We start from the raw sequence: 71,302 nt of genomic DNA on the forward strand, positions 1-71,302 counted from the left end.
AGGACATTGAGGCTTTCTCAGGAAAAGCGGGGTTGCCTGCAAGGAGGGGCTAGCGAGGGAGGAAACGGGGTGGCCCTTGAGGCCCCAGCACTGCCCGAGAGGCTCCCGTCTCTTCTCAGGAGAGGGGGCCAGAGAGGGGACAAAGGCTGAGGAAACCTTAGCACCTGGGGAGGCTTTTGAAGAAAAGGGCTCAGCCGGAGTCTCCACGCTCCCTCGGCACTGCCAGCCTCCCCCGGGGACAGACTGTTCCAGGGCAGCTGCCCGAGGGAAATACTCAATCCCAACAGGCTTTGTCCCTGTTCTTTGCAGACCCCCAGGGAGCACCCTTCCTCAGCCCCGCTCCATGCCCTGCTGATGGCAGCCGTGAAGCGTCTGACAACACCCACCCTGCAGAGATTTAGAGCCGCAGAGGAAGAGCTGAGGGCCATCGTAGCTCTCCACGGAGACAAGATGGAGAGAGTAAGAGACGCCCGCAATGGGGCAGGGGGATGCTGCGCAGAGAGGGGGATGGGAGAAGTTCCTCTCCTCGGAAACCATTCCTGGGACACTGGCATGGGATTGGAAGATTGGCTCAGCCTGTTGCCATTCATCGCTTGGCCACGGGGATAGGTGACATTCAAGCCCTTCTCCAAAGACCACCTGCACGTGGCGCGGAAGTGCAGACTTATTCCCTTCCTGGGCTTTGGCTTTCCTGAAACTCTGAGACTAATCAATGAACAGAATCCTCAGCCTGAACTTCCTCCCCAACCTGCCTGTTCCTAGGGTTTCCTGCAGGTCATCCCTGTCTCTGCCCGAGTTCCTTCTTTCCAACAGCTCCCAGCGGGAAGTTAACAAATGGCCTCTCAATCAGCAGATTGATTTGTGCAGGGCTCTAACTCCTGCTAGCAGAACAGGTCAACAGAATCCAGCCACCCGCCTTGGAGCTCCTGCTCCTTGTTCGAGAGGGGAAAGAGCAATGAGCAATTCCTCACGGAAGAGTCCTAGGAGGTGGCTTGTCCCTTTAGGGTCTGTCTCCCTGTGTGGCAAACTCTGCAGCAGGAGCCTGAAAGCCTGGCCCTATGGACTTGGGCTCCCAGGGCTGGCACTGAGGGGCCACAACAGCAATGCAGACTCTTCTGGGCTGGGGCTGGAACTTGATCTCTGAAGCCTGGGGAGGACGGTGGCTTCAGAGCCTGGGCTCCAGCCCAAGTCACCTTGTCTGCACTGCTCTTCTAAGTGCCATAGCATGAACCCGAGGTTAGAGACTGGGGACTTAGGAGACTGGGGCCGGGAGCTGGCTAGCCCCACCCAACTAGCCCTGCCTCCTGTCTCTGCCATGGGCTCTGGGATACATCGGTAGAACCAGCTGGGTCTGGAGCAGTGCTTCTCAACCTGTGGCCCGGTCAGCACAGAGCTGCGCCCCTTTGGGACATCCTCAGGGACAAACAGGTCGGATTGGATGTGCCCCACAATGGAACCTAGGTTGAGAACCACTGGTCTGGAGGAACGGATTGTGCAAGAAAGAGCTAAAAGGAAGTTGCAGAGATGGAGGAAAGGCTCCTGGAGGGAAGCCCTTGAGAGCGGGACTGAGAGCCGTTTGCTACGGCAGGGAAGGCCCTGGGACATCAGGGGAGTTAGGACTGTGCCCACTCTAAGGTTTTGTGCGTGTTTTTGAGCTTGAAGGTGCTAACCCAGACCTCAGGAAGACTGGGGTTCCTGGACTTGTCAAAGCCTCTTCGGGAGCAGCCAAGATGGGCAACCGAGGTCAGAGGAGGCTTTCAGGGCTGCCAGGAGGGCTTCCCTGGGAGGAGGCCACTCATTGATAAATCCATCCCTCAACTTTCTGGCATTCTTCCAGGTTGGAGACATCGTGGGAGGGATCTTAATCTGGCTCGACAACAGCTGTGATCCCAGAGCCAGAAGAGCAGTGCTCAGGGCTATGGCCTTGCTGGCTCGCTCCCACCCCCAGGACGTGGTTCTAACCTGTGTGGCTCACACGCTCTCATCGCACAGGTAGGGAGCTGCTTTGTTATCTCCTCAGTCCAGTAGTTCTCCTCCTGCTCCTACTGACAGGCCACAGGCCGGGAGGGGTCCGTGGGGCTCACACAGTTGGAGGGAGTTTCCTGCTGTGCAGAGAGCTCTCCACGCTTCCTAAGAGGAGATGGCCAGGCCCAGCCACTAAGGAGCCAACCCCTCCTCCTACACTCCCCGGGATGGAGACATGCCACTTTTCTGGAGAATTCCAGCATTCTCCTGATTTCTATGGGTCACCCCACTTCCTCTCAGATCCAGTACAGGGCCAATCAATGATTTGGGGGCTCACTCAACATCCCTGGCTCATGAGGTCTGGCTGCTTCTTACTGCAGGAGAGAAGGCAGAGACGGAAAAGGGACATGAGGCCCATCTGTCTATCCCCTGGAGACCAGTGCAGGATTCTTACCTGTCCTAAGACCCCCCAGTTATTCCATGGCTGAGGAATTGGTGACAAAATGCACTCATCCTTATGGAACGGTGGGGCAGAGGTCAATCTCTTAAAACAGACATTTCCAGCCCTTTTTGATGCAAAAGAAAAGAAAATAAAATCAACAAAAAAATCATCCCCACATGACCAGAGCCTAAATGCAGTGCAGCGAGCAGACAGCTAGCATTAATAGCTCTGAGAGGGGGGAGTGCCTCTTTCCACCTCAATAGATTGTTAACTTTCAGTCCTGCTGGTTATTGCTGATCACTTGGAAGGGTCAGCCAGCTGAGGGGTTTGTAACACAACTCCCATGTGTTCCTCGGGGCCATGAAACCCAAGTGAACCCTAGCCAGAGGTCAAAAGTCCAGCTTTCCTTGGCATCTTCTGCAATGCAGTTCTGCACTGACCTGAGTGAAATTTGTGTCACACTGCAGAGCAAATTGAAGAGCGGCAGGAAAGAAATGGAACTTCTTACCCAATTCAGTTATCAGAGGAATACAGTGTTGGTTTTCAGATTTGAGTGTTTGATTTGTAAACCTTTCTGAATTTCAGAATCAGGTCTGAATTTCTTGGAACAGCCACAGTGCTTTCCAGGGGCTGTGCTCAGAAGTTACAGAAACTCGGCAGCATTGGCACAGAAGTTCAGTCAAGCTTCCGGAAGACCTTGCTTCCAGGCCATTTGCTCTTGAGTTGTCCAACCTAGTTCTCAATGTCCTAGGGCTTGACCACCACGTCCGACCTTCCTCACCAAACTTGGATGTCAAATGACTGGAAGTCTTTTGGATCCATCTGCAGTCTTCCTCTGCAGATGCCTGCGGGGACCAGCAGGACTTAGATGCGCAAGAATGGAGGAGGGGGATTTCAGTCCTACTTTCCTTCCATCTCTGTCACATTGGGCTTTACAATCTCCTCTTCCAAGCTCTTGAATCTTCTCAGATCAGGGCATGTGCTGACTCACTCTCTGACCCTGTCCACCACACTGCAGTAGAATTGAGCTGCTAAGAGACACTTGGCCAAACGCTGGGTCTCCGTTATAGCCCCAAACAGCCAGAGGAACTCCAATGATGTCAGGCAAGTTTCTCGGGACTGACCCAAGTGTAACAGAGCAGAATTTTGCACAGTCTGCGGGTCACAGTTTGGTGGTCATTCTGTGGTCAGTACATGGTCACTGTCTTGGAAAGAGTGGGTTAGCTTTAGAAACAAGAACCCATTAGGGGAAAGGAATAAATACAACTTTCTCTGAAGGGACTTGCCCTGCCTTAGCCTCCCTGCACCAGTGGCTGTCTCCTCTGGTATTCCAAGCCTCTCCCTGGGGAGGGCAAGAGATGGCCAAGCAGGAAAGCTCTGACGTGTGTTTCTGAATTTGCAGATGTGCCATTGAGTTGTGGAATGCCTTGGGTGAATCATAGAATCATAGAATCATAGAATATCAGGGTTGGAAGGGACCCCAGAAGGTCATCTAGTCGAACCCCCTGCTCAAAGCAGGACCAATTCCCAGTTAAATCATCCCAGCCAGGGCTTTGTCAAGCCTGACCTTAAAAACCTCTAAGGAAGGAGATTCTACCACCTCCCTAGGTAACGCATTCCAGTGTTTCACCACCCTCTTAGTGAAAAAGTTTTTCCTAATATCCAATCTAAACCTCCCCCACTGCAACTTGAGACCATTACTCCTCGTTCTGTCATCTGCTACCATTGAGAACAGTCTAGAGCCATCCTCTTTGGAACCCCCTTTCAGGTAGTTGAAAGCAGCTATCAAATCCCCCCTCATTCTTCTCTTCTGCAGGCTAAACAATCCCAGCTCCCTCAGCCTCTCCTCGTAACTCATGTGTTCCAGTCCCCTAATCATTTTTGTTGCCCTTCGCTGGACTCTCTCCAATTTATCCACATCCTTCTTGAAGTGTGGGGCCCAAAACTGGACACAGTACTCCAGATGAGGCCTCACCAATGTCGAATAGAGGGGAACGATCACGTCCCTTGATCTGCTCGCTATGCCCCTACTTATACATCCCAAAATGCCATTGGCCTTCTTGGCAACAAGGGCACACTGCTGACTCATATCCAGCTTCTCGTCCACTGTCACCCCTAGGTCCTTTTCCGCAGAACTGCTGCCTAGCCATTCGGTCCCTAGTCTGTAGCTGTGCATTGGGTTCTTCCGTCCTAAGTGCAGGACCCTGCACTTATCCTTATTGAACCTCATCAGATTTCTTTTGGCCCAATCCTCCAATTTGTCTAGGTCTTTCTGTATCCTATCTCTCCCCTCCAGCATATCTACCACTCCTCCCAGTTTAGTATCATCCGCAAATTTGCTGAGAGTGCAATCCACACCATCCTCCAGATCATTTATGAAGATATTGAACAAAACCGGCCCCAGGACCGACCCTTGGGGTACTCCACTTGATACCGGCTGCCAACTAGATATGGAGCCATTGATCACTACCCGTTGAGCCCGACAATCTAGCCAGCTTTCTACCCACCTTGTAGTGCATTCATCCAGCCCATACTTCCTTAACTTGCTGACAAGAATACTGTGGGAGACCGTGTCAAAAGCTTTGCTAAAGTCAAGAAACAATACATCCACTGCTTTCCCTTCATCCACAGAACCAGTAATCTCATCATAAAAGGCGATTAGATTAGTCAGGCATGACCTTCCCTTGGTGAATCCATGCTGGCTGTTCCTGATCACTTTCCTCTCATGCAAGTGCTTCAGGATTGATTCTTTGAGGACCTGATGGATGGGACAAGGCTGTAGTGTGCACCGTGAGGTAATTAGGACAACCTAAAATGCTGTTGGCAGGCCTAACTGTGTAGTGTAGCCCAGGTTTTAATCTCCTGCTGATGGGATATATGCTGGGTGCCTTGTTTCCTTTCCTTAGGAGTGCTTGTTCTCACACCTATCTCCTTGCTTTCCATTCCAGTTCAGGGAAGGAGAGAATAACCAAGTCTTCAGGTATGAAAAGGCAAAACATTTCTACATGACCCTTCGCAGTCAGTGAAACCTGTGGTGGGAAACGTGCCCTTGATTTTACTGCATTTTGGTTTCTTGTCTTGTTGGTTGCTCCCGAGGAGCTGGCAGGGAAATGTCCATGGAGAAGTGGAGTGGATGTGAGGTTTCTTGCTTATGAGATTTACCTGCGTTTTGGCCTCATTGGGAGAAGGGCAAATTGGATGAGACATTGCAGCTTTTCTGATGCCTGTCTGAGTTTGGAAAGTAAGTTCTTTGTTATCCTGTTCTTCAAAGGAAACTGAGGGAGTGGATATACACTGGCAGCTGAGAAAGCCTTAGAAGGGGAAATCCAAATCTGGGCACAATTGGTTTCTGTCGTAGATTGTAGTGTAGTATGGTGTTTATCATGTTTGCTTGACACGCAAAATATCCCTGGTTTAAAACTAGGCAGAAACAGTGCCTTTTCCCCCGACTGATCACTTTTGGTCTTCCTCCATTCCAAGCGCTTTGCTGAAATACACCCGTATTTCCCACACTTTTTGTTCCTTATTCTGTCCTTTTACGGTATTTTAGGGTTGTAATTTAATTGCCACACAATTTTGCTCACGAATTAAAGTTTAACACAACATTTGACAGCCTTTTCCCATGCCCTCCTTTCTGTCACTTACAGGAGTTTACTTATGGGAATATTCACTGATTTACTGCACCGAGCATTTCAAAGGAAAGGTCAGAATCATCTACCTTGGATTCACTTTCCTTACTTCTTTCTAATTCTTTCTCTCACATAGATGGGGAAATCTGTGTTGGAGCAATTTAGCTTACCACTCTCTCTTTCTAGACGGAAGCTGACACAATTTAAAACTTCCCAATTTGCAAATATCTATGTGAAAATATTTCTTAAACCAATGCAGAGATCCTGGGCAGGGCTAGGGGTAAGGCAGATTAATAATTGGCTGTTCTTTATTTTGGTGCTTGCTAATTGGCCATTTGGAATTTTAATACATGATGGCATTACAGCCAAAAGATAATCTCAAAATGTGGAGAAAAAACGGTTATACGGGCTAATAAAGGTTTCTTGATGTCACACCAAAAGTGATGCATTCGAGTATGAAAGAACTAATTAATATCTTATGAGCATTTGTTATTAGTTGTAGCCATGCAGGTCCCAGAAAAGCTTGTCTTTGTCCACAACAGAAGCTGGCCCAGTCAAAGATATTATCTCACCCACCTGTGCGTTTGCTCGCCACACCACCTGAGAAAAGCGGGAAGAGACTCAAAGCAGAGAAAAGGGAACAAAGAAGTTGAATTCCTAGCTGAAAAATGGACCTCTTTGTCAGCTAGAGCCAATTTCAGATGATTCTGGGACCTCTTGTGGCTATTCCTGGTTTTGAAAAAAGCCAGGTATTATTTAGACAATATTGCTTCTAGTATATCCACTGAAGCAGATTTATGCTTCACGATTGCTGTGTATCCAAAGAGATTCATTCAATTCAGCACACAAGTGAATAGAGATAGGCAGCAGGAGTCAGCCAGTTCGCCCCCATCTCAAAGTCTTTGGTTTTTAAAAATGCCCCTTTTTGTGTTTATAAGGGACAGGGCACAAAATGGCCAGATAATAAGCTATTGGGGTGAAAGTTCTGAGGTTTTTTTAATTTGCAGTGAAGACTGAATGGAGAATTGTGTCGAGAAGTTTCTTTCCCTGACTGAGGGTGGAACCAAGGCAGCATCAACGAGACTCCTAACCAGTAGACCAAGGGTACTCAACAGGTGTACCACGGGCCAACTCTAGACAGCCAGAAATTTTTAATGGACCCTGAAATCTTTTTATTTACTTATTATTATGATTTTTTTAAACTTATTTTCTCTGGAGTCTGGACCTTGATTATATCTCGACCAAGGAATTTGGACCTTGACAAAAAATAGTTGACTACCCCTGCAGTAGACCATAATGGGGGGTAATGTAGGGTTTTTTGGTTCAGCTTCTCTATGCTTTCTAAGGCTACTTTCTCTCCAATTTAGGAAATGGTCCATTCCCCATTTCAGAGGGGACAAGAACAGAGAGTGAAGGAACCCCTGTGCTCATAACCTGAGCTCAAGCAAAAGCATTGAAACAAGCTCAAATTATGATTTAGGTTCCTCCATCAGACTCCCAAGAGCAACACAAAAGAGGAACAATCCTCCTCTGCTTTCATTTACCCCACCGCATCCCTCTCCGCTTCTTCTTCTGCCTACCGAGTGGCTTGTCCAGGGAAACCACACCGCTGATTATAATTTTGGCATAGAAAGCCAGGGAGGGGATTTGCTTCCACTTGACATGAGCAGATAGCATTCTGACTCAGTGTCTAGAATCAGGTTTCTCAGTTTCGGCTGCCTCCAGTTTGTTACCTCTGTGCAGGCAGGAAGCAGCCAAAGTGTTGACCCTCGCGTCACATTGGGTCTGGGATCATGACGTTTTGCAGAGCATCGGAAAGTCCATGTTTTATCTCTTTGTCCTTCTCGGTAAGCCGGACCCTTCCCCACAAATGGTTTCGTCTGACGCTGGAGGGATCGAAGTACCTGCAGCTTTCCTTCACTCATCTTTATTTTCCTGCATTTCTTGTGTCTTGTATTTCTGTGCCAGGGAGCTGGCAGGGAAATGCCCATGGGAAAGTGAAGTGAAAGTGAGCTTTCTTGGTTTGGAGCTTTCCTGTTGTCATAAATATAAAGGGAAGGGTAAACCCCTTTAAAATCCCTCGTGGCCAGAGGAAAAATCCTCTCACCTGGAAAGGGTTAAGAAGCTAAAGGTAACCTCGCTGCCACCTGACCAAAATGACCAATGAGGAGACAAGATACTTTCAAAAGCTGAGAGGAGGGAGAAAAACAAAGGGTCTGTGTCTCTCTGTGTGATGCTTTTGCCTGGGACAGAACAGGAATGGAGTCTTAGAACTTAGTAAGTAATCTAGCTAGGTAGGCGTTAGATTATGATTCCTCTAAATGGCTGACAAAATAGCTGTGCTGAATAGAATGAATATTCCTGTCTGTGTGTCTTTTTTGTAACTTAAGGTTTTGCTTAGAGGGATTCTCTATGTTTTGAATCTAATTACCCTGTAAGGTATCTACCATCCTGATTTTACAGAGGTGATTCCTTTACTTCTATTAAAAGTCTTCTTGTAAGAAAACTGAATGCTTTTTCATTGTTCTAAGATCCAAGGGTTTGGGTCTGTGGCCAGGAAGTGGGGTGCAAGGGTTGGGAGGATTTGGGGGGGAAAGACATGTCCAAACTACGTTTCCCAGTAAACCCAGATAAAGTTTGGTGGCGGTTGTGGAAAATCAAGGGTAAAATAATTTTGTACCTTGGGGAAGTTTTAACCTAAGTTGGTAAAAGTAAGCTTAGGAGGTTTTCATGCAGGTCCCCACATCTGTACCCTAGAGCTCAGAGTGGGGAAGGAACTTGACATGGTGGCAGAGTGGTGGGATTATCCTGAAATCCTTTTGAGATCAATTTGAGATTTTTTGAACCAGAAAAACAGATTTTAAAACGGAAATATTTTTTTTTCCTTTGTGGCTGCTGGAAAGGAAGTCCAACTGAAAGCAGCTAATTTTTTCTCTGTTTTGGGGCCAGAGCAGAGACAAAAGGGAATTACCTTTGTGAATTGCAGGTTTTCTTTGCCTGGAGAAAGTAAACATGTGTCAAGCAAACATGATAACCACTACACTACAATCTACGACAGAAACCAATTGTGCCCAGATTTGGATTTCCCCTTCTAAGGCTTTCTCAGCTGCCAGTGTATATCCACTCCCTCAGTTTCCTTTGAAGAACAGGACAACAAAGAACTTACTTTCCAAACTCAGACAGGCATCAGAAAAGCTGCAATGTCTCATCCAATTTGCCCTTCTCACAATGAGGCCAAAACGCAGGCAAATCTCGTAAGCAAGAAACTTCACATCCACTCCACTTCTCCATGGACATTTCCCTGCCAGCTCCTCGGGAGCAACCAACAAGACAAGAAACCAAAAATGCAGTAAAATCAAGGGCACGTTTCCCACCACAGGTTTCACTGACTGCGAAGGGTCATGTAGAAATGTTTTGCCTTTTCATACCTGAAGACTTGGTTATTCTCTCCTTCCCTGAACTGGAATGGAAAGCAAGGAGATAGGTGTGAGAACAAGCACTCCTAAGGAAAGGAAACAAGGCACCCAGCATATATCCCATCAGCAGGAGATTAAAACCTGGGCTACACTACACAGTTAGGCCTGCCAACAGCATTTTAGGTTGTCCTAATTACCTCACGGTGCACACCACAGCCTTGTCCCATCCATGTAAGTGCCCTGCTACACCCACATAGTAACTCCAGCTCCTCAAGAGGCACGGGGATTACGTTGGGGTCGTTAGGACAACACAGTGTCTGTGTAGACACTGCCTTACTCACAGGGGCTGCTGGCTGTCTTGCCAATGTCATGGCTTCCGGCTGGCTCCCTTCATGGCTGCCCTCCGCTCCCTGATCCCAGCGGGGCTGCACCTGCCTGGCTCCTCGCGGGGCTGCTGCACGAAAGCTCCCGGCTCCCAGCGCAGGGAGCCGAGAAGCCTGGGCCCTTGGCCCCCGCCCCCACTCCTGGCTGGGAGCAGGCAGGCAAGAAGCCCAGGTGGCCGGCTCCCACTCCAGGGAGGAGGTGGGGAGTCAAGAGCCCAGGGGGCAGCTGGGCTCCCAGTGGGCAGCTGCGCGGAGTGAAGAGCCCCGTTTCTCAGCCCCCCCACACTGCCCCTCTTCATTCGGTGGAAGCACTCCTGGTGAAGACACACACCGCCGACAGAAGGAGGGGAGTGGGGAGAAACTCAAATTAAGCTTCCACTTCCTCCATCAGGATCACGAGAGCAACGGAAAGAAAACTCAAGAGGAACAAGCCTCTTCTCCTTTCATGCACCCCATCACAACCCTCCCTGCTTCGTTTTCTGCCTGAATTTCCTTTTGAAACTGCAACGGCTGCTCCAGAAAACAATCATGTCTCTGAATTCACAGCAACATCCTGAGGATGATAAAAGTATGAAGGAATTCATGGTCCTTTGTGACATAATAAAATAAAATAATAATAAATAATTAATAATAATTAATACATTATTATTTGTATTGCAAGATTAATCTTTCTGTTTTGCAGATTCAGCTCTACATTGATTCTTGTTGCTCTTTGCAATGTATCTATCTATCTAGGCAACAGTATTTGCTGTTGTTTCAGGTGGAGCACTCAGCGTGTTATGTTTTTCTGACAATCTGTGTCTCGAAAATTCTAGCCAATATGCCTGGAACTTCCAAGAACCGTCAAATTATGAAGGAATTTGAGGTCCTTTTTTATATTACCATTTATCAGTAGTTATTATTTGTAGAGCAAAGATTAATCTTTCCTTTTTTTAGATCCAGCTCTACGCTGATTCTTGTTGCTATTTGCCATGTATCTATAGCTATCTAGCTATAAAGGCAACCGGTTTTTGCTCTTGTTTCTTTGTATTTGTACACTGCAACTTTACAGCCCAAGCCACATGATCCTGATTAATGTGACACTGGCCAGCCGTGGGTGATTCATTGCACTGTAGACGTATCCTAACGTTATGTCTGCACAGCGATTAAAACACCCACCTTCCCCCGTTCGCCACGAGTTTTCAAAGATAATGGCCAATGGCTCTGCGATCACAGCCGCCAGTTCCTTTAGCACTCTCGGATGCAACTTGTCCGGCCCCATGGACTTGTGCACGTCCAGCTTTTCTAAATAGTCCCTAACCACCTCTTTCTCCACAGAGGGCTGGTCACCTCCTCCCCACACTGTGCTGCCCAGGGCAGTAGTCTGGGAGCTGACCTTGTTTGTGAAGACAGAGGCAAAAAAAGCATTGTGTACATTAGCTTTTTCCACATCCTCTGTCACTAGGTTGCCTCCCTCATTCAGTAAGGATTTTCATTCTCAGACACGGTGCACAAAGCAGGACTCAACCCTCGGCGTAAACTGAGTGAGCCGCCCACAGATTCTGGCAGCCCCAATGAGCCACTTGGTGTGAGAGCTCGGACCTGCCCCTGTCCCAGAGGGAGGGGGTCGTTTGCGAGGGGACTGGAACACTGGCCTATCAGCTCTTAACACCCAAACTTTCAGTCACTCTATTATCAGTGCCTCTGAGTGTAATTTAAACAACAAGAACGGCTACACTGGGCTAGACCAAACGTCCATCTAACTCTGTTATTTGTCTTCTGATAGGAGCCAGTATCAGGTGCCTTAAAAGCCACGACTGGGAGTTGAAGCCAGGATCTCCTGTTTAGAAGACAGGTGCCTTAAACCAGCTAATCCATGGTGCCTTCCTCTGGCTAACGTATGGTGTCTGCCCACACCTGACTCCCTGCCAACCCGCACTGGGCCCTGACAAGCGTTTCTTGTGTTTCGATTCTGTAAAGCAGAGAAGCGGGTGAAGTTTTACTCCCAAGCTGTGTGTGTGATTCTTTGGACAGGTCTATCCTACAAAATTAAGTCAGTAACAACATTAATTTGGGGTGTTAAAAATTTTACCTTCCCTGAGCAATGCAGTTATATCAGCCTAATCCCGCTGTAGATCGCACTGGGTTAAGAGGAGGACTTCTTCCCACCCCACTCTGCCTCTTCGGCTGAGGCCTGCTGGTCCACCTTTCACTCGCTCCTCTCTCCCCGAGGCCTCCTTGCCGACTGCTCATTCCTCTCCGCCCCCTACCCCAAGGTCTGCCCGCCACCCACACCTCTCTGACCCCTCCCCTGAGACCCACCATGGCTGCCACTCCCACCTCTCAGCCCCACCCATGAGACCCACCCAGCCTGCCACCCGTGCCTCTCCGTCCTGCCCTGCCCACCACTTGCACCTCTGTGCCCCTCCCCTGAGGCCCACCCTGCCCACCTCTTTCTTCATGCTGCTGTTGTTATTCCATGACACATTAAAGATGGAATGAAAAGCTGAGTTTCCTCCAGGGTGAGGAAAGGAAGGAGACACCAACCCCCTGGCAAAGCTCTGTGCCCCACAGAAAACCTGCCCCCTGCTATTACAGTCACTGATGTACTGGGGATATGACGGGAAAGGGACTGTCTGAATTATCGAGGCAGGAATTTTACAACAATCTACAGCAACATCACTGGCCACAAACACACTCTCCTCATGCTCCAGCCAGAAGGGAAACGAGCAGGAATTCTTGTTCAGCCCTGGGCACACTTACACAACAGCACAGCAGTGAGTGTGTTGTGGACGCTGGTCTGAGGAAACAATTGGAAACGATCACTCAGTGAGAACAGAACTAGAGTGTCATGAGAGCGCTCTATAAAGCAAGTAGTTGTGGCTGAGTGGTTAAGGTGGTGGACTCGAAACCCCTTGGGGGGGGGGGTCTCCCTGTGCAGGTTTGAACCCTGCCAACTACGGAGGAAGTTGTGGCTCTTCAGTTTCAGTGCCTGAGCATCCTTGGCCCCAGTGGGAGCCACGCTACGTCTACACGACAGAGTTATGCTGCTTTAGTTAAAGCGTTTTAATTAAGCCGCTGTTGCATGTCCACACTAGGCTGCTTGTGTCACCGGAGCGCATCCAGGCTAGCAGCTCTTGGATCGCCACAGAGAGCAGTGCATTGTGGGACGCTATCCCACTGTGCAACTGGCCGCAGGGTGCTTTGCGAAGGGTTTGTAATGCTTCATGGGCAGCCACACGAGGCAGGTTTCTCTATCCCATTGTTCCATGGGCATCCGACTCGATTGCCAGCTGCTTTTCAGCTGCCGTGGGCGTGGTGGGCAGAGAGTGTGTGTGTGTTGGGGACAGACAGTGTGTGTGTTCGGGGAGCGTGTGTGTTGTGGAAGAGTGAGTGTGTTGGCACGCTGTCCCTAAGTTCAGACAGCTGCTGGAAGCAACCCGCCCTGAGTCAGGGGGAGCGGGACACCCCAGTCCAGAGTCAGGGGGAGGGGGGACACCCCAGTCCTGAGTCAGGGGGAGGGGGACAGCCCCGACATCAGCCCCCACTTCCCGCACTGGCTCAGCACAGCCCAGCAGTCTCTGTCACATACACACACTCACACACACTGCTGCCTGCCTGGCTGTGTGTCAGGGTGCAGGACGAGGGGGGTTTAGAGGGCCATGGGCCCAGCACTTTTTAGCAGCTCTAAGAACGGACGATGGAGGGGGGAACAAGGTGGAGCCTTGGGGGAAGAGGCGTTCTGTGGGTGTGGCCTCGGAGGGAGGGGTGGCATCAGGGAGAAGGGGCGGTGTGAGATTGGGGCCTCAGGGAGAAGGGGCGGAGTGAGTGAGGGCTGGGGGGAAAGGGGTGACATGGGGGCGTCACAGTTCGGACACCGGTGGCCCCCCCACTGTAAGGAAGATTCCACCACCGCTGCTCTGGGTCCTAGGTGTGGTGAATTTGTCAGGTCTGAGACAGCAGTTGCTTGTGAATGACAGTGACCCCTTTGCCAATTGGCACAAATAAGCTTTTGTCACACATTGCAACGGGGCAAGGCAAGACGGCTATAGTAAAGTAGTGAGGAACAGGTATGTTAGCCCCAGGCTAAACAAATCCTTGGTACCATGGTAACCAAACGGCAGTTGTTTCAGGTTAATCAAGACACCTTGGACCAATTAAGATCCTTCTAGAAAGCAGTGGAGATAGCTAGGTTGATTGGAACACGTGAAGCCGATCAAGGCCTGGCTGGAACGAGTGGAAAGCCTCCCAGTTCATCAGTGAGGCGCATGTGTCAGGATCTGTAGGAGGAAGCCGTGCTGTTGGAGGAACCAAGCAGTACAAATCCACATCAGGTGCAAGGAAGGAGGCCCTGAGGTAACAGCGAAGGAGATACTGAGTGGGGGCTGCTGTGGGGAAGCGGCCCAGGGAATTGTACACGTCCTATTTCCCAAAAGTCAGCTACCATAGCTGCTACTTTTAGGGTCCCTGGGCTGGAGCCTAGAGTAGAGGGCGGGCCCGGGCTCCCCCCTCCCCTCCCCTTCCTGATTTATCATGGATCCTGGGAAACAGAGATTGTGCGAGGGAGGGTTGCTTCTCCTCACCTCCCTTGCTAGCTTATGATGGCTCAGTAAGCTGTGGCCCTTGCCTCTAGAGAGAGAGAAGGGCTACGTGGAGGGTCACAGTGAGCCTCTGAGGCTAGCAAAATCCACCAGGAAACGTGGGACCCATAGAGACAAGGACAGAGCTTTGTCACAACATGAACAGAGCTATACCCTCACACCCTGATATAATAGAAAGGCCAGCACAAAAAAACAGAGAAAGGAACAATAAGATACTAAAATAACAACAGTTGGAACTCTCCATTTCTCTCAGTCTTTGGGTGGATGGGTACTTAGAGCTGTAGCTACAGTTGAGGAACCAGGCGATCGGACAGCTGGCTCAGCCCTCCATACTAGTACCTCTCTCACATATAGGGAAATGGGTCAAAATTGGAATTCATGTCATGACTCACTTCCCATAGGGGATCAGTCTGTCTCAGGCTCTGTCTATACTTCAAACACTGGAAATATTCTTCTGACAACCTAACACTGTCTAGGCTGGGGCTCAGGTCACATTAACTACTTCTCTCAGTGGAGTGGACTTTTCACACCCCTGAGAGAGGTGGCTACGTCAACATCGCTTTTCAGCATAGACCAGACTTTAGATGGCTTCTTGACCTAAAAGGTAATGGACTTCAGCCTTTTCCTTGGTGGTTGAGGACTGCAACTTTCCTACCTGCTGAACACATCCTATCACAGATGACTTTCCTTTGCAAATTAGAGAAGTGGGGAAGTCAGTGACCCTTACAGTCTAAGTGTAAGAACTTCTAAAAACTTCTACAAATTGTCTCTTTGAATAATTTTGCTTTCACTAGAAATAAACTTTGAAACTAAGCAAAATAAGTTCTATTTGAAACACAAAAATTTAAAATCTATACTGGGCCAATATTCACTTATACACTCTCACACACATTCTTCCACCCCAACCATTGGAGTGAGGTTTTCTACCAGAACTCCTTACACTACAGGGGGTAAATGAAAGCAAATTAACTTTCCAAGATCAGCTGTCACTTCCTCTATGACTAACAAAACAAAAAACAAGACACTTTGTTTTACAAAGTGATTCAGATTATCACACAATTAGTCTCCTACTCTTTAACCAATCAATTCATTTTCATTGGAAACAATAACATATTCAAAGAGCTCAAATTCTTGTCATATGAGTTCATTTTCTTTTAATCCCCGTTGCCAACAACTGAACCTTGGCTCTAGTTCTGGTTTGTCCCAACGTAGGTCCCAACCAATTCTCTGAGTTCATATATCGCTGGTGCTTCTGCCATGTGTGTTGGTGGAAGGGGTCTCCTATGTGGGAATGTTTGCATCACGAGGAAAAAAAAAATCTCTCTTTTCACACTTTTTAATCTTTCAAAGTAGGAGGAGGTAGAGGAGAAGGGATGTAAATGCATAAAACACAAGAGAAAACTGTCCTACACTAAAGGCATTTATCGGTATAACTATATTGCTCAGGGGTGTGAAAAATCCAGAGTTGAGCAATGTAGTTACACAGCCCTAACGCCCTGTGTAGATAGCGCTACGTCAGCAGGACATATAGCTTGAGGGGGCTGGACTAATGAAGTCCGACGGGAGAGATCTCTCCCATTGGCTTAGAGCATCTGTAATAGCATGCTACACCAGTGCAGCTACATTGGGGCAGCTGTGCCAACATCAGCTTTATTGTGAAGCCGGAGCATCAGACACAAAACCAGAGAATCAGGACTCAACATGCGAGTATCTGGAAGTCTGAAATTGGAACCGGACACGTTCGTTGCCTCATTGGTTACCATCATTTCCACAGCCTGAAAGTCCTTGTTTCTGTGGAAATAGAATGAATTATATTGAAATTAGAATTCATTAAAGAAATGCTACTTGAAGGGTTTGTTGAAATATAGTTGTCAAGAAGAGAAACATGAAGGAGTGTGAGACAATGGGTCCTCAAACTAATTAACTTAGAGCTCCTACTGAGCTGGGAGATTGGTAAACATTCGTATGCAAGTAAGATATGTATGTATATTTGTCAGTTTCTGCTTCCTTTTGTCTCTTATGTTCAATTGGCTTATCTGTATAAATAAGTTAGCTTGAGCCTTTGCAGGGGGCTCCCATATCTGGGTGCATTGGCAAAGTGCTTTGCTAATAAACAGAATGGTCTGACAAATTATGTGAGTCCTGAATCTGACTTTGACATTACCCAATCAGGCACCCAGTTTGGAATCCACGAGGAGGGAATGTCCTATGAAGCACTCTCTCTCTTTGGATCCAAATGGTGAAGGATGATTGTTCTCAATCTAACCCTGGCATGCTTTGGATCTGTCATCAGTGAGTTGTACAAACAAACAGTTTTCCTTGGGTCTTTGGTCACCAGAGCTTCTTTTACTGGGATGGAAACCAAGAACGGAGCGTGTACTCATTCAACCCCAGTTCTTTCCAAATCCTTGGCCTTGGTTAGGGTAAATGTACACTTCTCTGAAGTAGAATCCTTTACAAAAGCACTCAAAATCTCAGCAGTGTTAGTGAGGAATGGCTTCCTGAAACATGCCCAGCTTTTCTTTAATTTGGTGGCACAATTCCAGGCAAGGGACTGGATACAGGCCTGTTAGTTATCAGGGCTGGAGTTTCTATTCAAAACTAGCTATTTTTCTGCAGCTATTAGATTTCCAACACTGATTTCATTTCATACACTTTTTTTTAGCACCTACAAAGGATAAATTCAATAAAAAACCCACTTCTATTTCCTCAACATCTGCATCATGAAGGGGACCATTCCCCATGCCATAGAATTAGTTAGGTTATTTAAAATTTTTTTAGTAACCTAGCATCCCCCATAATGGGGGACAAAACAGCCCCCTTGCCAGAAGTGGCTTGACCAATTGATGGAACCTGGGATTTAAACTCCAAATGATCACACGGTGCTTGGGATCCATCTGAATTCCCCTTCCAGGTTTTTGACACTTTCATCTCCAGGCATAGCGACTCTGATATAGGATTAAAGAAGTCAAAGCATCGTCTCCAAGCACAGACAGCTGAGAACGCTTCATCACGTGACACTTTGAGAAGTGGAGGGATAGAATGTGATGAAGATCCCTCCTGCCTGAGCCATGCAGAGTTAACAGGTCTGGAGTGATGGGGAAGGAGGGAATCTCTGAGTCACCCCATCTCCTTCCTGTGTCACAGAGGCTGAAATGACACTTCTTTTCCTGCCCCTGCTCCTCTTCCTTTAAATATAATTGGGAAAGTTCCCAATATAACTGCTCTTCAGCACAACCCAGAGCAACGTGAGAACAACTGGCAATGATATAATCTGAATCATTGGTGATTCCGAACAATAATTTTGCAATAGGAGGAATGGTATAGATGTGATGCTCCCTGGTTCCTGATAGGAAGGGCACACTCAAATTATTCATGAGACAATGGAGTAGATAGGAAGGACAAATGGGTCCACCTCAAAACAGGTTGAACTGCAAAAGGCAAAAATGGGCCACTCATTTGGACACGCTGAGGGATAACAGTGCTGCAAACAGTTCAAACAACTTTACAAGTTACTATGTGGGAATCAGGAAAAGTATTAAAGAAAAAAAAGTACGGATAGCCCTAGAGGTTTTTATGGTGTTGATCTCCTGTGCAGATTCTTGGATGGCTAACATGGGCTGAGTGCCAAGAGAAGGTTTTCCCACACTCACAGCATTCATAGGGCCTCTCCCCTGTGTGGTTCTCTGATGAGTAACAAGGTTTGAGCTGCGATTGAAGGTTCTCACACTCACGGCATTCATAGGGCCTCTCATGACTCCTGGACACGTTCCTTTCCGATCTCTGTGATAATGCTCTGTGTTTATCCACTTGCCCAGCATCTTCCTGCTGAGAATTCTGCTCCTCTTTCTCACATGCCATCGCATCACCTGCTGCGGTAGAGACAGAAACCTCAAACAGGGATGGAAAGGGGAAGGCCAACGAAAAAAAGTGCTGGAGAGAGGTCAAATAAAAACAGGAACTGAACTCCTCCAAACACTTCCCCTAAATGGGAGAGAGGAGGGGATCAATTCAGCCTTCACATCCCATCCAAATTCATGGGAGGAAGGGAGGAAGCTACTGCCTGATGTCTGCTAGGATCTACAGGAAGCCATGAGCTGTAGTCACCCTGAGGTTATGACCCCTGCTAGGGACAATAATGAACTGAGTGACCTCCCAAGGGCTTTGTAGGGTATCCCACATGTTTCCTTCAGGCACTTACAGATTCTGAGTTGGTTTCATGTTTCCTCACCTTTGCAGGGAGCTCTCAGGGTCTGTCTTTCCTCTGAACCCTGGAGCTCTGAGACCCATGGCTCTTCCCCTTGTTCCAGCTGGGAAAACACATCAGGTTTGGAAATGGGAAACCCTGCTCAGATGAAAGAAAACAAAGGAGTTCAGGTGATTGCATAAGACTCTGTCATAAAAAAAACAAAACATTCTATTAATTTAACTTCAGTGCTTAGTGTGACCTGGTGTGCCTTGGGGAGTCCTGACTGAAAACGCTAAGGTCAGGGCAGGCTAAAAAAGGGAGAGAAGATGCTCCCAGAACTGATGGCTAACACTGAAGTTAAAATCACCAACCACTCACAAACTATGCTTCTGATCCCCCACACTGGTTATTGAGAAGCTGAAAAAGATCACACAGCCCCCTTTATTGCATTCCAGTTCTCTGACTCCCAATCAGCACCTATGTTCGGTACAGTGAGAGCTTATTTAAAAATTCTGGTCACAGAAACACAATGTTCTGACCCCAAAGGGTCAGCCATATTACCAAGTCAGCACAGGTTTGAATCATAGAATCTCAGGGTTGGAAGGGACCTCAGGAGGTCATCTAGTCCAACTCCCTGCTCAAAGCAGGACCAATCCCCAATTAAATCATCCCAGCCAGGGCTTTGTCAAGCCTGACCTTAAAAAAAAGGTTTGGATCTTACCCAAAATACCAGGCTGCCAGCCAATCCTTTAGCCTCTAAACTAAAGGAAAGAAGGAAAGGTCAGATACATTCAGAAATCTATATATCGGGTTCTTCACAGTATTGGTGAGTTCCTGGCTTGAAAGTCCGTCTGGAACACATCCACAGCTTGGATGGGTCATTCAGTCCTTTGTTCAAGGCTTCAGTTTGCAGAGAAGTTGCTCCAGAGGTAGGAAGAGGGATTGAAGAGAAAATGAAGATGATGCAGCTGCCCTTTCTATTCCCTTTGCCTTGTGGCTTGTACTTCCTGTGTCCCAAACACAAGCTTCACAGCACATGGCATGGAAAAGCCCTGGAGGTCTCAGTACACAGGCATACCCCTGCATGTCTTGCTGACTCAATAGGCGTATCCCCTTGGTTCTTTTCATGGGCTCATTGTGCAGCTGATGACCCTTGACAGGCCAGTGAAGAGGCTCGGCAGTGCTGATGCCAGTCTGTCCGGGGGTGTCACCCAGAAACACTGCACAAGTCTGGAAATACAGATATACCCTACATGTCTATAACTCACAACACAAAGGGGGTACAAAACATAGAAACAAAATGATCATACTTGGAAAATCATAGCATTTTCACTGACACCTTACATGGCATATCTAGCATGATTCATTGCAATTTCATCATATTGGTATTTTATTATTAATTATTATGATTAAAGTGTCTCACAATTCCCTACAGTGTCACACCTAGTAAACCAGTGAATTCCCAAGACCAGCTCCCTGGGTCCCTGAAGATGCTGAGCACCCTGCTTATGAGGGATTGAAATACCCACATATCCGCTGGAAACACACACAGACAGGCACAGTCTGTACCCTGTGACAAAGTTCCTGCGCTACCTTGGTGGGTCTTGCGCTTATGGGCGGATTTGCTCGCCTTGGAGCTTCACGGCAGCCCTCAGCTTGGCCGTTTTTCTGAACCCACAGTCCAGGTTGACGACTCCTGGGTCTGACCAGGAGTTGGGAGGATTTGGGGGGAACCCGGGCCCGCCCTCTACTCCGGGCTCCAGCCCAGGGCCCTGTGGAATGCACCTGTCTAGAGTGCCTCCTGGAACAGCTGTGCGACAGCGACAACTCCCTGGGCTACTTCCCCATGGCCTCCTCCCAACCCCTTCTTTATCCTCACCATAGGACCTTCCTCCCGGTGTCTGACAATGCTTGTACTCCTCAGTCCTCCAACAGTCCATGGTCTCACTCTCAGCTCCTCGCGCCCCTTGCTCCCAGCTCCTCACACGCACCTCCCTAACTGAGGTGAGCTCCTTTTTAAAACCCAGGTGCCCTGATTAGCCTGCCTCAATTGATTCAAGTAGCTTCTTGATTGGTTGCAGGTGTTCTAATCAGCCTGTCTTACTGGTCTCCAGAAGGTTCCTGATTGTTCTGTTACTTTACCCAAGGAAAAGGGACCTACTTAGCCATCTGGCCTGACCCTGTCACAACCCCTATGTTCACTCTTCTAGAAAACTATGATCAATTATTTACATAGTATGGCTCGTTTGAGGTATCATTTGAAAATGCATAATCTATAGAATATTATCCTCCTGTTAAAATATGTGTAGCAACACTATGTAAAATGATGAGATTTTACTGTATCATATTAGTGAAAAAGTTACAATTCTGGGGAACACCCTCAGACCAGTTCCTCAGAGACAGCAAGGCAAGCAGCTGGTCAAATTGCCATTCTCCAGGAGGGGGAAGGTGTGAAGAAGACATTTACATTCCTTCACAGGGACCACTTGAAGCTCATATCTACAACAGACAGCCGGTCACCATGACTCAGCTGAGAACTGAACTTGTTTGTCCTACAAAGGACTGAATTATAAAAAGAGGGGAGGAAAATGCTTGAGACTCTCTCTCCCCCCTTTCCCTCTGCTCATGACAGCTCCTGAAGAAACTGAACTTGGCAGCAGGGGCGAATTAGGGGGACTTCTGGCTGAAAGGACAGCCAGCCTGCCTCAGGATATGGTGAGAGAAACATTTGCTTTGTATCCGTTTTAGCTTGTAAACTTAGATGTTAGTTTGGGTTTTATCTTGCATTTCTTTTGTAAACAATTCTGGCTTTTATACCTCATTACCTGTAGTCAATGAATATGGTTTTTTTGCCGGTAGTTAGCCATCTCATTTTATTGTTTCATCTAACCAGTGTGTTGGGATTAAAGTGTGTTGGAAAATCCATTTGGGATAACAAGGCTGGCACGTGTCATTTTCCACTGATGAAATGACAGACTTCATATGACCTTGCGTCGTTCAGTAGTGTGCTGGACAGTGAAAGATGCACAAAAGTCCGGGACCAGAGAATTTTCTGGGGTTCTCCTGTGGTGCACTGTAATTCGTGAGTCGCTGACTAACAGCGCTCAATACTGTGTAGCTGGCAGCGAGTTACATGCTGGAGACTGGGTGTTAACTGCCCAGGAGTGGATGTTCTCACAGTAAAGCAGTGTAAAAGCCACCCCAGCTTGGGCAACTGAGGGGAAACAGCTGTTCAACCAGTCAAGATTGCACTGTGGTTAATGTCACAGACACTCAATTTCAAAGCATCTCCTAAAACACAGAGAAAGTAAATCCAAGTCCCAGAAGTTGAAGACTCCAGACAGAGGACAAGTCTCCCTGGAACTGCTTCTTGCAGAGAGAGAGAGGTCCAGACACAATGAGAGAGTCCTGGGGAAGCTGGGAACACTAAGAATGGGCTGGTGGGGTTCAGTGGAGAAAGGGAACAGGAAGGGCAGGGATATCACTGAATGCAGGATCTCAGCAGTCCTAGATGTCAGGATAGCACCTAGTGCAGCCCATTGGAAAACATAATCCCAACTATACATATAAAATGATGGGGTCTACATTAGCTGTTTCCACTCAAGAGAGGGATCTTGCAGTCATTGTCGATAGTTCTCTGAAAACATCCACTCAGGGTGCAGAGGCAGTCAAAAAGCGAACAGGGTGTTGGGAATCATTAAGAAAGGGATAGATAATAAGACAGTACATAACTTGCCTCTATATAAATCCATGGTACGCCCACATCTTGAATATTGTGTGCAGATGTGGTCGGCCCATCTCAAGAAAGATACATTGCAAATTGGAAAAGGTTCAGGAAAGGGCAAAAAAACCCGGACTAGGAGTATGAAACAGCTTCTGTATGAGGAGAGATATGTAAGACTGGGACTTTTCAGCTTAGAAAAGAGACAAGAGGGCATATGAGAGAGGTCTATAAAAGCATGTCTGCTGTGGAGAAAGTAAAGAAGGAAGTGTCATTTACTCCTTCTCAGAACACAAGGACTAGGAATCACCTAATCAAATTAATAGGCAGCAGGTTTATAAGAAACAAAAGGAAGTATTTCTTCACACAACGCACAGTCAACCTGGGGAACTCCTTGCCAGAGGACGTTGTGAAGGCCAAGATTATAATAGGGTTACAAAAAAAAAAAAACACACACGATGAGAAATCTATTGAGGACAGGTCCATGACTGGTTATTAGCCAGGATGGGCAGGGATGGTGTCCCTAACTTCTGTTTGTCATAAGCTGTGAATGGGTGACAGGAGATGAATCACTTCATGATTCCCTGTTCTGTTCATGCCCTCTGGGACACCCGGCGCTGGTCACTGTCGGAAGACAGGACACTGGGCTAGATGGACCTTTGGTCTGTCCCAGTGTGCCCGTTCTTAAATACCAGGGAACCTAGTGAGTCCAGTGCAATGGGAGGGAGTAGGAAAATCCCTGGCTGTGGAGAACACTGGGAAATTAGAAACTATCATTCAGAAGCAACAGACTCTAAATAGTCTAGAAAAGCAGAATGTGAAAAATAAGAATCGGGGTCATGTGACTTCAGGAATGAGGGACTCAAAAAACCAAGTCTGCAGAGAAGAGAGATTGTGGCTAGTGCACATGGGGATGGGGGGAGCAACTCTCCAGGTCTCAAGGATTTTCACCAGCAACCGAAGCCATTGTCCCATGCACGGGGCAATCCGGAGCAGTGAGGAGTTGTGTCATCTGTAATCCTGGCTGAGTTTCAATGTTCTGCTGCTGGAGCTCCCTTGTCTGGATTCCCCCAGCCACCATTCAAGGTCTGTGTGATCAGTAACCCTGGACCAGCCGCTCTGACCCCAGCAGCCTGCTTCTTACACCCCAACCACATTCTGGTCTGGGTGGAGAAGGCTCAGGGTTTGAGAGAAGGCCAGGGGTAGGAAGCTTCTGTTCGTTATGCTGGACCTAACCCCCCGTTTTACTTGTGCAAACAGGAGATATTTGACACTGTGCGATTCTGCTCCTGTGCTCTCTTCCCACAGCGTTCAGCAGCAGGGGAGGGTCTCTGGTCGTGTGTGTGTCACGGGCATGCTGGGGTGATGCTGGAACAGGACAGAGCAGAGGTGGCATTGTGGGGGTGGAGTGAACCCCATCTCTTCCGTTCCCCTTCCAAGAACCGAGGGGACAGGAACCCTTACCCAGCGAGGTCACATTCTCATAGGTCTCCTGCATGACGTCTCTGGAGAGGGCTCTCTGAGCGGGGTCCAGCAGAGCCCCCTCTTCCCTGGTGAAATACACAGCCACCTCCTCGAAGGTCACCGGCCCCTGAAAGAGCCAGAGCCCCACACTCAGGACCTGCTGCCCCACTCACAGCCCCACTATTCGTGGGGGAGAGGAGCCAATCAAACGGAAACTCTGGGTGGACCGCAGCCAACAGAGTCCCACCCCCACCCCGCTCAGAGCACCCAGGAAATACCAGGGTGAGGGGGCGAAGAGACACCCCTCCTCTCTCCCAGCAGATCCATCACACACCTACTAGCCACAGACTGAGACCGGAGATGCTGCCCCGAGCAGGGTCTAGGGAGAGATCTCTTGTAGGAAGCCCAACACCCTCCTCCTTGTGAGGAGCTGGATATGAGGCAGGAGAATCTCCCCTCAGCCTGACCGGTGGCTTCCCCCTTCATATTTAAAGGCACCCGCTGGTTAGTTGGGTCAGGCTCCAGCACGAGGAGTCTGGTCCTTTTTCCCAGCCCCATCTACGTGGGTTATTTTCTGTTCACCAAATTGGAGCATTTCCACCTCCAAACCTCATGGGTCTGTTCCAAGAATCTAGGCCACTTATTAAACAACTCCCAGCAGGTCTGCCACCCCCTGGCCTCCTCCCTTTCGCCACCCTGTGCATTTCCTGCCCCGGTCCAACCTCCAAACCAGACGGTGCAAACCTTCCCCTCTCCCGTCTATTTGCTGTCCCTCTCCCTCCTGCAGGAACAGATCAGAACCCACCCAATAATCTCTACCTGAGCTGGCTCCTCTGCAGACATGTCGCTCCCCTGTCCCATGGGAGGACGGGATGAACCGGAACGAAACGTGAGCGTCGTTCTGCTGCCTGGTCGGGCGAGAAGGGCCATTGTGGAGGTTTGGGAACGGGCATTAGTTCATTTCACATCACGCTTCCCCCAGGCTCTTTCCCTGCAGAGCGAGATCTGAGATTCTGCCGTGCTGAGAAAACGCTCAATCTCTGGATTACAGCAGAGACCTGGCCCCTCCCGCCAGGCTAAGCCCACAGACACACTTTTAACCTCCTTTCTCCCTCCCGCATTCCAAAACAAAGTCTCTGAACGCAATCCTAGAAAAAAGCAGAACCAAAGGAGTCCCTTTCGAGGATTCCCTCTGACACTGACCCCACGGCAGCCACACCCCAGCAGGAGGGACATGGAGTCAGGAACTGGGTTTTCCTCTCTCTCATCCTCGTCTTGTCCACAGGAAAGTGATTCTCCCCACAGTGCAGTAAGACATCTGTCTGGGCAGATGAGAGAGCTGGAAATCTCTTTCAAAACTATTTTATCCCACGGACCCTGTCAGTCTCTCTATCTCCTTTTCCCTGTGCCCTCTCCATGTCTGTTTGCTAGGAAACTCTCATTCCTGGGTTGTTTGCTCCCCCATGGCTGGATTTGCTCTTGCAAATGGCAGGAGAAATGGGGTGGGGGGCTGTTTGTGTAGAGTCATTTTATAGTCCCTCACTGCCTGCCTGGGATTTCCCCATTTCCTGCCTAGGACCCCCACCTGCCCTCCACCAGGATCTGCCAGCCCATTTGCCTGGGACCGCCTCCTCCTCCCAGCACGACCCCCTGACGCTTTACAGGAGGACCCCTCACTCTGCGCCAGGGACCGCCCCACCACAGCTCTGTGCACTGGGCATGGCAATGGTCCCAGGAGCCAGCTGGGCAATCCCAGACAGAGCCCCTGGCACAGCACCAGGTAGCGTCTAATCCCCTGCCCCATCTGCCCAAGAGACCCCCACCCCCACTGGTCTGCAGCCAACAGGCCCCCAGCGATACCCACCTCCAGGACCCATAGCCTTAGGGCTGGGCACATCAGAACTACCCCCCGAAACCCCAAACCCTCCAGAACCCACCAACCTGACTAGGGTCCCCCCTGCCCAGCCACCCAGAGGCCTCCCCCTACCATAGTGCCCCTTCAGCTCCCGCTGCAATCTCCCCACACAGACATGCACCCCCCCAGCAACAGTGTTCCCTCACAGTGTCTGGTAAGTGGATAGAAAGTTATCACCACCCCCTGCTGGCCAGTCACACAGGCAGAGGGAGCCCGGGGGGACGCCTCTTTAACAGGAGAAGGGAAGCCATGGAGGGCCAAAATAAGTAAGACATTTCCATACTCTGTCACTAGCAAATAATGGCCACCGTGGATCCACCCCAGAGTTGGCTACATCTTTGCACTGCGGGAAGCCCCCCCTCATGGAGACCCTTTGTCATGGGGTTTGGGATACTTCTGGACCACGCTGCACTCAGAGGGACCTCCTCATCCCGTGCCAGCTGGAGAAAAGAAAAGGGTCCAGCCAACTCTCCTGTTACCAACTGGAAACCACCCATCCCCCAAACAGGGGGAGGCCCCTGGCTTTGATGGGTATTGAATATATGGCTAGTCTCTTTCATCAGCAAACATTTTTAACAGAGAGAAAGGAGGGAACAAATGATTCTCAAAGGAGAGGGAAAGATGATCATTGTTGCAGGGGGCTAATTTCCCAACCAGGATGGAGAAGGACTCAGGGCGACGTTCTGGTTAAACTTGGATTTATGCTGGAAATGGCCCACCTTGATTATCATGCACATTGTAGGGAGAGTGGTCGCTTTGGATGAGCTATTGCCAGCAGGAGAGTGAGTTTGTGTGGGGGGGGTGGGGGGTGAGAAAACCTGGATTTGTGCTGGAAGTGGCCCAACTTGATGATCACTTTGGACAAGCTATTACCAGCAGGAGAGTGGGGTGGAGGGGGTATTGTTTCATGGTCTCTGGGTATATAATGTCTGCTGCAGTTTCCACGGTTTGCATCCGATGAAGTGGGCTGTAGCTCACGAAAGCTCATGCTCAAATAAATTGGTTCGTCTCTAAGGTGCCACAAGTCCCCCGAACCTTTTTTATCAATCTTTGAGACGTACAGAGAAAACGTGTCACAAACTACGCAACTGAGAACATGGGATAAACGCCAAGACCGGGGGGGATTTTATGTGGCTATTAAAGAACGAGCTGGAAAAGGGAGACCGTTTGTGATATAAAATTCAGCCTGTCCAATACATAAACAGAAAGTGATGGTCCCCCCCCCACCCACTGCCCCCGTTCACCTGGGCAGCAGGGAGCCCTCTGAGGGGCTGACTGGAGGGGGCGGGGGGGGAGCTGGAGGGCTCCCTGGGGGAGGGGAGAGGGCGGTAGTGGGGGATGGGCAGGTGGGGGGCAGGTGGGGGCTGGGGGCAACGGTGCTGCAGTTGGGGGGCAGCAATTGGGACTCAGAAGTGGGGATCGGGGGCAGCCCCATGGGGGACACGGCCCCTCCCTTCCCCGCCCCGGCAGAGACCCGGCGTCTCCTCCCACCCCCACGCCGGGGCAGCCAGGTTGGGGGATGGCTCCGGGCTCCAACTTCCCACCGACACCGGGACAAATCGCTGCGGATAAAACGGGGGGGGGGGGAGGAAATCCCGCCCCCCCCACGGGAGGGGAGTTTCAATGGACATGTGAGGAGGAGGGAGAGACGGGGGGGGGGATCAGGGGAGACGAGAGAGCGGATCAATGGGGGGGTGGGGGGGAGTTTACAACCACGTGGGAGCTACCGAGAGGGAAAAGGGGAAAACTGGGGGGCACTTGTGCCCGTGGGGGGGGGAAGGGGATCCAATTCACTCCCCCGCCGCCCCCCACTTCCCCCCCGGGAATTTCCTGGCTGCACAGAGACAGTTCAACCCCCCCCCAGCAATTCCGGCTTCTCCCCCCAACACCCCCGAAGGGACCCCGCCCGCCGGGCCCCAGTCTCTGCCCCCCCCAATCGCAGCCGTGCCGGGGGCAGAGAGTCACTTTCCTGCCCCCCCACCAGCGCTCCCCCCCCCGCGGGGTCTCCCACTCACCGGGTCGGGGGCGGGCAGAGCCAGGGGCTGGTCCCAGCTGGAGAAAGCCCCCCCCGGCCGGGCACGGGGGGGTTAATGACGGGCCCCCCCAGCACAGACCCCGGAGCGGAGCCGCAGCTGCTCCTCCGAGAGACCCGAGACGAGGCAGCGCCTGGGGGCGGGGCCTGGAGCAGACCGGGGGCGGGGCAGCGTCTGGGGGCGGGGCCTGGAGCAGACCGGGGGCGGGGCAGCGCTGGGGGCGGAGCCCGGAGCAGACCAGGCGCTGCCTCGTGTCGCATCTGTCGCAGGAGCAGCTCCGGCTCCCCTCCGGGGTCTGTGCGGGGTGGGGCCCGTCATTAACCCCCCCGTGCCCGGCCGGGGGCGGGGCTTTGTCCAGCTGGGACCCGCCCCGGTGAGTGGGAGACCCCGGGGGGGGGAGCGCTGGCGGGGGGGGCAGGAAAGTGACTCTCTGCCCCCCACCTGCCCATCCCCCACTGCCGCCCCCTCCCCGCCCCCACGGAGCCCTCCAGCTCCCCCCCCGTCCCCTTCAGTCAGCCCCTCAGAGGGCTCCCTGCTGCCCAGGGGAACGGGGGCCGTGGGGGGGGACCATCACTTTCTGTTTATGTATTGGACAGGCTGGATTTTATATGACAAACGGTCCCCCTTTTCCAGCTCGTTCTTTAATAGCCACATAAAATCCCCCCCGGTCTTGGCGTTTATCCCATGTTCTCAGTTGCGTAGTTTGTGACACGTTTTCTCTGTACGTCTCAAAGATTCCTAAAAAATACCCTCAACGTTTGCCCCACTTTTACTCGAGTTGTCTACTTCTATTTGAATATGCCCCTGAGAGCTTTCCCTGTCTCTGTGATTATAAATTACGACGAAAATCTCAGATTTACACCTTATCTCAGATTCCTGAATATGGATCTAAAACGTTTGCCAATGTTGCCCATTTCCGCTCTATTCATTGACCAAATCGTGGTGGGAAATACACTACACTCCTCCTAGCTTTTACCTCCTATCAACAACTGCAATAAAATCCCTCTCATTTTCCACTTTCCTCTCTAATTTGCATAAATGGATCCAAAATCCCTCAGATTTCCACCCTTTCTCTTTCATTTCTGAACACTGATCTCAAATCTCAGGTTTCCCTCTTACGATGTCATCATCAAATGTCAATTAAAAATCCTCTTGGGTTTGGGGCTGTTCCCCATGTCTCTAAATCCTAGCAACTTGTCCTTCCTTGGGGGGAACCTATCGCCCACCGTGGGTCTCCGTGAGAGGGGGGGCTTCCCGCAGTGCAAAGATGTAGCCAACTCTGGGGTGGATCCACGGTGGCCATTATTTGCTAGTGACAGAGTATGGAAATGTCTTACTTATTTTGGCCCTCCATGGCTTCCCTTCTCCTGTTAAAGAGGCGTCCCCCCGGGCTCCCTCTACCTGTGTGACTGGCCAGCAGGGGGTGGTGATAACTTTCTATCCACTTACCAGACACTGTGAGGGAACATTGTTGCTGGGGGGGCAGGTGTCTGTGTGGGGAGATTGCAGCGGGAGCTGAAGGGGCATTGTGGTAGGGGAAGGCCTCTGGGTGGCTGGGCAGGGGGGACCCTAGTCAGGTTGGTGGGTTCTGGAGGGTTTGGGGTTTCGGGGGGTAGTTCTGAAGTGCCCAGCCCTAAGGCTATGGGTCCTGGACGTGGGTATCGCTGGGGGCCTGTTGGCTGCAGACCAGTGGGGGTGGGGGTCTCTTGGGCAGGTGGGGCATGGGATTAGACGCTGCCTGGTGCTGTGCCAGGGGCTCTGTCTGGGATTGCCCAGCTGGCTCCTGGGACCATTGCCATGCCCAGTGCACAGAGCTGTGGTGGGGCGGTCCCTGGCGCAGAGTGAGGGGTCCTCCTGTAAAGCGTCAGGGGGTCGTGCTGGCCGGAGGAGGGGGTCCCAGGCAAATGGGCTGGCAGATCCTGGTGGAGGGCAGGTGGGGGTCCTAGGCAGGCAATGGGGAAATCCCAGGCAGGCAGTGAAGGACTATAAAATGACTCTCCACAAACAGCCCCCCACCCCATTTCTCCTGCCATTTGCAGGAGCAAATCCAGCCATGGGGGAGCAAACAACCCAGGAATGAGAGTTTCCTAGCAGACAGGCATGGAGAGGGCACAGGGAAAAGGAGATAGAGAGACTGACAGGGTCCGTGGGATAAAATAGTTTTGAAAGAGATTTCCAGCTCTCTCATCTGCCCAGACAGATGTATTACTGCACTGTGGGGAGAATCACTTTCCTGTGGACAAGACGAGGATGAGAGAGAGGAAAACCCAGTTCCTGACTCCATGTCCCTCCTGCTGGGGTGTGGCTGCCGTGGGGTCAGTGTCAGAGGGAATCCTCGAAAGGGACTCCTTTGGTTCTGCTTTTTTCTAGGATTGCATTCAGAGACTTTGTTTTGGGATGCGGGAGGGAGAAAGGAGGTTAAAAGTGTGTCTGTGGGCCGAGCCTGGCAGGAGGGGCCAGGTCTCTGCTGTAATAAAGAGATTGAGCATTTTCTCAGCACGGCAGAATCTCGGATCTCGCTCTGCAGGGAAAGAGCCTGGGGGAAGCGTGATGTGAAATGAACTAATGCCCGTTCCTAAACTTCCACAACAGCCCTTCTTGCCCGGCCAGGTTGCAGAACGACACTCACGTTTCGTTCCGGTTCATCCCGTCCTCCCATGGGACAAGGGAGCGACATGGCTGCAGAGGAGCCAGCTCAGGTGGGGATTATTGTGGGGGGGTTCTGATCTGTTCCTGCAGGAGGGAGAGGGACAGCAAATACACGGGAGAGGGGAAGGTTTGCACCGTCTGGTTTGGAGGTTGGAGCGGGGCAGGAAATGCACAGGGTGGAGAAAGGGAGGAGGCCAGGGGGTGGCAGACCTGCTGGGAGTTGTTTAATAAGTGGCCTAGATTCTAGGAAGAGACCCATGAGGTTCGGAGGTGGAAATGCTCCAGTCTGGTGAACAGAAAATAACCGACCTAGATAGGGCTGGGAAAAAGGACCAGACTCGTAGTGCTGGAGCCTGACCCAACTAACCAGCGGGTGCCTTGAAATACGAAGGGGGAAGCCACCAGTCAGGCTTAGGGGAGATTCCCCTGATTCATATCCAGCTCTAGGAGTGGTTAATCATTATGCAAGGTAACCTATTTCCCCTTGTTTTTTCCTGCCCCCCCACCCCTCCGACGTTCTTGTTAAACCCTGGATTTGTGCTGGAAATGGGCCACCTTCATTGTCATACACATTGTAAGGAGAGTGATCACTTTAGATAAGCTATTACCAGCAGGAGAGTGGGGTGGGAGGAGGTATTTTTTTCGTGATTTGTGTGTATATAAAAAGCTCTTCTTCACTTTCCACAGTTTGCATCCGATGAAGTGAGCTGTAGCTCACGAAAGCTTATGCTCAAATAAATTGGATAGTTTCTAAGGTGCCACAAGTCCTCCTTTTCTTTTCACAAGGAGGAGGGTGTTGGGCTTCCTACAAGAGATCTCTCCCTAGACCCTGCTCGGGGCAGCGTCTCCGGTATCAGTCTGTGGCGAGTAGGTGTGTGATGGATCTGCTGGGAGAGAGGAGGGGCTCTCTCTTCGCCCCCTCACCCTGGTATTTCCTGGGTGCTCTGAGCGGGGTGGGGGTGGGACTCTGTTGACTGCGGTCCACCCAGAGTTTCCGTTTGATTGGCTCCTCTCCCCCATGAATAGTGGGGCTGTGAGTGGGGCAGCAGGTCCTGAGTGTGGGGCTCTTGCTCTTTCAGGGGCCGGTGACCTTCGAGGAGGTGGCTGTGTATTTCACCAGGGAAGAGTGGGCTCTGCTGGACCCCGCTCAGAGAGCCCTCTACAGAGACGTCATGCAGGAGACCTATGAGACTGTGACCTCGCTGGGTAAGGGTTCCTGTCCCCTCGGTTCTTGGAAGGGGAACGGAAGAGATGAGGTTCATGCCACCCCCACAATGCCAACTCTGCTCTGTCCTGTTCCAGCATCACCCCAGCATGCCCGTGACACACACACGACCAGAGACCCTCCCCTGCTGCTGAACGCTGTGGGAAGAGAGCACAGGAGCAGAATCGCACAGTGTGAAATATCTCCTGTTTGCACAAGTAAAACGGGGGGTTAGGTCTAGCATAACGAACAGAAGCTTCCTACCCCTGGCCTTCTCTCAAACCCTGAGCCTTCTCCACCCAGACCAGAATGTGCTTGGGGTGTAAGAAGCAGGCTGCTGGGGTCAGAGCGGCTGGTCCAGGGTTACTGATCACACAGACCTTGAGTGCTGGCTGGGGGAATCCAGACAAGGGAGCTCCAGCAGCAGAGCATTGAAACTCAGCCAGGATTACAGATGACACAACTCCTCACTGCTCCGGATTGCCCCGTGCATGGGACAATGGCCTCGGTTGCTGGTGAAAATCCTTGAGACCTGGAGAGTTGCTCCCCCCATCCCCATGTGCACTAGCCACAATCTTTCTCCTCTGCAGACTTGTTTTTTTGAGTCCCTCATTCCTGAAGTCACATGACCCCGATTCTTATTTTTCACATTCTGCTTTTCTAGACTATTTAGAGTCTGTTGCTTCTGAATGATAGTTTCTAATTTCCCAGTGTTCTCCACACCCAGGGATTTTCCTACTCCCTCCCATTGCACTGGACTCACTTGGTTCCCTGGTATTTCAGAATGGCCACACTGGGACAGACCAAAGGTCCATCTAGCCCAGTGTCCTGTCTTCCGACAGTGACCAGCGCCGGGTGTCGCAGAGGGAATGAACAGAACAGGGAATCATGAAGTGATTCATCTCCTGTCACCCATTCACAGCTTATGACAAACAGAAGTTAGGGACACCATCCCTGCCCATCCTGGCTAATAACCATTCACGGACCTGTCCTCAATAGATTTCTCATGGTGTTTTTTGTTTTTTTTTGTAACCCTATTATAATCTTGGCCTTCACAACGTCCTCTGGCAAGGAGTTCCCCACGTTGACTGTGCATTGTGTGAAGAAATACTTCCTTTTGTTTCTTATAAACCTGCTGCCTATTAATTTGATTGGGTGATTCCTAGTCCTTGTGTTATGAGAAGGAGTAAATGACACGTCCTTATTTACTTTCTCCTCGGCAGTTTTGATTTTATAGACCTCTCTCATATCCCCCCTTTGTCTCTTTTCCAAGCTGAATAGTCCCGGTCTTTTTCATCTTTCCCCGTACAGAAGAGTTTCATACCTGTAATCATTTGGGTTGCCCTTTTCTGAACCTTTTCCAATTCCAATATATCTTTTTTTGAGATGGGGCAACCACATCTGCATGCAGTATTCGAGATGTGGGTGTACCATGGGTTTATATAGAGGCGATATGATATTTTCTGTCTTCTTATCTATCCATTTCAGAATGATTCCCAATATTCTCTTTGCTTTTTGACTGCCGTTGGACACTGAGTTGATGTTTTCAGAGAACTGTGCCCAGTGACTCCAAGATCCCTCTGTTGAGTGGAAACAGCTCATTTAGAGCCCATCATTTTATATGTGTACTTGGGATTATGTTTTCCAATGGGCTGCAATATGGTGCTATCCTGACATCTAGTAGTGCTGAGATCCTGCATTCAGTGATATCCCTGCCCTTCCTGTTCCCGTTCTCATAAAACAAGAAGAGCATCCAAATGCGTGTTTACCTTCATTCCCTCAGCAGTCCTCATGGGAATCCCTGATCGGTTCCAAAGTGTATTAAAACCTTTCTTAAAGGGTTACCTCCTGCTGGTTATCAGGTCCTGTGAGTTTGTAGCCCAGAAAGACCCCCCTCAGTCAGCTCAAACTCAGCTGTTTATCCCCCAAAAGTCTGTCGTCTTCAGTCTCCTGAATGAGGGGAAATCCGTCCCTACCCCTTTCTGCGTTGGGTAAAGCTTCAAAAGGTGGAGCTCTGCATAACCAGCCTTGAGATCTGGCATTCATCACCCTGTAGTGATACCAGCTTGCACAGGAAACCCAACCCGCAGCCCTTCCTGGTATCATGTGGCGCATCTCGGCATCATAGTCTGTGAAGAATTCATGCTTTCAAGGGCTGGCTTAGATATACAGATAACAGTCATAATTAGGGCAAGAGTTTGCAGGCAATGAAAAGAGAGTAATTGACAAACGTGAGCAATATCTAATCCTTTAAAGCCTGAAAGTGCCTTCGGGGGAGGGGACAGGAGCCGGCTGTGTGGGGGCGGTGGGGCTCAGATACTGGGCATTGAGAGCCTAGAGCCAGTTGTGCGCTGGAGAGACGGGGCATGAACCAGCTGTGTGCAGGGGAGATGAGCAGGGGAGAGGTGCTGTGGACATGGCCGCGAGCAGCTGTGAGTGCCGTCCTCTCTGCAGCATGATGAGAGAGCCTGGCGTCCCACTGCCGATCCCAGACTTGTATGAGGAGGGAAGAAATTGGCATCAAGTCTCAACCGCAGCCAGCCTGTGTCCTGGGGAGGAGACGGGTGTCTCCAGGGAGAAATCTGGGGGATTGTGACCCTGCGTGTCCCACCCACCCTCTGATCAGCAATTCCGGATATTAACGGTGATTCCAGAAACAAAGAGTAATTTTGGGAAAAAAAGCAGTCCTAGCGATAATTTCCGGAAAACACTGGCCCTGGTTGTAACATTAAATCCGATAGTCTCAAGATCTAGGCCTGTGTTGATCAGATCTGCCACTCTGCCTTCACGGAGTTCACTCTGCTGGTGGGTTGTACCCCTTCCCCCATTCTGTGTCTGCCTTGTCTATTTAGATTGTAACTTCTTCAGGACACGGGCCATCAACGCTTCTCGGTTTGTACTGTTCCTAGCAAAATGAGGACCCACTGTTAGTTGGCCCTTAGGCACTAAGGTAATGAATATGATTTATAATAATCATCTCCTGGCACTTTGAGCCAAGGAAGCCGGCCTTCGGATGTTACTACTTAAAAATGAGCTGGGCTTAAAAGCATGGAATATTCTTTGTGACCAGTATCCCACAAATTCCACTGACCTCCCTTGTTTTCTTTGCCTTGAGCAGGGTTTCCAGTTTCCAGAACTGATGTGATCTCGCAGCTGGAACGAGGGGAGGAGTCGTGCGTCCCAGACCTTCATGGCTCTAAGAAAAAAGTGCTCCCGAGAGCTGCCTGCATAGGTGAGGCATTGGTTAAACCAACCCCAAAACTGTCGGTGAATACAGGAAACATTTGGGATGCCCTACAAAGATCTTGTGAGCTCTCCAAGTTCAGGATTGTTCCCTGCAGATGTGGAATCGTTAGGCAGAGGTCACTCATGGCTTCCCACCTATCCTGACTGACAACTGGCAGCAGGTCCCTCCCCAATCTCGCTGTCCCCTGAGATTTCTTCTGAGATACGGACCGAGAACTGATCCCTTCCTTTCTCTCCTCTGGGGAAGGTTTAAGGGAAAATCAGCTCCTGATAGGTTTGATCTGTCCTGTACACGTTTTCGTTCCTTCATCCCTTTTTCCGTTCTTCTCTCTGAGATTTCCTTTCTCTCTGGCGCAGGCAGAGACTTACGTCTGGATTCTCTCGGTCTCCCGTCAGGTTTTGGGATGGTGAGTGAAAATGAGGAGGAACCCCAGCAGGAAGATGCTGAGCGAGTAGAAGCCCATGGGATGTTGTCAGGAAGGTCCAAAGGGAATGATTCTGGGAGCTGTGCACGCCCAGAAAAAACAAAAGCCTGTGAGAGTCAGCAGAGGCCAGAGGAAAACTTCGGTAGCCAGTCAGACCTTATTACACGTGAGAGAATGAACTTGGAAGGAACACGCTACACATGCCTCGAGTGTGGGAAAAGCTTCAAAGGGAGCTCGGACCTTCTCAGACATCAGAGAATCCACACGGGTGAGAAACCTTACGCATGCTGTGTGTGTGGGAAATGCTTCAAGCAGAGCTCGCATCTCATTGCACATAAGAGAATCCACATAGATGAGAAACCTTATGGCTGCCCTGAGTGTGGGAAACACTTCAAGCAGAGCTCACACCTTATTACACATCGGAAAATCCACACGGGTGAGAAACCTTATGGATGCCCTGAGTGTGGGAAACACTTCAAGCAGAGCTCACACCTAATTACACATCGGAAAATCCACACGGGTGAGAAACCTTATGGATGCCCTGAGTGTGGGAAACACTTCAAGCAGAGCTCACACCTTATTACACATCGGAAAATCCACACGGGTGAGAAACCTTATGGATGCCCTGAGTGTGGGAAACACTTCAAGCAGAGCTCACACCTAATTACACATCGGAAAATCCACACGGGTGAGAAACCTTATGGATGCCCTGAGTGTGGGAAGCACTTCATTGACAGTTCATCCCTCCTCTCACATCAGCGAATCCACACAGGGGAGAGGCCCTACACATGCTCTGAGTGCGGGAAAAGCTTCAATCAGCGCTCAACCCGAATCACACATCAGAGAACGCACACAGGAGAGACCCCCTACACGTGCTCTGAGTGTGGGAGAAGCTTCAATCAGCGCTCAAACCTTATTAGACATCAGAAAATCCACATGGGAGTGATCTGTAACAAATGCCTTGACTAGGGCTGGCCAAAGGTATTTTTTTCTTTTAAATCACATTTGCTAATTCCCACTTAGGGATCTGTGCCCCATCTTCACCGTGGTTACTCAGCTCCCCCAGATGAGTTGCCTGCTCCTGCCTTTTGCAGCTCACCCTTCTTTGGGGTCAGTCCTGTGATGTTTTCTATCAACTCCTTTCCTTTTGGGTCAAAGGAGCGTGTGTCCCTCCAGCCAGGAATGTTCATCAGCTCCAGGTGGGGGAGAGAGGTTTGTTCCCAACAAGCTACACTGAGGCAAAAACTACCCGTGCCTTACATCCACTAGGACTGTACATGGCGTTGGCTGCTCAAGTTAGTGATCTTGGTGTTAAAAGACAATTACAGTTGTTGTGCAGATGCAGCCGAGGTGCAGTGGTTGGCATTAGCTTTCCCCTTGACCTGACCTAAACTCCATCACATGTCCTAGTCTAAACAAAGCCTGAGCATCACAGTTATACTGTCCCCCCATTTAAAAACCATTGTTAGTCATCAAGTTCCCCCACCAGGATCATATTGTTTCATTCCCAGTTGTCACAGTTCATCAGAGTGCTGTTGCTTCAGGTTTTCCTGAAGGCAGATATTTTTACTCCCGTTTTCCTCCCTTAAAATATATTGAAGTATAACAAAGAGCAGGAATAGGGAAGGGATAGGGAAAAATGTCTTTTCCCCTCTGTAACAACAGAAGAACATAGGGTAAATCAGAGGGATTCTCCATCACCATCTCTATCCCCCTGTTCTTCAATTGGTAAGGTCAATATTTCCCGAAGGGGCTGGGAAGAGGATTCTCTAGTAAATGATTTGGAACTAAGCAAAAGACCCATTCATTTGCCTCCCAAAGCAGTTGTGGCCCATGCCCTGCAGGAGGTTGCTCCTGAAGATCTTCCCTTCCTAATCAGGTGCATGTTGCCTCTTATTTGGGAAATGCAATCCCTTCCTAGGTAGAGATGGGAAAAATGGAAGTGACATTTCTGTTCAGCTCACTCCTGGGAGATGCTGTAAATGTGTAGGAAATGACATCCATGAGGAATGTGATAGAGCTGCAGAAAGACACCCATTTTGAGTAGATACCTGACATTTGGTGTCTTAGAGGGATTCTAAGCCGCACCTGAATTTAGTCCCTTATTTAAATCTGTGCCACCAGATTAAAGAAACAAAAGGGCATATTTGGGGGAGTTCTACCTCAGTATCGCTACTGGTATGTTGTGTGGTTGGTGAAGAATTCTACGCCAGAGCCGTGTAAAATTGCTACAACTAAGGTCAAAGATTTGACAAGAACTCAGGTAGAAATGAGAGGTACGAGTGGTTGATTTTCACCCCAGAGATGGACGCTATGGTGACCTGTGGCCAAGGTAAACTGTTTTTAGAATTGCTCACACTTCTAAAGGATGCCATGATGAAACTGGGAACAACTGTCTTTTACCATTTGGATCCCAAGTTTCCTGAAGCACAGAGAGAAACAGCTGATTCCTTCAGAGCCATGCCATGCCTATGGGTCCCAAACTGGCTGCCTTGCTGGACAAGAAGCACTTCCGTGTTGGTTAAATGATGGTAGCCAATGAGGGAATGTAACAGATTCCAAGTTCAGACTGCAGGATACATGAATGCTGAGTCCAGAGTCTGTGGTTTGGTCTCTTAGTTTTGCTCTTGAGTCTAATGCATGTGTCTCACTTTTCCGCCTCCTGCTACTCTGAAAGATTAGAAAGTGTGATAGTAGAGCACAGGTGGTTTTTCTCATGATGTAGCCTTCCCACGTAGTGTGAGACCCCTTCCACCCACACAGGTGAGCCAGAGAGTTGCCCAGGGCTCTTGTTCACAAAGCAAAGATGTCACATTAGGCAGGAGATGTCAAGATCTACAATGGTGATGGGCGAGTGATAGGAGCTTTTCTGGGTGGTTGTTGTTTGGTTGTTTTTTTTCCATGTAATTTTTGTTTTGTTTTTGCAACTAGTTCTTTTTATAGCTGCTGAGACCCTTGTCCTTTTGAGCACAGCTCTTTAACCCTCAGGCCTGGCTCTGGAAACCTCAGAACCGGCTTTGCGTTTTTTTTTTTCATGTTTGCTATCTTTGGAGTTCGCACATCCAGACGACATGCGGTTCACAGCAGCGGATACTTTGAGAAACCTGCTGGGTGAAGCAGGCCTTTTCCAAACTGACATTGGCCCAAATTCTGCCTCAGTTCAGCTGGATTGGGACACGTCTGTGTCAAAGGAGTGGTTCACACCTGATTTGCCCAGAGACCTCAAAGGAGGGGTAGTTAGATATAGGATAAGTAGGAATTGACAACAATGAAGTTAAATATAAAGGTGAAAGACCCTCACCTTGCAGGTCAACAAGCCTGTTCTGTTCTTTCCCTCCAATGCATCCGGCACTGGTCGCTCTCAGGTAGCACACTGGGCTTGACGGACCATTGGTCTGACCCAGTCTATGACCTGTCGTGCGTTCTTATGGAAGCCCTCTGCGGCCTTGTCTACACGGGCAAGTTTCTGCACAGGAAAGCAGCTTTCTGCGGTGTAACTCCCGAGGTGCGCACGCAGATTTCGTGATGCATGATAGAAAGGGGCCACGACAGGGACACACTGCCGTGCGGGGTCAAAGTGAAGGAGCTGTGACATGCCTACCACAAGGTGCAGGAGGCAAACTGCTGCTCCATATTGGGGGCTAACTAACCCCAGCATCACGGCAAGAATCTACCTAGCAGCTGGAGAAAAAATATGTATGAGAGTCAAAGACACCCCCACGTGGCCTGTCTCTTCCCCAATCTCAACACCTGGAAGATTGTCTGGAAGACTCAGAATTTGAACTGCGGAGATTGGTCCCAGGCTGAGAGGGAATTCAGTCTGTATATTAAGAACTCAACATTGCCTGGAGCAACCAGTGAGTGAGAAAAGCTGTTTGATCCAATTCTTGCTTAGTATATTCAAATTAGAGTTTAGACTGGGAGTCTATTTTCATTTGTTTTGTAACCACTTTTGACCTCTGTGACCAATACTTATACTCAGTTAAAATCTAACTTTCTGGAGTTAATAAACTTATTTTACTATTTTATACTTACTCCTGAGTTTGTCCAAAGTGCTTGGGAAAGTTGCTCACATGACAAAGGCTGGTGCATGTCCCCTTTATTTTTGATGAAGTGGCGAACTAATTAATGAGCTTACACTTTTCAAGAGAAGGCCGTGAGCCGTGTAAGATGGTACATTTCTGAAGTGCAAGGCTGAGAGCTGGGGAGATATGCTGGTGTCTCTGTATAATTGAGGAGTGGTTTATAGAGCATTCATGCAACTGAGTTGGGTGCTTTGCTGCATGTTGTTGGCCAAATGATCATAGAATCCTAGGATATCGGTGTTGGAAGGGACCTCAGGAGGTATCTAGTCCAACCCCCTGCCCAGAGGAGGACCAATCCCCAACTAAATCATCCCAGCCAGGGCTTTCTCAAGCCTGATCTTAAAAACTTCTAAGGAAGCAGATTCCACCACCTCCCAAGGTAACCCATTCCAGTATTTCACCACCCTCCTAGTGAAAAAGTTTTTCCTAATATCCAACCTAAATCTCCCCCACTGCAACTTGACCATTCCTCCTTGTCCTGTCATCTGCTGTCACTGAGAATAGTCTAGATCCGTCCTCTTTGGATCCACCTTCATTTAGTTCAAAGCAGCTATGACATCCCCCCTCATTCTTCTCTTCTGTAGAGTAAACAATCCCAGTTCCTCTGGCCAGGAGGGATTTAAAGGTGGTTAGCCTTCCCTTTCTGTTTATGACTCTATCCTACCGCAGGAAGTCGTCTAAGTTACGCTGCTCCCGCTGCGTGAATAACAGAGCTGGATTTGACGTCGCTTCGGTCGACTTACTGCTCTGTCTACACTGGGCTGGGTCGATGGGAGACGCTCTTCGGTCAATTTACCTTTTTCCTGCCGTTCCTGGCGCAGTCCCAATGGCGACTGGAGAGCGCTCTGCTGTCAATTTAGTGGGTTTTCACTCAACCCCCATGACATCAACCCCCAGTGGATCCACCGCAGCAAACAGAGCCTACCAACCATGGATGTGTGTGTTAATAGAGATCAAAGCGAATGTTAAATGTTCAAATGTATTGGGTGTTTAAACCTCCTGAAAACTCGTGGAATGTTGTTTGCACTGTTTTCACTTCTCTGTGTCCTGTTATGCTGTAATAGCAAAGAGTTGCCTTGTGTAGACCCCTGTCACTAAATAAGCCCTCAAAGGAGAATGAAGGTGTGTGGGATGCAAGTGAAGAAAAGGTTCATTTCCAAAGAAGGGGTGGTAAGAAGCAGGATCCCTGGGCGGGGGGCAGGAGGGTGTGGTTTGCACTGTTGTTGCCCAGGGTGGGAATGGGGAAGTGGGCTCTGGCTTAAAGCGGTGTCAGGCTTCGGGGGGCTGGGTTCAGAGCTGGAGGTTCGGGTTGGGGTGAGGGTTGGGCTACAGTTTTGGTTCAGGGGTTTCGAGTTGGGGGGCAGGTTATGGGGTCAGGGTTCCAGTTGGGTTCCAGGTAGGGGGTGGGGTTTAGATTTTGGGGGGAGGGTTTGGCCAGCAGCAGCATAGAAGTGCGGGTGGCAATGGGGTGCAGCCAATAGTGATCAGTCGGGGGTCTTTTAGGTCGTTTCAGTGTCAGTAGCACCCTGGGGTGGGGGTAGGGTCATGTTTACGACAGGGGGCTAAAGTGTTGGGGAAGGGGGTGGCAAGTTGACCCATCCCACTTCGCACTTCCCACACGGACACGCACAATACGTCGAAGGCGTGGACGCACACACGTCACACACACACGATGACACAAAATGGCACACAACAAGACAAACAAAAATACACACGATGCAAACACACACACAACACGACACAGAAAGCATCACACACAAAACATCACACACACGACCCACAACATGTCACACACACACACTCAACACAACACGACCCACAACGTCACACTCAACACAACATGACCCACAACATGTCACAAAAACACACTCAACACAACACAACCCACAACACGTCACACTCACACACTCAACACAACCCATAACACGTCTCACACTCAACATGACCCACAACACATCTCACAACACGTCTCACACACACTCAAAGACACACAGCATGTTGCACGTACGTTGCATACACACAACTTTGCACACACAGTTTGTCACATGTCGCACATATCACGTCACGCACTTGTCTGACTATGCACATGCACATGCACAACACGTCGCACGCACACACACGACATGTCACAGACACGACGCACACAAAATGGCACACGACACAAAATGGCACACGACATTGAGACACACATATGACACTGACACGTTGCACGTGGAACACACAGCATGTTGCACGTCACACTTTACATGTCACATGCACAACACATCACACACAGCCTGTTGCACGTTGTAGACAGCACGTCACATGTTGCACACACAACACAGTGCGCATCGCAGGCACGTTGCGTGTCGCGCGTTGCACGTATACAGCATGTCACGGCTACACTGCACGTCACACGCGCACATGCACAACATGACACACAACCTGTCACACACACAAAAATCACAGCAACACGGACACACAACACATCACACACTCAACAAAACATTCAAGAAAACACACAACCACGTCTCACACACACATGACACCACATGACAAACAACGTCTCACACACACAATCACGTCTCTCACACACGCTGACACACACGCACACACGCACAGCACACGGCGGCTCTCACACACGACACTGACACACACGACGTCTCACACACCCACGACACGACATACGACACGTCACACGACACACAAGACGGCAGAGGACACGACACCGAAATCCCACCCCGGAGACGACCCCCCGCGGGGGCGAGAGCGGAGCGGGGACGGTCGGGGGAACTCGGTCTCTGGGCGGCGCGTGGGGCCGGTGTGGGCGGGAGGGAAGAGGGCGGCAGGGCCGAGGGCGAATTCCCAGCCCCCGGCGAGCGCTGGGGAGCGAGGGCTCCGGCTCGGCTCTCGCAGCGGCTCTGGCGAGGAATGGTGCCGGAGCTCTCGCCGGAGGGGAACGCGGCAGGAGGGGCCTGAGCCGCTTGGGCCTCTTTCCAAGGAGGCGGAACCAGGCCTCCGCTCTCTGCCCGCTGCAGACCCGGCTGCCAGGTCGGCGCTTCCAGTTCCTCGTCCGCACTCGCCGTCTTCTCATGTGTTCGCCAACTCGCTCTCTCCTCTGCTCTCCTGGTGCCGTCTCCCTTTGTAGGACCCGGGTAGGTGTGCATTCCCACAGGTGAGGTCTCGGGAGCCATGGAGAAGTCGGAGCGGACGGAAATCATGCAGGGCAGTAGAAAGGCTGCTGAAAGTACCTGAAGAGACAAAGGGAATGAGAAGGGGGAAGTCCAGACTAAGACAGGAGTCTAGTCTGTAAAGAGAAACAACGGGAAGTCTAAGGTACAGAAACTCTTCAAGTTGCCAAAAGACATTTAGGATGGGAAATGACTTCTTGAATCCAGTCTCTTTAAGATCTTAGGCTTAGTATGTGTGTGTATTTGTATTTGCTTCGTAATCTGCCTTCTTCTGTTTGCTATCCCTTATAATCACTGAAAATCTACCTTTTCTAGTGAAACTATTTTTTCTTTATTATTATTATTATTATTATTATTAAACTCAGTTTGTGCAACGGGTGCTCCGTGAGGAAATGATTTGTGTGTCACTCCAAGGGGCCGCCCGGTGTCACTCTTGCTCCATGAGGGAAATGAGCATGACCTGAATTGGCCACCCAGTGTCACTGTTGGGCCAGGAGGGAAATGATTTGAGCACTACCTGAATTGGCCACGCAGTGTCACCATTGCTCCGTGAGGAAATGCTTTCTGCATGACTCCAAGTGGCCACCCGGTCTCACTGTTGGGCCAGGAGGGAAATGATTTGTGCATTACACTGACTGGCCACCCGGTGTCACTGTTGCTCCGTTAAGGAAATTATTTGTGCACTACCGTGAGTGGCCACCGAGTGTCACTGTTGCTCCATGAGGGAAATGCTTTGTGCAATACCTGGATTAGCCACCCGGTGTCACTGTTGCTCTGTGAGGGAAATGGTTTGGGCATGACCTGAATTGGCCACACACATCACTGTTGCTCCGGGGAAGGAGGGGGGGGATTGTTTGTGTGTTACTCCTGAGTGGCCACGTTGTGTCACTCTTCCTCCATGAGGGGAATGCTTTGTGCATTACCCTGTGTGGACACCCAAGACAACATACACATCACACACAAAACATCACACACACAAAACACGACACCGACACACACAGAGAGAACACGTCACACATACAGAAACACGTCTCTCACACACACACAACACAGGACACCGACACACAAACAACATGACACACAAATAAAATGACACACAAAACAGCACACAACACGACACACAAAAATCACACACAATACACGACACCGACACATACACACACACACACGAGACGCACAAAACGGCAGACAACGTGACACAGAAATCACACACGACCTCGACACCCACACACAATATGACACACAACCCCTCACATGACACACAAAATGGCACACGTGACACACACACACAACACGATGCACAAAACATCGCACACAAAATATCACTCACACACACACAACACGACACACACACAGACAACACGATACACGACACACAACACGAGACACAAATATCTCACACAACACATGACACCGACACACACAACATGCACACAAAACGGCACACAACACAGCACACACCGTCACATGCACACAACACGTCACACACCGTCACATGCACACAACACGGCATACAACATGGCACACACACACTCAACATGGACCACAACACGCACACATAAACACGTCACACACACACAAAACGACACACAAGTCACACACACAACACGTCACACGACACATGCAACACGACACGCACAACACGTCTTCAGCCTCCTTCAGCCTTCAGCCTCCTCTGCCCCTCCCTGCGCTTCCCACAGCCAGTCCGCCCAGGCGGGGTCCTGGGGAAGGCAGCGGGTCCTGCCCCCCAACTCCGCAGTCAGACGGGACTCTCAGCCAGCCAGGAAAACAGAGGTTTATTAGACGACAGGGACATGGTCTAACACAGAGCCTGTAGGTGCAGAGAACCGGACCCCTCAGCCGGGTCCATTTTGGGGGGCAGTGAGCCAGACAACCCCGTCTGCCCTTCACTCCATGTCTCCAGCCAGCCCCCAACTGAAACTCCCCCCAGCCCCTCCTCCTCTGGGCTTTGTCCCTGTCCCCGGCCAGGAGGGCACCCGATTCCTTTGTTCTCCAACCCTTTAGCTCTCACCTTGCAGGGGGGAAGGGCCCAGGGCATCAGGTGCCAGGAAAGAGGGTGTCGGCCATTCTCTGTGTCCAGACCCCTGCACACACCTGCCCTCCAGAGCTCTGCAACGATCATACACCCTTACCCCACCCCCTAGATCCTTAAGAACTGCATAGGGGAAACTGAGGCACCCCCACACAATTCAGAGGAAACATGAAGTCCCGCTTCATGACAGATGACTCCAGGAGGTGAGTTGCTTGCTATCCTACCATGTTTTTCTCTGTCTCTCCTCTAGTATGTTGGCCATCACACACACTCTGTCTCTGTCTCTGTCTCTGTCTCCTCTCCTCTCCTGGTGCCAACGATGACCAGGCCCCGGGTGCCTGGGCCCCATTTCCCCCCTGTGCTCCATCTCTTCCTGTATCTGCCTCGCCCCTTCTCCCAGCCCACACTGCCCACCGCTGCCTGGATGATTTCCCCCTCTCCTCCACTGCAGCCCCCTCTGTGGGGTCCCTGCCACTCATCGTCTGCCTCCTCTCCTCCACCCCCTCCCCCGCTTCCCCACGGGTCACTCTGGGGCCGGTTTTCTTCACCATCTTTGTGCGTGATCTGGAGGATGGGATGGATTCCACCCTCAGCAAGTTCGCAGATGACACTAAGCTGGGCGGAAAGGGAGATATGCTGGAGGGTCGGGATAGGGTTCAGAGTGACCCAGACCAATTAGAGGATTGGGCCAAAAGAAATCTGATGAGGTTCAGCAAGGACAAGTGCTGAGCCCTGCACTTAGGAGAGAAGAATCCCATGCACTGCCCCAAGTATGCCAAGTCCCCGCCCCGAACCGACCCTCCCGGAGCATCCTCAATTCCACGAAACAGCTGTTCTGGGGTGGGCAGGAAGTGCTGGGAAGGAGGGTGGGGAGTTGCTCAGTGGGGGTGTGTCTCTCTGGGTGGGGTCTGTGTGTGTTTATGCACAAGCTGATTGTGATGTCACGGATGCCAACAGCAAAGAGTGTTGGGCGTCAGCATTCTTGCCCTGCCGTCCGTCTGCCAACTGGCTTGGTTGACAACGGCTGGTGACCCAAGGAGCTGCTGAGAGACGTGGACCATCTCTCTGTCAACAACTTCTTGAATCAGCTATTTCCACAGGTGTTTGAGGAACAAAAGGATGAGTTTTTACAGAAGGTAATTCCCAGATTCTTTCCCTGCTCATTAGATCGCACACGACAGGTCGGCGCCTCCTTCTCCTCGGGACGGGTGGGGGCGGGTGTGGCAACAGGCAGGTCTCAGCGTTCCCTTTTGATTTGAAAGTGGCCATCTCTCAGGTCTCCTCCTGCTTCAGCCTGTCAGGTTCTTTGGAGGCAGATTTAGATGATTTTATCTTTCAGCAGACGAGTCGGGGGCAATTTCCAGGGATAGAACCAAAAGGGAAGATAACAAAACCAAAAAAGATAATAAAAACCAACAACCTTCAGTCTGACCCTGGGCAATTCGCTTCAGGGCTCTGGGCCCAACTTCCATCCTCTGTAAACAAAATGTTAAGAATGTTTCTTTCTGCTGCAGGGACGAAGAAGGAGCCGGCTGACACGAAGGGGAAGTGGGAAAAAGGAAGAGCAGGAAGAAGAGCGCACTCCCAGCCCCTCATTAACAAGCAGCTCCCATATGACGATGGTAATGATGCTGGTTGGCCGTGCTCATGGAAAGCATCCCTTGCTGTGTGTAGGAATATCTCCCAGGGGCTGAAAAGAAACACTCGTCAAGGGTGATCAACTCCAGCCAGCCTTTATCTGGGTCGCTTGAATGAGGCCCGCTTTGACAAAGGGGTTTAGGCACCTAAAGAAGTCCAGAGGTGCTTTGTGGGACTGGCAGAAGTGCCTGACTCAGGTGCCCGATTCTGATGCACTTTCCATGGCACACAGGCACGGCTGAAAACCAGACCAGGCCCATCCCTGCCCTGGTCGGGGGAACCCACATATCTCCTGGCTGTGGGGTATTGGCCCATCTCGTGGCACCAGGACCACTTGGAGACACAGAGAAAAGGAGTCTGCTCGAGAGCCTTAGCTAACAGCCTCTTGGCTTTTCGCTCCTGTGGTCGAGGCTCCTGCACTAAGCTCCAGAGGTCCCAGGTTCCCTCTCGCCTGCCAACATCTGGGCTCTGTCCGAGTTACAAAAGCCTCTAGACACCTTTGTAACTCTTCCTCTTCGGGACAGAGCACCCTGCAGCGCATACAAAAGGCTGCAATTCTGGGAGCTTCTGACCCGCCGGGGGTCTGGAGTATGGAGGCGAGTGTGCCACTCCGCCGTGCTCTACTGCATCCTAGGATATCAGGGTTGGAAGGGACCTCAAGAGGTCATCCAGTCCACCCCCTTGCTCAAAGCAGGACCAAACCCCAATTTTTACCCGAGATCTCGAAATGGTCCCCTCAAGGATTGAACTCACAACCCTGGGTTTAGCGAATGCTCAAACCACTGAGCTACCCCTCAGCTGTTGGCAACCAGGACAGACGGTGCTAATCCAGCGCCATGCAGGCCAGCTGCAATAATCCCCAGGGGTTGCCCTGAGACACCAGGGCAAAGGCCTCCAGCACCCCAAGCCCTGGGTTGAGGTGATCCTGGAACCAGGCCCCCTGGAGTAACATTGTGCCCAGTGAGTTCTCACCCCCAGGGCTCTGGCCCCAGAGGCCCACGCTTTGGGCTTCTCCTCAGCCAGGCAAACTTGCTTCTTAAGTCTCAGTTACTTTCTGTCCTGACGGCGATTCCTGCCTGTTTTCTGGCAGCCCCACAGGCTGTGAGGTGGGGAAGGAAGAGGGCGTTTCCGTTTGAGCCCTATTCTCAGTCCCTTCCTCGCAGACACTGTGGGCTGCCAGAGTTGCTGAGCCAATCTCCTCAGGCGCTCGGGGTGGGATGAGACATGGGGCAGGTTCTCCAGTGACCCCTCGGCGACACTCAAGGAGCAACTCGAATGGGCTTTGCAGGACATTGAGGCTTTCTCAGGAAAAGCGGGGTTGCCTGCAAGGAGGGGCTAGCGAGGGAGGAAACGGGGTGGCCCTTGAGGCCCCAGCACTGCCCGAGAGGCTCCCGTCTCTTCTCAGGAGAGGGGGCCAGAGAGGGGACAAAGGCTGAGGAAACCTTAGCACCTGGGGAGGCTTTTGAAGAAAAGGGCTCAGCCGGAGTCTCCACGCTCCCTCGGCACTGCCAGCCTCCCCCGGGGACAGACTGTTCCAGGGCAGCTGCCCGAGGGAAATACTCAATCCCAACAGGCTTTGTCCCTGTTCTTTGCAGACCCCCAGGGAGCACCCTTCCTCAGCCCCGCTCCATGCCCTGCTGATGGCAGCCGTGAAGCGTCTGACAACACCCACCCTGCAGAGATTTAGAGCCGCAGAGGAAGAGCTGAGGGCCATCGTAGCTCTCCACGGAGACAAGATGGAGAGAGTAAGAGACGCCCGCAATGGGGCAGGGGGATGCTGCGCAGAGAGGGGGATGGGAGAAGTTCCTCTCCTCGGAAACCATTCCTGGGACACTGGCATGGGATTGGAAGATTGGCTCAGCCTGTTGCCATTCATCGCTTGGCCACGGGGATAGGTGACATTCAAGCCCTTCTCCAAAGACCACCTGCACGTGGCGCGGAAGTGCAGACTTATTCCCTTCCTGGGCTTTGGCTTTCCTGAAACTCTGAGACTAATCAATGAACAGAATCCTCAGCCTGAACTTCCTCCCCAACCTGCCTGTTCCTAGGGTTTCCTGCAGGTCATCCCTGTCTCTGCCCGAGTTCCTTCTTTCCAACAGCTCCCAGCGGGAAGTTAACAAATGGCCTCTCAATCAGCAGATTGATTTGTGCAGGGCTCTAACTCCTGCTAGCAGAACAGGTCAACAGAATCCAGCCACCCGCCTTGGAGCTCCTGCTCCTTGTTCGAGAGGGGAAAGAGCAATGAGCAATTCCTCACGGAAGAGTCCTAGGAGGTGGCTTGTCCCTTTAGGGTCTGTCTCCCTGTGTGGCAAACTCTGCAGCAGGAGCCTGAAAGCCTGGCCCTATGGACTTGGGCTCCCAGGGCTGGCACTGAGGGGCCACAACAGCAATGCAGACTCTTCTGGGCTGGGGCTGGAACTTGATCTCTGAAGCCTGGGGAGGACGGTGGCTTCAGAGCCTGGGCTCCAGCCCAAGTCACCTTGTCTGCACTGCTCTTCTAAGTGCCATAGCATGAACCCGAGGTTAGAGACTGGGGACTTAGGAGACTGGGGCCGGGAGCTGGCTAGCCCCACCCAACTAGCCCTGCCTCCTGTCTCTGCCATGGGCTCTGGGATACATCGGTAGAACCAGCTGGGTCTGGAGCAGTGCTTCTCAACCTGTGGCCCGGTCAGCACAGAGCTGCGCCCCTTTGGGACATCCTCAGGGACAAACAGGTCGGATTGGATGTGCCCCACAATGGAACCTAGGTTGAGAACCACTGGTCTGGAGGAACGGATTGTGCAAGAAAGAGCTAAAAGGAAGTTGCAGAGATGGAGGAAAGGCTCCTGGAGGGAAGCCCTTGAGAGCGGGACTGAGAGCCGTTTGCTACGGCAGGGAAGGCCCTGGGACATCAGGGGAGTTAGGACTGTGCCCACTCTAAGGTTTTGTGCGTGTTTTTGAGCTTGAAGGTGCTAACCCAGACCTCAGGAAGACTGGGGTTCCTGGACTTGTCAAAGCCTCTTCGGGAGCAGCCAAGATGGGCAACCGAGGTCAGAGGAGGCTTTCAGGGCTGCCAGGAGGGCTTCCCTGGGAGGAGGCCACTCATTGATAAATCCATCCCTCAACTTTCTGGCATTCTTCCAGGTTGGAGACATCGTGGGAGGGATCTTAATCTGGCTCGACAACAGCTGTGATCCCAGAGCCAGAAGAGCAGTGCTCAGGGCTATGGCCTTGCTGGCTCGCTCCCACCCCCAGGACGTGGTTCTAACCTGTGTGGCTCACACGCTCTCATCGCACAGGTAGGGAGCTGCTTTGTTATCTCCTCAGTCCAGTAGTTCTCCTCCTGCTCCTACTGACAGGCCACAGGCCGGGAGGGGTCCGTGGGGCTCACACAGTTGGAGGGAGTTTCCTGCTGTGCAGAGAGCTCTCCACGCTTCCTAAGAGGAGATGGCCAGGCCCAGCCACTAAGGAGCCAACCCCTCCTCCTACACTCCCCGGGATGGAGACATGCCACTTTTCTGGAGAATTCCAGCATTCTCCTGATTTCTATGGGTCACCCCACTTCCTCTCAGATCCAGTACAGGGCCAATCAATGATTTGGGGGCTCACTCAACATCCCTGGCTCATGAGGTCTGGCTGCTTCTTACTGCAGGAGAGAAGGCAGAGACGGAAAAGGGACATGAGGCCCATCTGTCTATCCCCTGGAGACCAGTGCAGGATTCTTACCTGTCCTAAGACCCCCCAGTTATTCCATGGCTGAGGAATTGGTGACAAAATGCACTCATCCTTATGGAACGGTGGGGCAGAGGTCAATCTCTTAAAACAGACATTTCCAGCCCTTTTTGATGCAAACAGGTCGGATTGGATGTGCCCCACAATGGAACCTAGGTTGAGAACCACTGGTCTGGAGGAACGGATTGTGCAAGAAAGAGCTAAAAGGAAGTTGCAGAGATGGATTGCATCTTTTGATGCAAAAGAAAATAAAATAAAATCAACAAAAAAATCATCCCCACATGACCAGAGCCTAAATGCAGTGCAGCGAGCAGACAGCTAGCATTAATAGCTCTGAGAGGGGGGAGTGCCTCTTTCCACCTCAATAGATTGTTAACTTTCAGTCCTGCTGGTTATTGCTGATCACTTGGAAGGGTCAGCCAGCTGAGGGGTTTGTAACACAACTCCCATGTGTTCCTCGGGGCCATGAAACCCACGTGAACCCTAGCCAGAGATCAAAAGTCCAGCTTTCCTTGGCATCTTCTGCAATGCAGTTCTGCACTGACCTGAGTGAAATTTGTGTCACACTGCAGAGCAAATTGAAGAGCGGCAGGAAAGAAATGGAACTTCTTACCCAATTCAGTTATCAGAGGAATACAGTGTTGGTTTTCAGATTTGAGTGTTTGATTTGTAAACCTTTCTGAATTTCAGAATCAGGTCTGAATTTCTTGGAACAGCCACAGTGCTTTCCAGGGGCTGTGCTCAGAAGTTACAGAAACTCGGCAGCATTGGCACAGAAGTTCAGTCAAGCTTCCGGAAGACCTTGCTTCCAGGCCATTTGCTCTTGAGTTGTCCAACCTAGTTCTCAATGTCCTAGGGCTTGACCACCACGTCCGACCTTCCTCACCAAACTTGGACGTCAAATGACTGGAAGTCTTTTGGATCCATCTACAGTCTTCCTCTGCAGATGCCTGCGGGGACCAGCAGGACTTAGATCCGCAAGAATGGAGGAGGGGGATTTCAGTCCTACTTTCCTTCCATCTCTGTCACATTGGGCTTTACAATCTCCTCTTCCAAGCTCTTGAATCTTCTCAGATCAGGGCATGTGCTGACTCACTCTCTGACCCTGTCCACCACACTGCAGTAGAATTGAGCTGCTAAGAGACACTTGGCCAAACGCTGGGTCTCCGTTATAGCCCCAAACAGCCAGAGGAACTCCAATGATGTCAGGCAAGTTTCTTGGGACTGACCCAAGTGTAACAGAGCAGAATTTTGCACAGTCTGCGGGTCACAGTTTGGTGGTCATTCTGTGGTCAGTACATGGTCACTGTCTTGGAAAGAGTGGGTTAGCTTTAGAAACAAGAACCCATTAGGGGAAAGGAATAAATACAACTTTCTCTGAAGGGACTTGCCCTGCCTTAGCCTCCCTGCACCAGTGGCTGTCTCCTCTGGTATTCCAAGCCTCTCCCTGGGGAGGGCAAGAGATGGCCAAGCAGGAAAGCTCTGATGTGTGTTTCTGAATTTGCAGATGTGCCATTGAGTTGTGGAAGGCCTTGGGTGAATCATAGAATCATAGAATCATAGAATATCAGGGTTGGAAGGGACCCCAGAAGGTCATCTAGTCGAACCCCCTGCTCAAAGCAGGACCAATTCCCAGTTAAATCATCCCAGCCAGGGCTTTGTCAAGCCTGACCTTAAAAACCTCTAAGGAAGGAGATTCTACCACCTCCCTAGGTAACGCATTCCAGTGTTTCACCACCCTCTTAGTGAAAAAGTTTTTCCTAATATCCAATTTAAACCTCCCCCACTGCAACTTGAGACCATTACTCCTCGTTCTGTCATCTGCTACCACTGAGAACAGTCTAGAGCCATCCTCTTTGGAACCCCCTTTCAGGTAGTTGAAAGCAGCTATCAAATCCCCCCTCATTCTTCTCTTCTGCAGACTAAAGAATCCCAGCTCCCTCAGCCTCTCCTCATAACTCATGTGTTCCAGTCCCCTAATCATTTTTGTTGCCCTTCGCTGGACTCTCTCCAATTTATCCACATCCTTCTTGAAGTGTGGGGCCCAAAACTGTACACAGTACTCCAGATGAGGCCTCACCAATGTCGAATAGAGGGGAACGATCACGTCCCTCGATCTGCTCGCTATGCCCCTACTTATACATCCCAAAATGCCATTGGCCTTCTTGGCAACAAGGGCACACTGCTGACTCATATCCAGCTTCTCGTCCACTGTCACCCCTAGGTCCTTTTCCGCAGAACTGCTGCCTAGCCATTCGGTCCCTAGTCCGTAGCTGTGCATTGGGTTCTTCCGTCCTAAGTGCAGGACCCTGCACTTATCCTTATTGAACCTCATCAGATTTCTTTTGGCCCAATCCTCCAATTTGTCTAGGTCTTTCTGTATCCTATCCCTCCCCTCCAGCATATCTACCACTCCTCCCAGTTTAGTATGATCCGCAAATTTGCTGAGAGTGCAATCCACACCATCCTCCAGATCATTTATGAAGATATTGAACAAAACCGGCCCCAGGACCGACCCTTGGGGTACTCCACTTGATACCGGCTGCCAACTAGATATGGAGCCATTGATCACTACCCGTTGAGCCCGACAATCTAGCCAGCTTTCTACCCACCTTGTAGTGCATTCATCCAGCCCATACTTCCTTAACTTGCTGACAAGAATACTGTGGGAGACCGTGTCAAAAGCTTTGCTAAAGTCAAGAAACAATACATCCACTGCTTTCCCTTCATCCACAGAACCAGTAAGCTCATCATAAAAGGCGATTAGATTAGTCAGGCATGACCTTCCCTTGGTGAATCCATGCTGGCTGTTCCTGATCACTTTCCTCTCATGCAAGTGCTTCAGGATTGATTCTTTGAGGACCTGATGGATGGGACAAGGCTGTAGTGTGCACCGTGAGGTAATTAGGACAACCTAAAATGCTGTTGGCAGGCCTAACTGTGTAGTGTAGCCCAGGTTTTAATCTCCTGCTGATGGGATATATGCTGGGTGCCTTGTTTCCTTTCCTTAGGAGTGCTTGTTCTCACACCTATCTCCTTGCTTTCCATTCCAGTTCAGGGAAGGAGAGAATAACCAAGTCTTCAGGTATGAAAAGGCAAAACATTTCTATATGACCCTTCGCAGTCAGTGAAACCTGTGGTGGGAAACGTGCCCTTGATTTTACTGCATTTTGGTTTCTTGTCTTGTTGGTTGCTCCCGAGGAGCTGGCAGGGAAATGTCCATGGAGAAGTGGAGTGGATGTGAGGTTTCTTGCTTATGAGATTTACCTGCGTTTTGGCCTCATTGTGAGAAGGGCAAATTGGATGAGACATTGCAGCTTTTCTGATGCCTGTCTGAGTTTGGAAAGTAAGTTCTTTGTTGTCCTGTTCTTCAAAGGAAACTGAGGGAGTGGATATACACTGGCAGCTGAGAAAGCCTTAGAGGGGGAAATCCAAATCTGGGCACAATTGGTTTCTGTCGTAGATTGTAGTGTAGTATGGTGGTTATCATGTTTGCTTGACACGCAAAATATCCCTGGTTTAAAACTAGGCAGAAACAGTGCCTTTTCCCCCGACTGATCACTTTTGGTCTTCCTCCATTCCAAGCGCTTTGCTGAAATACACCCGTATTTCCCACACTTTTTGTTCCTTATTCTGTCCTTTTACGGTATTTTAGGGTTGTAATTTAATTGCCACACAATTTTGCTCACGAATTAAAGTTTAACACAACATTTGACAGCCTTTTCCCATGCCCTCCTTTCTGTCACTTACAGGAGTTTACTTATGGGAATATTCACTGATTTACTGCACCGAGCATTTCAAAGGAAAGGTCAGAATCATCTACCTTGGATTCACTTTCCTTACTTCTTTCTAATTCTTTCTCTCACATAGATGGGGAAATCTGTGTTGGAGCAATTTAGCTTACCACTCTCTCTTTCTAGACGGAAGCTGACACAATTTAAAACTTCCCAATTTGCAAATATCTATGTGAAAATATTTCTTAAACCAATGCAGAGATCCTGGGCAGGGCTAGGGGTAAGGCAGATTAATAATTGGCTGTTCTTTATTTTGGTGCTTGCTAATTGGCCATTTGGAATTTTAATACATGATGGCATTACAGCCAAAAGATAATCTCAAAATGTGGAGAAGAAACGGTTATACGGGCTAATAAAGGTTTCTTGATGTCACACCAAAAGTGATGCATTCGAGTATGAAAGAAGAACTAATTAATATCTTATGAGCATTTGTTATTAGTTGTAGCCATGCAGGTCCCAGAAAAGCTTGTCTTTGTCCACAACAGAAGCTGGCCCAGTCAAAGATATTATCTCACCCACCTGTGCGTTTGCTCGCCACACCACCTGAGAAAAGCGGGAAGAGACTCAAAGCAGAGAAAAGGGAACAAAGAAGTTGAATTCCTAGCTGAAAAATGGACCTCTTTGTCAGCTAGAGCCAATTTCAGATGATTCTGGGACCTCTTGTGGCTATTCCTGGTTTTGAAAAAAGCCAGGTATTATTTAGACAATATTGCTTCTAGTATATCCACTGAAGCAGATTTATGCTTCACGATTGCTGTGTATCCAAAGAGATTCATTCAATTCAGCACACAAGTGAATAGAGATAGGCAGCTGGAGTCAGCCAGTTCGCCCCCATCTCAAAGTCTTTGGTTTTTAAAAATGCCCCTTTTTGTGTTTATAAGGGACAGGGCACAAAATGGCCAGATAATAAGCTATTGGGGTGAAAGTTCTGAGGTTTTTTTAATTTGCAGTGAAGACTGAATGGAGAATTGTGTCGAGAAGTTTCTTTCCCTGACTGAGGGTGGAACCAAGGCAGCATCAACGAGACTCCTAACCAGTAGACCAAGGGTACTCAACAGGTGTACCACGGGCCAACTCTAGACAGCCAGAAATTTTTAATGGACCCTGAAATCTTTTTATTTACTTATTATTATGATTTTTTTAAACTTATTTTCTCTGGAGTCTGGACCTTGATTATATCTCGACCAAGGAATTTGGACCTTGACAAAAAATAGTTGACTACCCCTGCAGTAGACCATAATGGGGGGTAATGTAGGGTTTTTTGGTTCAGCTTCTCTATGCTTTCTAAGGCTACTTTCTCTCCAATTTAGGAAATGGTCCATTCCCCATTTCAGAGGGGACAAGAACAGAGAGCGAAGGAACCCCTGTGCTCATAACCTGAGCTCAAGCAAAAGCATTGAAACAAGCTCAAATTATGATTTAGGTTCCTCCATCAGACTCCCAAGAGCAACACAAAAGAGGAACAATCCTCCTCTGCTTTCATTTACCCCACCGCATCCCTCTCCGCTTCTTCTTCTGCCTACCTAGTGGCTTGTCCAGGGAAACCACACCGCTGATTATAATTTTGGCATAGAAAGCCAGAGAGGGGATTTGCTTCCACTTGACATGAGCAGATAGCATTCTGACTCAGTGTCTAGAATCAGGTTTCTCAGTTTCGGCTGCCTCCAGTTTGTTACCTCTGTGCAGGCAGGAAGCAGCCAAAGTGTTGACCCTCGCGTCACATTGGGTCTGGGATCATGATGTTTTGCAGAGCATCGGAAAGTCCATGTTTTATCTCTTTGTCCTTCTCGGTAAGCCGGACCCTTCCCCACAAATGGTTTCGTCTGACGCTGGAGGGATCGAAGTACCTGCAGCTTTCCTTCACTCATCTTTATTTTCCTGCATTTCTTGTGTCTTGTATTTCTGTGCCAGGGAGCTGGCAGGGAAATGCCCATGGGAAAGTGAAGTGAAAGTGAGCTTTCTTGGTTTGGAGCTTTCCTGTTGTCATAAATATAAAGGGAAGGGTAAACCCCTTTAAAATCCCTCGTGGCCAGAGGAAAAATCCTCTCACCTGGAAAGGGGTAAGAAGCTAAAGGTAACCTCGCTGCCACCTGACCAAAATGACCAATGAGGAGACAAGATACTTTCAAAAGCTGAGAGGAGGGAGAAAAACAAAGGGTCTGTGTCTCTCTGTGTGATGCTTTTGCCTGGGACAGGACAGAAATGGAGTCTTAGAACTTAGTAAGTAATCTAGCTAGGTAGGTGTTAGATTATGATTCCTCTAAATGGCTGACAAAATAGCTGTGCTGAATAGAATGAATATTCCTGTCTGTGTGTCTTTTTGGTAACTTAAGGTTTTGCTTAGAGGGATTCTCTATGTTTTGAATCTAATTACCCTGTAAGGTATCTACCATCCTGATTTTACAGAGGTGATTCCTTTACTTCTATTAAAAGTCTTCTTGTAAGAAAACTGAATGCTTTTTCATTGTTCTAAGATCCAAGGGTTTGGGTCTGTGGCCAGGAAGTGGGGTGCAAGGGTTGGGAGGATTTGGGGGGGAAGGACATGTCCAAACTACATTTCCCAGTAAACCCAGATAAAGTTTGGTGGCGGTAGTGGAAAATCAAGGGTAAAATAATTTTGTACCTTGGGGAAGTTTTAACCTAAGTTGGTAAAAGTAAGCTTAGGAGGTTTTCATGCAGGTCCCCACATCTGTACCCTAGAGCTCAGAGTGGGGAAGGAACTTGACATGGTGGCAGAGTGGTGGGATTATCCTGAAATCCTTTTGAGATCAATTTGAGATTTTTTGAACCAGAAAAACAGATTTTAAAACGGAAATATTTTTTTTTTCCTTTGGGGCTGCTGGAAAGGAAGTCCAACTGAAAGCAGTTAATTTTTTCTCTGTTTTGGGGCCAGAGCAGAGACAAAAGGGAATAACCTTTGTGAATTGCAGGTTTTCTTTGCCTGGAGAAAGTAAACATGTGTCAAGCAAACATGATAACCACTACACTACAATCTACGACAGAAACCAATTGTGCCCAGATTTGGATTTCCCCCTCTAAGGCTTTCTCAGCTGCCAGTGTATATCCACTCCCTCAGTTTCCTTTGAAGAACAGGACAACAAAGAACTTACTTTCCAAACTCAGACAGGCATCAGAAAAGCTGCAATGTCTCATCCAATTTGCCCTTCTCACAATGAGGCCAAAACGCAGGTAAATCTCATAAGCAAGAAACCTCACATCCACTCCACTTCTCCATGGACATTTCCCTGCCAGCTCCTCGGGAGCAACCAACAAGACAAGAAACCAAAATGCAGTAAAATCAAGGGCACGTTTCCCACCACGGGTTTCACTGACTGCGAAGGGTCATATAGAAATGTTTTGCCTTTTCATACCTGAAGACTTGGTTATTCTCTCCTTCCCTGAACTGGAATGGAAAGCAAGGAGAGAGGTGTGAGAACAAGCACTCCTAAGCAAAGGAAACAAGGCACCCAGCATATAAGCCATCAGCAGGAGATTAAAACCTGGGCTACACTACACAGTTAGGCCCGCCGACAGCATTTTACGTTGTCCTAATTACCTCACGGTGCACACTACAGCCTTGTCCCATCCATGTAAGTGCCCTGCTACACCCACATAGTAACTCCAGCTCCTCAAGAGGCACGGGGATTGCGTTGGGGTCGTTAGGACAACACAGTGTCTGTGTAGACACTGCCTTACTCACAGGGGCTGCTGGCTGTCTTGCCAATGTCATGGCTTCCGGCTGGCTCCCTTCATGGCTGCCCTCTGCTTCCTGATCCCAGCGGGGCTGCACCTGCCTGGCTCCTCGCGGGGCTGCTGCACAAAAGCTCCTGGCTCCCAGCGCAGGGAGCCGAGAAGCCTGGGCCCTTGGCCCCCGCCCCCACTCCTGGCTGGGAGCAGGCAGGCAAGAAGCCCAGGTGGCCGGCTCCCACTGCAGGGAGGAGGTGGGGAGTCAAGAGCCCAGGGGGCAGCTGGGCTCCCAGTGGGCAGCTGCGCAGAGTGAAGAGCCCCGTTTCTCAGCCCCCCCAACACTGCCCCTCTTCATTTGGTCGAAGCACTCCTGGTGAAGACACACACCGCCGACAGAAGGAGGGGAGTGGGGAGAAACTCAAATTAAGCTTCCCCTTCCTCCATCAGGATCACGAGAGCAACGGAAAGAAAACTCAAGAGGAACAAGCCTCCTCTCCTTTCATGCGCCCCCATCACAACCCTCCCTGCTTCGTTTTCTGCCTGCATTTCCTTTTGAAACTGCAACGGCTACTCCAGAAAACAATCATGTCTCTGAATTCACAGCAACATCCTGAGGATGATAAAAGTATGAAGGAATTCATGGTCCTTTATGACATAATAATAATAATTAATACATTATTATTTGTATTGCAAGATGAATCTTTCCGTTTTGCAGATTCAGCTCCACATTGATTCTTGTTGCTCTTTGCAATGTATCTATCTATCTAGGCAACAGTATTTGCTGTTGTTTCAGGTGGAGCACTCAGCGTGTTAACGTTTTTCTGACAATCTGTGTCTCGAAAATTCTAGCCAATATGCCTGGAACTTCCAAGAACCGTCAAATTATGAAGGAATTCCAGGTCCTTTTTTATATTACCATTTATCAGTAGTTATTATTTGTAGAGCAAAGATTAATCTTTCATTTTTTTTGATCCAGCTCTACGCTGATTCTTGTTGCTATTTGCCATGTATCTATAGCTATCTAGCTATAAAGGCAACCGGTTTTTGCTCTTGTTTCTTTGTATTTGTACACTGCAACTTTTCAGCCCAAGCCACATGACCCTGATTAATGTGACACCAGCCAGCCATGGGTGATTCATTGCACTGTAGACATATCCCAACGTTATGTCTCCACAGCGATTAAAACACCCAGGGCACCTGTCTCAGATCCCGGGGCAGCTGACTCAGGCTTCTGGGGCTGCAGCTGCAGGGCTATAAAATGACAGTGGAGACAGATGGGCTTGAGCTCAATCTCTGAGGTCCCATGAGGGGTGAGGGTTTCCAAACCCAGGCTTCAGCAGGAACACCAGTATCTGCACCCCACTTTTCAGCCCCACAGCTTGAGCTCCAGAAGCCCACATCAGGTGACCCAGGCCAGCCCTGCTGCCATCTTTATCCCGGGAGAGAGGGACTCTACGGGGACCTCTTCATTGCAGTGTCAGCCCAGGGGTGGCAGGCTGTGCTCAAAGCAGCACCCTGGAAGCCCCATAGTCACCACTCTCATAGAATTAAGGTACGATTTGTACAGAGTCGGCCTGGTGAGCTATCATTGTAAAAGTCGTGATCTGTTGAAGGCTAATATCTGGGTAGATGGTGTGTGCTAGGCTTGTCTGGGAAGTGGTGGAGTTTTGCTCTGGGCGCGTCACTGAAATATGTGATGAGGCTGGGAAATGGCCACGGCCAGCCTTTGCGGTGTGACGCTGGAGGAGCCAGACTCGCTGCTGGCCCAGTGAAGGTATCCACGCTCCCAAGGACTCTCCCAGGAACCGTGTACAATGCGGACTCCTCCGAGACAGCCCGGAGACAATGGACACTGCTTGACTCACATCATAGCAGAGGAACTTCCTAACAAGTTGGAAGAAACTATGAAAGAGGGGAAGAGACGTCATGACTTGGCCTCTCTCCCCCGCAATTCAACACCTTGCAACACATCTGGAGGACAAAGACTGAACTGAAATAATTCAGAGATCAGAAGAGAATAATAATAATCCATTCAAATCAAAGTCCCCAAACAGACTAGTATTGGTTTCTCAGCAGAAAACTTTCCATGTGGGGGATTTTGTTTTCCCACTCAGACCTTGCCAAGGGAAGCAAAGAGAAAATCTTTGACTTGCCTCCTTCAGAACGCTTGGCCTAGACACTCTAGCTGTGGGTCACTGTCGTGGCCTTGCTGAGAACAGGGGCATTTTAATAATTTGCAGAGGTCCCAGGGTGTTTGGGGGAGATTATGAGGCTATTACCTTTTGAGATAAAAGCTAAGAAATACAGAACGAGACAATTCTTTCATACATCTGGCCTTTAGACATATTTCATTTAAAGCAGGGGGTCTAACATGCTGTGAGAAAGTAGAAATGTTGGAAGCTCAAATAATTCAGTTTTTTCTAGGTCTTGTGCGTGTGTAAATGGCACAACATGTGAATTTATAAGCACATCGTTCTTAACTTCATTAAATATTATGTGGTGTATTAACTATATCAAGTGCATTGTACAATACAATGAATTTTCCATGCGTTGCCCAAAACATATTTTTAATATTATTTAAATGCACCGAACTCCTTGAACATAAAGTTGTTTATTTCATTCCTGTGCAGTGTGTTGGTAGCTCAGTTAATTGAGTTTATTGTCACTCTGTGTGTGTGTGAGGTACAACACAATAATTTAGTGATGCTGAAAACGTTCCCTTCTCCCTCCGGAACTGCCTTGGAATCACCTTCCCTTTGTAGATTAATCTACTCCTGTGTCTGTATGAGGAAAATATGGTTTCTATGAAAAAAACTCATTGTTTATTTAAAAGGACTGACACCAAACGGCCACACTATGGGGATACAACACCATGAGTAAGAACAGGAGGACTTGTGGCACCTTAGAGACGAACAAATTTATTGGAGCATAAGCTTTCGTGAGCTACAGTTCACTTCATCAGATGCATGCAGTGGAAAATACAGTGGGGAGACTCCTATACACAGAGAACATGAAACAATGGGGGTTACCCTACACACTGTAAGGAGAGTGATCAGGTAAGGTGAGCTATTACCAGGAGGAGAGCTGGGTGGGGTGGGGGAAACCTTTTGTAGTGATCATTGGTATTAATTTGCAAACTGGATACAAACTTAGGCTTGAATAAAGACTGGGAGAGGATGGGTCATTACACAAAGTAAAACTATTTCCCCATGTTTATTTCCCGCCCCCACTGTTCTCACATGTTCTTGTCAACTGCTGGCAATGGTTGACCTTGATTACCCCTGGAAATCCGAGAAAAAAGACTAGAAACCACTCTGCTCTCGACACCCTCCCATCCATCTAACACAGACACACAGACTTTTCTAAGGCATTAACTTTTCCTTCTCCTTTATGATTCTTTAATGCCTCTGGAAATACCAATTCCTAGAGGCCCCTTTCACAGAGCAAACAACCACAGAGCAATGAGAAAGCTGGGGGCTGCCAGGTTGTTGAGGGCAAGTCTTGAAAGGGATGCACAAACAATCGAGCTGGATCCCCGGCAACCAGATGTGGGGATTAGCTGCACAGCTGTGGCTGCTGCTCTGAGGGGAGCGGCATAAACTATCTGCCTGTGGATGCAGCCCACCAGCTGGTTCTCCTGGGGCAGATGGTGAGTGGTTGGGCAGGGATGCTGCACCGGCTGGGGTCTGAAATATGAACAGGGGTCTAAGGAACCTCAGCATCACAGTCATCAGGAGTCCAAGCTGCTTGGGGTGAGCTTGTGGGCAATGGCCCAACTGGATTGTTTGTGCATCCCTTTCGCCACGTCCCTTGTGATCCACCAGGGCTTGCAGCACCATGGAAGAGTACCCCTTGCGGTTTATGTAGTGGCCGCCCCGCTGTTCCGGGGCCAAGAGAGGGATATGCGTTATGTCTATCGCCCCGCCGCAGTCAGGGAACCCCAGCGCATTAAAGCCATCCACAATGGTCTGCACATTTCCCAAAGTCACGACCCTTGCTAGCAGCTGATCAATAATTGTGTTGGCTATTTGGATCACAGCAGGCCCCACAGAAGATTTGCCCACTCTAAACTTATTCCCGACTGACCGCTAGATGTCGGGCGTTGCAAGCTTCCGCAGGGCTATGGCCACTCCCTTCCCAACTGTGAGGGTGGCTCTCATTTTGGTGTCTTTGCGCTTCAGGGCAGGGGACAGCAAGTCGCAAAGCTCCATGAAAGTGGCCCTTACGCATACAAAAGTTTCTCAGCCACTGGGAATCATCCCACACCTGCAACGCAATGAGGCCCCAGCAGTCTCTGCTTGTTTTCTGGGCCCAGAATTGGCCTGCCACGGCATGAACCTGGCCCAGCACCACCCTGATCTCCCAATTGCCACACGCCGTGCCATCTTTGTCCATGTCCTCATCAGTATAGTAATCGCACCGTCGTCGTTTCCTCGCCCCATTTTGCAGGGACTGCACATACTGCTGGATAATGTGCGAGGTATTTACAATGGTAAAAACTGTGGCAGGGGAAGAGGTGCTGTTTGGTTCGTGGTAGCCAAAGAAAGGCGGGAAATGGTGGTCTTCTGTGGCTTTCACGGAGGCGGGAGCCCAGGACAGACAACCCGGAGAAGCTCGGAAGCGTGGCACCAGCGGGAGAGCAGAGTTGGAGGCAGAAGAGTTCGATGAGGAAGAGAAAGAGTAGATAGTAGAGATTACATCGGAAGGGGAGAGGAAATGAGAGGCGGATTCATAGTTGCAGGAGAGCAAGCGGTGCACCGTCTGCTGAAAGCAGTACGGCGTCTGCATGCCAAGACGGTGTGAAACGATTGTCTGCCAGAGCTTCCTGATGACACGCACCAGAAACACCCGCAAGAATGTTTTTGCCCCATCGTGCACTGGGAGTGTAACCCCGAGTTCCAGTGGGCGGCGGGAACTGCAGGAACTGTGGGATAGCGACCCACGGTGCACCCGCTCCGACGTTCGATGCTAGCCTCGGGACTGTGGATGCACTCTGCCGAATTCACGCGCTTTAGTGGGGACACCGAAGACTGAATGTCTAAAATAGCTCCCAAAATTTCGAATCGAATAATTTTGAACTAATTTCGTACTGTACACGTACCGTTAGAAAAGTCTTTGTGTGTGTGTTAGATGGATGGGAGGGTGTCTAGAAACCACTCAGCTCTAGTATTTTTTTCTCTGATTTCCGTTAGAAAATCTAAAGCAGGGAGCAAGAAGAGTTGCCTTCTCTGAGGCTTGAACTCAGGACCTTCAGATTATGAGACTGATGCACTGCCCGCTGCGCTAAGAAGGCTTGGAAGAGCTTTAGGCTCGGTGCTTATAGAACCAGCTGAGCAGCGGGGAACAGCAGAGCAGCAAACAGCAGGAGTTTGCCTGGGAGTTCACCTGGAGTGAGCCCACTGAGGCTTACACCCTAACGACTTCTCTGAGGAATTACTGCATCTCCGGAGGAAGCTCATAGTAGGAAGGTAATATGGATGGGGAGTGTTCAACTGTTGTGACCTGCACTGGATGTGCCATGTTTGTCTTTCTTCCAGAGGACAGAAGCTGGTCTCCCTATTGGAAGAGAAGGTTCAAGGTCTGGAGCAACAGGTATCGACCCTGCGTTGCATAAGAGACACTGAAGATTTCCTGGACAGACGTCAGGATATGCTTCTATGGGCACAAGGTTCTGAAGATTCAGAGCAGGCTGCGCAGCAGGGAGAGGAGGACTGTGAAGAAATCTGGCAACATGTGACCTCCAGAAGAAGAAGGGGGAAAGTCCATGTACCAGCAAAGCGGACACAGGTAAGTAACCATTTTCATGTTCTCTCCACAGGTACCATTGCGGGGAGTGACCCAGATGTTACGTCTGGGGGAAGGGAGCAGAAGGAGACTCCGCCAGTTGAAAGGCATGAGATGCACTGTCCTAAGGTTGGGGGTTCCACGACCATCACTCCCAAGAGAAGGAGGTGGGTGGTGGTGGTCGGGGACTCTCTCCTCAGGAGGACTGAGTCATCTATCTGCCGCCCTGACCGGGAAAACAGAGAAGTCTGCTGCTTGCCGGGGGCTAAGAGTCGCGATGTGATGGAGAGACTGCCGAGACTCATCAAGCCCTCGGACCGCTACCCCTTCCTGCTTTTCCACGTGGGCACCAATGATACTGCCAAGAATTACCTTGAGCGGATCACTGCAGACTACGTGGCTCTGGAAAGAAGGATAAAGGAGTTTGAGGTGCAAGTGGTGTTCTCGTCCATCCTCCCCGTGGAAGGAAAAGGCCTGGGTAGAGACCGTCAAATCGTGGAAGTCAAGGAATGGCTACACAGGTGGTGTCGGAGAGAAGGCTTTGGATTCTTCAATCATGGGATGGTGTTCCAAGAAGGAGGAATGCTAGGCAGAGACGGGCTCCACTTAACGAAGAGAGGGAAGAGCATCTTCGTGAGCAGGCTGGCTAACCTAGTGAGGAGGGCTTTAAACTAGGTTCACCAGGGAAAGGAGACCAAAGCCCTGAGGTAAGTGGGGAAGCGGGATACCGGGAGGAAGCACGAGCTGGAGCGTGTGAGAGGGGAGGGCTCCTGCCTCATACGGAGAACAAGGAGCGATCAGCGGGTTATCTCAAGTGCCTATATACAAATGCACAAAGCCTGGGACACAAGCAGGGAGAACTGGAGATCCTGGCAAAGTCAGGGAATTATGATGTGATTGGAATAACGGAGACTTGGTGGGATAACTCGCATGACTGGAGTGCTGTCATGGATGGATATAAACTGTTCAGGAAGGACAGGGAGGCCAGAAAAGGTGGGGGAGTTGCACTGTATGTAAGGGAGCAGTATGACTGCTCAGAGCTCAAGTATGAAACTGTAGAAAAACCTGAGAGTCTCTGGATTAAGTTTAGAAGCCTGAGCAACAAGAGTGATGTCGTGGTGGGAGTCTCCTGTAGACCACCAGACCAGGGGGGTGAGGTGGATGAGGCTTTCTTCCAGCAACTCGCAGAAGCTACAAGATGGCACGCCCTGGTTCTCATGGGCGACTTCAATCATCCTGATATCAGCTGGGAGAGCAATACAGTGGTGCACAGACAATCCAGGAAGTTTTTGGAAACTGTAGGGGACAATTTCCTGGTGCAAGTGCTGGAGGAACCGACGAGGGGCAGAGCTCTTCTTGACCTGCTGCTCACAAACCGGGAAGAATTAGTAGGGGAAGCAAAAGTGGATGGGAACCTGGGAGGCAGTGACCATGAGATGGTCGAGTTCACGATCCTGACACAAGGAGGAAAGGAAAGCAGCAGAATACGGACCCTGGACTTCAGAAAAGCAGACTTTGACTCCTTCTGGGAACTGATGGGCAGGATCCCCTGGGAGAATAACATGAGGGGGAAAGGAGTCCAGGAGAGCTGGCTGTATTTTAAAGAATCCTTATTGAGGTTACAGAGACAAACCATCCCGATGTGTAGAAAGAATAGTAAATATGGTAGGCGACCAGCTTGGCTTAACAGAGAAATCCTTGCTGATTTTAAACACAAAAAAGAGGCTTACAAGAAGTGGAAGATTGGACAAATGACCACGGATGAGTATATAAATATTGCTCAGGCATGCAGAAGTGAAATCAGGAAGGCCAAATCACACTTGGAGTTGCAGCTAGCGAGCGAAGTTAAGAGTAACAAGAAGGGTTTCTTCAGGTATTTTGGCAATAAGAAGAAAGCCAAGGAAACTGTGGGCCCATTACTAAATGAGAGAGGCAACCTAGTGACAGAGGATGTGGAAAAAGCTAACATACTCAATGCTTTTTTTGCCTCTGTCTTCACGAACAAGGTCAGCTCCCAGATGACTGCACTGGGCAGCACAGCATTCGGAGGAGGTGGCAAGCCCTCTGTGAAGAAAGAAGTGGTTCGGGACTATTTAGAAAAAGTGGACATGCACAAGTCCATGGGGCCAGATGAGCTGCATCCGAGAGTGCTAAAGGAATTGACGGATGTGATTGCGGAGCCATTGGCTATTATCTTTGAAAACTCATGGCGATCGGGGGAAGTCCCGGAAGATTGGAAAAAGGCTAATGTAGTGCCCATCTTTAAAAAAGGGAAGAAGGAGGATCCTGGGAACTACAGGCCAGTCAGCCTCACCTCAGTCCCTGGAAAAATCATGGAGCATGTCCTCAAGGAATCAATTCTGAAGCACTTAGAGGAGAGGAAAGTGATCAGGAACAGTCAGCATGGATTCACCAAGGGCAAGTCATGCCTGACTAATCTAATTGCCTTCTATGACGAGATAACTGGCTCTGTGGATGAGGGGAAAGCAGTGGACATGTTGTTCCTTGACTTTAGCAAAGCTTTTGACACGGTCTCCCACAGTATTCATGCTAGCAAGTTAAAGAAGTATGGTCTGGATGAATGCACTATAAGGTGGATAGAAAGCTGGCTAGATTGTCGGGCTCAACGGGTAGTGATCAATGGCTCCATGTCTAGTTGGCAGCCGGTATCTAGCGGAGTGCCCCAAGGGTCGGTCCTGGGGCTGGTTTTGTTCAATATCTTCATTAAAGATCTGGAGGATGGTGTGGATTGCACTCTCAGCAAATTTGCGGATGATACCTGTCCTGGCAGCTTTCTCAGCAGCAAAGAAATCAATTCTCCCTGCCCCTGAGCAACCCACCCGGAGCTAGGGCCAGCATTGGTGGGGGGTCCCAAGCTTTGCACCAACGTCCACATTTCAGACCTTCCTCTCATGGCACTTTCCATGTGAATTAGGACAAGCAAGCTGGGGAAGCTCCATGGGGTAACAGAAACCAGGCCTGCAGGGAAGGCTTGAATTCACAACCCCAGCAACATTGCCCTTTGCACTAACCACTTGCACCCCTGCAGGGGCTCCTTGGACAGCGTTGGGAAGTCGGCCGTGATCGGTCTCTGTGGTTCGCACCTTTGCCTGGCAATTGAAAGGCTGCCGGTTCAAACCTCACTCAAGATGAGGCTTTCCAGCAATGAGACTCCAGTCCATTTTAACAGGAAGAAAATCTCCTCTATTCTGGTTTAGCCCCATTTGACTCCTTCTGCCCGTCTTCTTCCTCCCCCATCGGTCCCTTTCCTTCCCCATTGGGGCCATGCAGAGGGGAGCCCCAGGCAGTCTCTGTCACTGAGAGGCTGTATCCCATAAGGGGAGGGAGGGGTCGCTGTAAAGCATTGATAATGGGTGGGGAGAGGTGTGCGTGGTTAGGGGGAGAAAGGCTGGAGAACTAACAGTGGGGCCCAGAGAGATTTCCCCGCAGACTGGGGAGATCCCCTGCTGCCCACCATCACCCAGCTCTGGGAAGAACAACTTGGGATTGCTTGGGGAAGCCACCTTTAAAAACACAAGTGTTCCATGCTAGTTACATTTTAATAAGACCAAAGCCGCCTCAAACCCAGTGTCACAATCACTGGGACGACTTTGTCCTGACATTTTACCGGCCGCAGCCACAAAGCGAGTCAAATTACGGCTCCCGTTCGGCGTCAAGGCCCACAGACGAACCCGGAGGCTTTTCGTTCCTCAGGTTCTGCCGTCATTTCAGTGCTGGCCTGTTCCGAGATTCATCGTTGTGCAAAGCAGCGTCAGGCCCTGAAACTGGGCGAGCCCAGAGCAGAGGCTGCCTTCATTTAACCTTCCAAAAACCAACCTGCCGAAAGGTGGATTAGCACCCATGCTCCTCCAGCCGCAGGGGAGGCGCCTCATCTGGGCCCCTGGCGCCCATGCTCCAGCAACATAAGACCACGGGGGCCTGGCTCCACCAAAGTCCGGGGCCCGGTGTCTCCCCCAGCCCCGCCTGCTGCCCCCGGGCAATTTAAAAGGGCCCGGGGACCCCCACCGCCATCACCGGCAGCACAAGGGGGCTAAGACGGCTTCCTGCCCACCCTCGCTCCGTGTAACCCTTCTGCCCATCAGAGTTGGCAGCAACAAGGGCCGGGTTCAATATCTAGGGGATCCATTCCAATAACACAATGCAAACCGGCTCGAGCCCCCACCCAGTGACCTGGGACAAATATGTACCACCCCCGCTGGGCGCCTCCCAGAGGCAATACTTCCCCTCTTGCAAGCACCTAGTCTGAGTGTAGCAGAAAGCCTTTTAATAACAGAGAGAAACAATGTGGCATTATGTTGGGGAAACACCACCAACAGGATTCATAACACAACCCACAAGCAAAAAAAATACCCACCCCAAGCAAATTGGGGCATGCCCTTTCCCTTTGGTTCTTGAGTCCAGCAACCCCAAATCACCCAAAGTCCCAAAAGTCCAATGACCCAAAAGTCTCTGTCCCTGGTCAGGGCAGCCCCAAAGTTCAAAAGTTTATCTGCAGAGCTTTACCTCCCAACCTGGGTGGAGATGGGGGTGGGGGTAAAAGGCACCTTACATGATCTGAAGCTGACCGCCCCACAGCTCCATAGGCCTCCACTCCACCAGCCGCCCCACAAACTGCTTTGCTCAGCTCCGCTCTGCAGCCCAGCAGCAGCTCCCGCCGTCCCACGAACTGCTCCACCAGCCGGTCCACGAACTGCTCCACGTCCCACCAGCAGCTCCCACCGTCCCACGAATGCTCCACATCCCACCAGCAGCTCCCGCTGTCCCATGAACTGCTCCACCAGCCTGTCCACAAGGCACTCCAGCCGTCCCGCAAACTTCTCCACAATAGATCTTCAGGCTCCCCCACTACTTAACACAACGCTCAGTGATTTCAGCTCTTAGTCAATTCAGCTCTTTGGTGAAGTCAGCTTGTAGTTAGGGAGCCTCAGTGATGGTACACCATTCGCCCAAAGCGAGCTCAGCAGTCTGTAACTAGACTTCTAACAAAATCAAAATTAGCTCTGAGATCCCACAGTAGAGAGAAAAGAAAGAGAAAATAGCATGTAAGACCATCACCAAGGGGCCCACGCCACCAAGTATTAATACTTGTCCCCAACCTCTCTCAATTCACAGAGTTTTGGAACCCATGACCCTTGCCTAGCGATTGCTACTGAGTTGATGGTGAGTCCCTCCATCATAACAAAAGGCCAAGTACAGTTCCCAGCACAGTTCCCATAATCAGGGTAATAACAATTTATTCTTCCTGCCCCAATAACAGAGACACTGGGGATCCCACAGCAGCCAAAGTGACCATTTGGGCAGCTATGGCCGCGTTCTAGGCGGGGTGGGTGTGCCTATGCAAATGAGATCGGCCCCTGAAGTTCTTTTCCACAACTTGCCAGACTTCACCACCAGATGTCAGGGTGAGGCTCACCCTGACACTGCTTACACTCCGTGTGGCCTGCCAGTCTCGGAAGCGGCTGGCGCGTCCCTGCAGCCCCGGGGGTGGGGAGATCTCCACACGCTGCCCCTTCCCCGAGGGCCGACTCTGCCATCTGTGGCAATGGGAGCTCCTGGGGTGGTGTCCGTGGGCAGTGATGGGCAGAGACCCTCCACCTAGGAGCTGCTGCCAGAGGGGGGTGTGGGTCGCTTTTGGGAGATGCCTGAGGTAAGAGCTGCACCCTCACTCTCTCCCGCACCCCAAGCCCCAGCCCAGACCCCAACCCCCTGCACCCAAACTCCCTCCCAGAGTCCACCCCCTGCACTCCCTCCTGCACCCTACCCCCATGCCCCAGCCCAGAGCCCACACCCCACACCCAAACTTCCTCCCAGAGCCTGCGCCCGCACCCCCTCCTGCACCCCAACCCCCAACCCCAACCCAGATCCCGCACCCAAACTTCCTCCCACAGGCCTCCCCCCACACCTGCTCTCGCACCCCAACCCTCTTCCCCAGCCCAGAGCCCACCCCCTGCACCCAACTCCCTCCCAGAGCCCGACCTGCACCCTCTCCTGCACCCCAACCCCCTCCCCCAGCCCAGAGCCCACACCTGAACTCCCTCCCTGAACCTGGCCACCCCACCCATTCCTGCACCCTAACGCCCTGCCCCAGCCCAGAGCCCACACCACACACCCAAACTCCCTCCCAGAGCCTGCCCCCACACCTGCTCCTGCACCCCAACCCCTGCCCCAGCCCAGACCCCGCACCCTGCATTCCCTCCTGCACCCCAACCCCCTGCCGCAACCCACAGACCAAACTCCCTCCCAGAGCCCAACCCCTTTCCCTCTCCCTCCCATACCCAAACTCCCTCCCAGAGCCTTAGGCAGATGTGGGGGGAGGTGGACGGGGAGGCAGGACTTGGTCCCATTCTGGAAACCACCAAAAATTGTAGAAACCTGCCGCCCCTGTCCAGCCCAACCTTCTGGGGGGCCCCTCAGGCCCCACCCGTGCAGGGTTTGAAGCTTGCATTGCTTAAATTCCAGGACGCTGGGGGACTTCAGCTCCCCTTTGTCCAGCGGGAACCTTCACCCCACTCCCAACCAGATTCTTGTCCATGGGATGACTGTCGGGGGGCTGGGCCCCTCTTTGTCTTTTCTCTCTGGGACAGGCCAGGGTACCCAGAACTGGGGTATCTGAGCACCCAGGACCTTCTATGGAGATGCCCTTCTCCTTCCCCTTCTGTGGTCCCATCTGTCATTGACTCCAGCCTGTTTTCTATCCATCCTCAGCACCATCCCAAGCCAGCTGCACCCGCCTCAAAAAGACAGTGTCCCCTGATGGGTGTAAATCACTGAGCGCTCTCCTCTCTGAGTACTGACTGCCCCTCCGTCTCCTTGCCCCTCAGTCTGGGCAGACGGGACCTTTCCCTCCAGGGCTGGATGATTCCCCCTTCTCATCCGCTACTGTCCCAAGCCGCCCCTTGGGTGGGAATCTTAAATGTACCAAGGTGACTTAGGAGCAGAAACCCCCACAGACCTTCCGTGCAATGGGCACCTGCCCCGCACTGAGCAGGACTGAAACGCCTGCAGGGAGACTGCTGGGCCACATCCCCTCTGGGCCTGAGCAAAGCAGCAGGGTGAAAAGAGAACTTGGAGATGCTGGGGATCGAACCCAGGGCCTCATACATGCAAAGCATGCGCTCTGCCACTGAGCTACATCCCCAGACGGGGGTTGTTGGGGATGGGTTACGCTCAGAGCCCTCCTGTTTCCAGAGCCTCCAGGGGCCTAACGGCAGCATGGGGGACACATTCCCTGCTCTGAGGGCCAAACCCTCTGTCTTGGAGGTTGCTGGTTCTCAGGGGTCACTTTGCAGCAGGGCCAGTTTCTCTATGTGGGGGAGAGAGAGGGCCTGCCCTGGACTCAGGGTGCAGAGATACACTCGGCCCTCTTCCCTGCATTGACTGGCTGGAGCTGCCAGCCCCTGCTGAAAGGTAACGGCGCTGGGGGGCGCTGTGAGTCGCTCAACACCTCACCCTGGTGGAAGAAGTTGGGGGGGGGGGGGCTTTTCTCGGATCTGCTATTTCCACCTGCCTGTAAAGTCCAGCTTTCCCCAGCACATTCACTGCAGTGCACTCGGGTCACTGTTTCCATGGCTGACAGCAAATAATTGCTCCCAGTTTCCCTTCTATCTGCAGCACGATTAGCCTGTGTCCGTGGTTAATGAGGTGGAACTAGTTGTCGATGGTTATTCATTCCCCACCTGGACAATTCACACAGTCCCTTTCCTGCTCAAATCCCCAGCACCTCAATGATCCCGGTAGCAGGGATTAGGTTTTCCCTGAGGCCCTGAGATTCTCAGGGTCCTTTTTTCCCTCCACCTGGAGCGAACTCAGCTTTTTCCCCATCCCAGACACTCCATGAAATAACAACAAGCAGCATAAAGAAAGCGGGGAGGGAACATCTCCCGGCCAGGGCTGGAGGTGCCCAGGGCCCCCTGCTTCTCCATTGTTTCCATCGCAGAAGAGGAAGGTTCCTTGGAATTTGACACCCTGCTTTGCACAAGAGACAGAAAGATCTTGATGTTCCTGCGTCTGCACAAAGAAAATTGTCCTTCTGTGTGAAAGAGAGGCAGGAAAAGGCTGTTTCTACCCAAATGATCCACGAGACCAGAAAGTGACGCTG

At 50.4% G+C, this 71,302-nt stretch overlaps 1 protein-coding gene, 1 long non-coding RNA gene and 2 other non-coding genes across 4 annotated transcripts; 1 reads left to right on the plus strand and 3 right to left on the minus strand.

The window, feature by feature from the left end:
* Window positions 1-16,044: 16,044 nt before the first annotated feature.
* On the minus strand, window positions 16,045-24,247 carry LOC142070351 (uncharacterized). The gene is made up of 2 exons (XR_012666305.1): window positions 23,790-24,247; window positions 16,045-16,206 (listed from the first exon to the last, which is right to left on the minus strand). It is a non-coding gene; the product is annotated as an uncharacterized LOC142070351 (long non-coding RNA).
* A 10,888-nt stretch (window positions 24,248-35,135) lies between these two features.
* Window positions 35,136-37,086, plus strand: LOC142070283 (uncharacterized). Its single transcript, XM_075123863.1, has one exon. The coding sequence runs from the start codon at window positions 35,241-35,243 to the stop codon at window positions 36,228-36,230; it is 990 nt and encodes a 329-aa protein (XP_074979964.1). The 5' UTR covers window positions 35,136-35,240; the 3' UTR covers window positions 36,231-37,086.
* A 25,533-nt stretch (window positions 37,087-62,619) lies between these two features.
* On the minus strand, window positions 62,620-62,692 carry TRNAM-CAU (transfer RNA methionine (anticodon CAU)). The gene has a single exon. It is a non-coding gene; the product is annotated as a tRNA-Met (tRNA).
* Window positions 62,693-70,270: 7,578 nt separating this feature from the next.
* TRNAA-UGC (transfer RNA alanine (anticodon UGC)) lies at window positions 70,271-70,342 on the minus strand. The gene has a single exon. It is a non-coding gene; the product is annotated as a tRNA-Ala (tRNA).
* Window positions 70,343-71,302: the final 960 nt, after the last annotated feature.

Source organism: Caretta caretta, chromosome 28, assembly GCF_965140235.1.
Source record: "Caretta caretta isolate rCarCar2 chromosome 28, rCarCar1.hap1, whole genome shotgun sequence".
In the NCBI taxonomy this organism is placed as follows: domain Eukaryota; kingdom Metazoa; phylum Chordata; order Testudines; family Cheloniidae; genus Caretta; species Caretta caretta.

What these genes read in the sequence shown, in the direction of transcription:
- LOC142070283 (XM_075123863.1), top strand. Translation starts at nt 35,241, where the DNA reads ATGGTGAGTGAAAATGAGGAGGAACCCCAGCAGGAAGATGCTGAGCGA.